General features: G+C 45.5%; 1 protein-coding gene across 1 annotated transcript; it reads left to right on the top strand.

Moving 5' to 3' along the window:
- Window positions 1-25,671: 25,671 nt before the first annotated feature.
- FGF6 (fibroblast growth factor 6) lies at window positions 25,672-40,771 on the top strand. The gene is made up of 3 exons (XM_001494335.5): window positions 25,672-26,262; window positions 27,437-27,540; window positions 36,777-40,771. The coding sequence occupies exons 1-3, from the start codon at window positions 25,917-25,919 to the stop codon at window positions 36,951-36,953; spliced, it is 627 nt and encodes a 208-aa protein (XP_001494385.1). The 5' UTR covers window positions 25,672-25,916; the 3' UTR covers window positions 36,954-40,771.
- Window positions 40,772-62,922: the final 22,151 nt, after the last annotated feature.

Genomic DNA, 62,922 nt, shown 5'->3' with positions numbered 1-62,922 from the left:
GCAGCCATACACAATTCATAAATAAATGAGTGGAACTATGTACAAATAAAACTTTAATTACAAAAACAAGCGGATGGCTGGATTTGGCCCATGGGCCATTATTTGGTAACCCCTGCTTTAGACAACTGAACCACCTACAGATCTGTAGATATAGCATTTTCTTTCAACTCTTGAGTACTGCACAACCTACTGTGTGTTTGGAACTCCTCTCTCCTTTGTCTGGCTACCTTCAGCTCATCACCAGGTCTGAACCTGTATGCCGCTTCTTCAAGGACTCTTTCCTTGGATCCCCATCCCTCTACCTCCATTGTTGCACTTACCACACTAATGTATTTACCTGTTTGTTTGTCTGTCTTCCCTCACTTGTCTGAAAGTGTCTGGAGGGCAGAAACTATGTCACGTGCACACTTTAATCCCTAGTGCCTAGCAGAGTACTCGGTACGTATAAGCACTCAATAAAACTTTTATTTCTTCCACTGAATGAATGGAAAGTCAGTAGCCCTCTGGCTGGCCCAGGCCCGGTCTTAAAACTTTAGGACTGGGAAAACCCTGCCTGACTAGATGGCTGTAATTCCATGGAAGTTGTGATTTGTTTTGAGCAAGCCATCCTTTCCCTTTGGCCTGGCTTCTTCCAGGGAAGTAGAGGTCCAAAATTAATGACCAACCACTGCATCTCCTCTCAGGCAGCACTCAACACATCTACCAGGCAGCTCAGAGCTGTCTGACCCCACTTCCAGCGAGCATTCTCAGCCACTGATTTTAAAAATAAGTCCCGAGGGGGAAATTGCTACATATCTTTCCAAAGGCTGCTGTAGATGCCAAAGGCGGTGGACAATGAACCATTTGTGGTTAAGGGTGGAGCAACCACCATTCACCAGGCATCCTGGAGACTCTCCCTGTCTGTTCAGTGTCCTCCCTTTCCAGCCCATCACCAATGAAGTTGGAAAAGGGCAACTTTCTCTGCAACGCCACCAGATAATTAAGTAGCCAAAAGGGCAATCAATGTCCTGTTCTGAACCAGGGCTAAGTCTCAGATAAAGAAGACCTGGCCCCTTCCTCCAGGACCTGAAAGTCTAGTTCAAAAAAACGAGATAGGCTCATATGAACCATTTACAGATTAGTAAAATGCATTTATTCACTCATTCATTCACTTTTAAAAGTGTCTACTCAATGCTATGTGCTGTGTGGGGTGCTGAGTCACAAAGATGAAAAGGAAGGGCCCTTTCACTCAAGGAACTGTCAGTCTACTAAAATTTATGCCAAAATAGGAGTATATCAGCAAAGGGGGTTTAGAGTCAAAGATATCAATAAAGGCTACTGTCGTCAGAGAAAGTTCCATCAAGGAGGTGGAACTTGAACTGGTCATGAAGTAAGGGATGGAGATTTATGAATGGAAGGGGAAAAAGATTTCAGTTAGAGGACACGGCATGATCAGAGGTGTGGAGGAGAACTGAGTGTGGGGCGTGGAGAGGAAGGTGAGCAGATGGAAATAAGGCTGCAGAGAGGATGGGTCGCATTGTAGAGGATCTCGAATGTGGAGCGTTTAACTCTAACTGGGGGCAGGTGATAATACTCTTATTTTGAAAAATTGAGCTAAAATTCTCATGCCATAGAACTCAACCTTTTAAAGTGTAAAATTCAGTGGTTTTTAGTATCTTCACAAAGTTATGCAACCATCACCACAATCTAATTCCAGAACAGAAAATATCTTTCTGAATATTTCTAAACAGAGCATTCGTGGGGTAAAATTTTATTTCAAGCAGATTACCCCAGCTTCAAAAGCAGGAATGATGTCATGGGAAGAAACTGGACACAGAGGCAAGCTAAGAGACTCAGAGGCTTGGAGACCTGGACCAGAATAGGGCATAGTGCCACTTCCTGTCTGTGATCTTCTTACTTCATCCATAGTAGTGGGATTGACGGCAGGATAATTTTGCAATAATGATCTATGTCTTCTTCTCCTTGTGTTTTTCCTTCCTCATCCCAAGAAGGTGGCAGACATCGGTGTTCCCTAGTGTAAGTAGTTTGGGGGAGGATAGAAGAGACACTTTGGGGGCAGTGGGAGCTGAAGCTGAGAGAGCAGAGAGAACAGAGCAAGGAGGGAAATTCCCCAAAACTTTGAAGAACCAGTGATTTCTGGTTCTGAGAGTAGTAGAGAGCTCAGAGGGAGTAACAGCATGCTCCCTCTTGGTGGCTTGACCCCAGATCCCAGAGCTGCAGGGCTCCAAGCCTCCAAAAGACTCCCATGCCCAAGTGTGGCACAGTGGGCACATTGACTCTGACTAAGCAGCCTGAAGAGCAGAAGAGCCTCTCTCCTCAGCATTCTATTCTGCATAAAACTCCTGGGGTTTTGCGCTGTCCTGAGGGATGAGGAGCCTCAGTAATGATGGAGACTGCATTAACCACCAGCTTGGCAGGATAGGGCTCAGCGTCACATTTAAAGAAGTTGGTGTCCCATGGACCTACTTGAGAGATATTATAGCATCGTGGTTAACAGCACAGATTCCAGAGACTGACTCCTGAGACTGCGCCTTGGCTCTGCCATTTGTTAGCTGTAGGACCTTGGGCATGTTACTTCACCTCTCTGCACCTGGCTTTCCACAAAATAGGGATAATGAGAGTCAATGACCTCATCCGGTTGCTGTGAAGACGAAATGAATCAACATCTGTAAAATAGTTATAACACTGCCTGGTACATGAGAAATGCTGTTTAAGGGTTTGGTTGTTATTATCAATTAATGAGAGGGAAACAAATAGTTGGATGGATGGAGGAGTGTTGCCCTGTAAAGGAAAAGAACTATTGGGTAGAAACAAGGGAGAGGAAAGGAGTAAAGGGAATGAAGAAAACTAGGAGGAATAGAAAGCATACGAGACTTAAGGTAGATAACCCCTTAGACGTGAAGGAGACAGGACAGAGAAATAAAAATAGATGAGGATAAATAGGGATACAGAAATAGGTGATTTGATAGACAGTGGATGATGATAGATAAGAAAAAAAGAGATTGAAAAATTAATAGATCGCATAACGAAAACATTACAGGGTAGGAAAATGGTGGCAAAAAGTAACTGATAAAATGATACACATGAAAGAGATCAACTAACATAGATAGATGATGAACTCAGAATGAAACATAAAAAACAGCATCAGGGGCCGGCCTTGTGGGGCAGCGGTTAAGTTCACACGTTCTGCTTCAGCAGCCTGGGGTTTGCCGGTTGGGATCCTGGGTGTGGACATGGCACTGCTTGTCAAGCCACGCTGTGGCAGACGTCCCACGTATAAAGTGGAGGAAGATGGGCATGGATGTTAGCTCAGGGCCAGTCTTCCTCAGCAAAAAGAGGAGAATTGGCGGCAGATGTTAGCTCAGGGTTAATCTTCCTCAAAAAATAAAAATAAAAATAAATATCATCAGATGCTAAATGGAAAAAAAGCATAAAAGGAGAACAAAAGGGAAGGTGGTGGTGAGGACTAGGTCAGAAGGGATTGAACGACCTCTAGTCTGTGTGACCGAGGAGACTGCTGTCCCTCTGCCTTGCCCTGCCCCTCCTCTCCACCCACCCCACTCCCATACAGCTCAGCTCCATCCCCGCTGACTTCCAGACCCCGTTCTTCCACTTGAGAACTCCCTGTTCTCTGTTCTGTACAGTTCGGAAATGTATTTTCTTCTGTCTGGCTTTCTAATTGCTTTGTGTATGCAAGTCTTGTCTCCATTCCAGAAGACTGGGTCTCCAATGAGAGTGGGTGTATCACTCATTCCACTTTCTTGGTGTCTCACTCAGTGTGGTGTTAAGAGAAAATGTGTAGAAGGAAAGTCCTGATACAGAAGTGGGAATAATAGGGGCACTCGAATCTCCAGCTGCCACTATCACCATCCTGTAGGACATCACCAGTCACCCCTGGAAGCTTCATCTCTATAAGATTAACCTGGAGGGAGCTTGTCCAGGCTGCTCTGGCCAGAAAACATGTATGCAATATCTGATGGTCCCTCCCGCTTTGCTTCTCAAGCCCTCTGTAACTCAGTATTTTCCTATAAATAATTGGTCTCCCCTACAAAATTGTGAGTTCCCAGAGGCAAGAGACCATGTGGATAAAGTTACAAAAATTTTATAGGATGAGCAGGAGCTTATATTCTATATTCATCACTTCCAAGCATCTCAGAATTTCCACCACTTTGTAGTTAATGTGCTTGGTCCTAAGGACAGAAATTGTGTGGTAAGGAGAAGGGAAATTTTGGTATAAGAAAAGAGACATAACTTTCTGTGTTTACACAGGACCTGAATATAGGACAGGGGCCCTGTTGGGATCTAGAGAGAGTTCTGGTCATCTCGGCCAAATGAAACTCCCCCAGACTGATCTAAACCTGTTCCTTTCCTCCTAGACAAGAGGAAGGAAAAGTCCCATTCATAACCACGGAGAAATAAAAGTCTTCCTCACTGATTACATACAATTTACAGCAGAGGGTTTCATTTGGTGCCCGGGAGCCTGCAATAGCTGGAATTACCCTTGTTCCTCTTCCTCTTTGAAGAGCCAGCGCCAAGAAGTGCTCTGTGATTATGGGTCAGGGTATGACATCTCCATGCCAAACCTGCTTGGCCTGGTTTGGTGTGTGTGTGTGTGTATGTGCGTGCGTGCACGTGCGTGTGTGTATCTGCTTCCAGAACAAAATTTCCCCATCTCGTTGCGTGGTTTTTCAATTCATAAGTAATAAATTAAAATGTTTTTGCCATTTCACCCATCCTTGCTAGGGAGGAGGAAGGAGAGAGGGAGGGAAGGAAGGAAGGAAGGGAGGAAGTAAGGAAGGGAGGGAGGGAGGGAGGAAAGGAGAAACGGAAGGAAGAAAAGCAGAACGAATCATTCCATCACCCCACAACTTCACTTGTGGATTGAGAACTCCAGTATCAACAAAGCAGAAAAACTGAAGTTGGCTGGGCTGTGGTGTGCTGATGTTTACAGAACAGAGATGAGAAGCTGAGGGTAAGACTGAAGACTCCCTAGATTGTGAAGGTGGCACTGCCACATGAAGACGGGTTGTGGCTGGCTCTGCCCTGGAGTTTTACAACACAGAAGCCCTGGGGAGATGGGTACACAATATAAAATATTAGAAGCTCTAAGGCTGGGTTGCAGACTTTCTGTAAAGGGCCAAATGGCAAATATTTTAGCCATATAGTTGTGAGCCATATAGTTTGTTACAGCTACTCGATTCTGTAGCACAAAAGCAGATATAGACAATATGTAAACAAACGGACATGGCCATGTTCCCATAAAACTTCATTCACAAAAACAGGCAGACAGTCGCATTTGGCCAATGGGATGTATTTTGCTGACTCCTCTCCTGAGTATTTTAATTTTATGAGGACCTGGTTTTAAAAAATCTTGATACACTTAACGACTAAAAGACAGACTTGGAAAGGATGAAGGAAAGGAAAAAAAAGAAGAGGTGAAGAACGGGTGATAGTTGTTTTTAGAACAAGGACAACTTGGAGCAGCTGGATTATGAACTGGGTATAAGGGGAAGAAAAATCCCAGTTTGAGTCATTTGTGCAGGAAATTTAGGAAATCATCAAGTGGGGCTTTGAGTACTTGCAAGGAAAGCAGTTGTGACCAAGTACTGAGAAGTAGAATTGGGTCCTAATATAAAAGGGCTTTCAAATTAACCCAAAATTTAGTGACTTAAAAACAAACTTATTTTCATGTCTTATAGTTTCTGTGGGTCCGGAAGTCGAGAGCAGCTTGGCCAGGAGTTCTGGCTCATGGTTTCTCACTAGACAAAGTCAGAGGTCAGTCAGCAGGAGCTGCAGTTGTCTGAAGGCTTAGCTGGGACTGAAGAACCTGCTTACTCACATGCCTGGCAAGTTGGTACTGGCTGTTGGCGAGAGGCCTCAGTTCTTCCCAACCTGGGCTTCTCCACACGGCTGCCTGAGCGTCCTCACAACATAGCAACTGGCTTCCTCCAGAATAAGCAAACCAAGAGAACAAGACAGAAGCTAGAATCTTTTTATGACCCAGCATCAGAAATCATGTACCATTACATCTACCATACTCTATTTGTCACAGTGACCAACCCTGGTTCAATGTTGCGGGGAGGCTAACCAAAGGTGTAAATACCAGAAGGCAAGGATCAATGGGGACCGTCTTAGAGGCTGGCTGCCTACCGCCTAAATACAAAGAAAGCTAAAAGATGTATCTCTGCTTTCAGTCTAGGGTCTGCATATCAGGGTGGCCTAGGAATTTCTATTAGTTAGAATGCATCTGACTAGAGAAAGAGAACAAAAGTCAACACTCAGCTTAAAGTTGCCTAAACAATAGGATTTATTTCAGGGTTGGTTAATTCAGCAGCTCAATGATATCAAACTCCTGTTCAACCTTTCTGCAGTTTTCTGGGCTTTTTCTTCAAGGCAACGAGATGGTTGCCACAGCTTGCATTGCATGCTTACACAGCTGCATGTGAAAGCAGAAAGAAAGGAATAGCTGCCAGGTAGCCAGCCAACACTGCTTGCCACAGAACCTGACATATGTGTATATATGTGAAACTCTGAATTGAGTGATATGAATGGTGTACTTGTAACTTTCCTAACACCACAGGATCTGAGAGATCACTAAGCCTAGCTTCCATATGACGTCTGCATCCCTTCTCTGGCATCCAGGGACCCTCTAAGTCATGCCAAGATTTCCTCTCACTGTAGTAAATTAGCTTGGGTACCATAAACACATGACACAGCCTTTTGGTCAAAGTGCAGAATTGTAAGAAATGTAAAAAGTTGAGGCAAACATATTTGGGGGACAAGCCTGGAGCCCCTGATTGGTGGCAGGAACACTGGAAGCTCCAGCAGAGTCTTCTTAGGGACTGCCTCGGCCCTCTGGAACTGCCGTGGAGATGGGTACCTCTTCTGCCTGTAAAACGAATTTCAGGAGACACACATTCACCTAAATGACTTTTGCTCATAATAGTAGACCCCAAAATTGAACAACAGACCCAGGGATAGAAGTGGCCAGGAGAGGGTTTTCCAGTTCAACACTAGCAAGAATTTTTTTAATAATTAGAATAGCCCAACAATGTATTTGTTTTGTAGGGTGGGGTCTGCAAGCAGAGGCTCTGTGATAAGCTATAGAAGATTCTATCCTAGGGATTCCTATATAGGATGAAAAGTTGTATAAGATGACCACCAATTTCCCTTCTAACTCCAAAATCAATTATTCTTCTATATTTACTGCTAGGAATTTCTTCCTGGCATCAGGCCTAAACCTCTTTGGTTGAGCTTTCAACCTATTTCATGAAGTCATAGAACATCGGAGCTGACGTGACCTTAGAAATTGTATCCCTTTGTTTCTCAAATCTCTTGATTTGAGACATTCCTATTCATTTGGAATCAATATTTTATGACCTTTTTATTTTTCAAAACTTCAAAGTCATATTTCAATAATTTTCTTAAGATATAATTTACATAGTATAAAATACAGTCATTTTAAGTGTACTATTCAATAACTTTTGAAAAATGTGCAACCTCCACCACCACTGTCAAGATGTGGAACATTTCCATCTCCCCAGGATGCTCTCTCATGCCCCTCTGCATGAGTGATGGTGCCCCATCACTCCTGGCTCAGGGCACCACTAATCTGCCTTCTGTCATTACAGATTTTTTTGTTTTGTCTATTCTAGCTTTTCATTTAAAATATAAAATCACAAATATGAACTCTTTTGTGTAAATTAGCTTGTGCTCAGCAAATAGTTTTTGACCTTCCTCCAGGTTATTGCATATAACAGTAGCTCCTTCCTTTGTACCATTCGGCAGTTTTCCGTTGTAAGAATACACCCCAGTTTGTTCATCATTCTGTATTGATGCGCAGTTGAGTTGTTTCCAGTTTGGGCACTTATGTACAAATCTGCTATGAATTTCCATATACAGGTTTACAGTTTTCAGGTATAAGCTTACAATTTTTGTATGGAATGTGTTTTCGTTTCTCATGAGTAAAGACCTAGGAGTGAAATTGCTGAGTCGAACAGTAAGTGTTATATTAAACTTTATGAGAACTACTAAGTAGGTGTACCATCCTACACTCCTACCGGCAGCGTTTGACAGCTCCAAGTTGCTCCACATCCTCACCACCACTTGTCATTGTCGCACTTTTCATTTTTAGCCGTTCTAGCAGGCATGAAGTGGTATCTCATTGTGACTTTAATTTGCCCTTCCCTGACAAATATTGATGACCTTTTCATGTGCTAATCGATCATTTTATATTTCTTTTATAAAGGTTCTGTTCAAATCTTTCCCTCAGATAAGTTGTTTATCTTATTATTGAGCTATGGGAATTTTGTTAAAATTATTTTATTGAGGTCATATTGTTTTATTACACTGTGTAATTTCAGGTGTACCTTATTATATATCAGTTTCTGTATAGACTACATCATGCTCACCCCCAATAATCTAGTTTTAATACAATACCATACATATGTACTCCATTACCCTTTCACCCTACTCTCTACCCACTTCCCCTCTGGTAACCACTAATCTGTTCTCTTTATCCATGTGTTTGTTTATCTTCCACTTATGAGTGAAATCATACAGTGTTTGTCTTTCTCTGTCTAGCCTTACGTCGTTTAACATAATACCCTCAAGGTCCATCTGTGTTGTCAAAAATGGCATGATTTTGGGGCTGGCCCCGTGGCCGAGTGGTTAAGTTCGCGCGCTCCGCTGCAGGCGGTCCAGTGTTTCGTTGGTTCGAATCCTGGGCGCAGACATGGCACTGCTCATCAAACCATGCTGAGGCAGCGTCACACATACCACAACTAGAACAACCAACCCACAACGAAGAATATACAACTATGTACCGGGGGGCTTTGGGGAGAAAAAGGAAAAAATAAAATCTTTAAAAAAAAAAAAGGCATGATTTTGTCTTTTTTATGGCTGAGTAGTATTCCAGTGTGTGTGTATATATATATATATATATATATATATATATACACCGCATCTTCTCTGTTCAATCATCAGTGAATGGGCACTTGGGGTGCTTCCACATCTTAGCTCTTGTGAATAATGCTGCGATGAACATAAGGGTGCATAAACCTCTGTATTGTTGATTTCATGTTTTTTTGATAAATACCCAGTAGTGGGATAGCTGGATCATATAGGTATTTCTATTTTTAATTCTTTGAGAAATCTCCACATTGTTTTCCATACTGGCTGCACCAGTTTGCATTCCCACTAGAGGTGTATGAGGGCTCCCTTTTCTCTGTATCCTCTCCAACATTTGCTATTTTTTGTCTTAGTAATTATAGCCATTCTGATGGGTGAAAGGTGATATCTCATTGTAATTTTGATTTGCATTTCTCTAATAATTAGTGATGTTGAATGTCTTTTCATATGCCTGTTGGCCATGTGTATATCTTCTTTGGAAAAATGTCTGTTAATATTCTGTGCCCATTTTTTATTGGGTTGTTTGTTTATGTTGTCATTGAGTTGTACGAGCTCTTTATATATTTTAGAAATTAACCCCTTTTTGGATACGATTAGCAAATATTTTCTCCCAGTGGGTGGGTTGTCTTTTTGTTCTGTTCATGGTCTCCTTTGCCTTGCAGAAGAATTTTAGTCTGGTGTAGTCCTATTTGTTTATTTTTTCTTTTGTTTCTTTTGCCTGAATAGACGTGGTATTCAAAAAGATACTGCTAAGACTGATGTCAAAGAGTGTACTGCCTATATTTTCTTCTAGGAGTTTTATGGTTTCAGAGCTTACATTCAAGTCTTTAATCCATTTTGATTTAATTTTTGTGTATGGTGTAAGATGATAGTTTTCTTTCATTCTTTTGCATGTGGCTGTCCAGTTTTCCCAACACCGTTTATTAAATAGACTTTCTCCATCACATGTTCTTGGCTCCTTTGTCGAAGATTAGCTATCCATAGACATGTGTTTTTATTTCTAGGCTTTCAGTTCTCTTCCACTGATCTGTGTGTCTTTTTCTCTGCCAGTACCATGCTGTTTTGATTACTATAGTTTCGTAGTATATTTTGAAATTAGGGAAGGTGATACCTCCAGCTTTGTTCTTTTTTCTCAGGATTGCTTTTGCTATGTGGGGTCCTTTGTTGTTCCACATAAATTTTAGGATTGTCTGTTCTATTTCCATGAAGAATGTCATTGGGATTCTGATTGGGATTGCACTGGATCTGTAGATTGTTTTAGCTAATATGGACATTTTAACTATGTTTATTCTTCCAATCCATGAACGTGGAATATCTTTCCATTTCTTTATGTCTTCTTCAATCTCTTTAAATACTGTCTTACAGTTTTCAGTGTACAGCTCTTTCACCTCCTTGGTTAAATTTATTCCTAGAAAATTTATCCTTTTTGTTGCTACCATAAGTGGGATTGTATTCTTGACTTCTCTTTTGGCTAGTTCATTATTAGTGTTTAGAGATGCAACTTATTTTTGTATGTCGATTTTTTACCCTGAAACTTTACTGTAGTTGTTGATTATTTCTAACAGTTTTCTGTTGGATTCTTTAGAGTTTTCTATATATAGAATCATGTAGTCTGCAAATAGTGAGAGTTTTACTTTCTCCTTTCCAATTTGGATAATTTTGATTTCTTTTTCTTGCCTAATTGCTCTAGCCAAAACCTCCAATACTATGTTGAGTAAGAGTAGCAAGAGTGGGCACCCTTGTCTTGTTCCTGTTCTCCAAGGGATGGCTTTTAGTTTTTCACCATTGAGTATGTTGTTGGCTGTCAGTTTGTCATATATGGGCTTTATTATGTTGAGGTACTTTCCTTCTATACCCATTTTATTCAGAGTTTTTATCATAAATGGATGTGGGATCTTGCCAAATGCTTTCTCTGCATCTATTGAGATGATCCTGTGGTTTTCATTCCTCATTTTGTTAAGGTGGTGTATCATGTTGATAGATTTGTGGATGTTGAACCATCCCTGCATTCCTGGAATAAATCCCACTTTATCATGGTGTATGATCCTATTAATGTATTGCAGTGTTTGATTTGCTAGTATTTTGTTGAGGATTTTTGTATCTATGTTCATCAGTGATATTGACCTGTAATTTTCCTTTTTTGTGTTGTTCTTGTCTACTTTTGGTATCAGGGTGATGTTGGCCTCATAGAATGAGTCAGGAGGCATCCCATCCACTTCTTCTAGGAGTTTTATTGTTTCAGAGCTTACATTCAAGTCTTTAATCCATTTTGTTTTTTTGGAAGAGTTTGAGAAAGATAGGTGTTAAATCTTCTTTGAATGTTTGGTAGAATTCTCCAGAGAAGCCATCTTGTCCTGGATCTTTGTTTTGGGGGAGGTTTTTGATTACTGTTTCAATCTCTTTACTTGTGTGGTCTATTCAGATTCTCTAGTTCTTCTTGATTTAGTTTTGGGAGATTGTATGATTCTAATAATTTGCCCATTTCTTCTAGGTTATACAATTTGTTGGCATATAGTTTTTCATGGTATTCTCCTATAATCTTTTGTAATTCCGTGGTATCTGTTGTAATTTCTCCTCTTTCATTTTTAATTTTATTTATTTGAGCCTTCTCTCTTTGTCAAGTCTGGCTAAGAGTTTTTCAATTTTGTTTATCTTCTCAAAGAACCAGCTCTTAATTTCGTTGATCCTTTCTTTTGTTTTTTTGTGGGTTTTTTTTTTTTTCGGTCTCTATTTCATTTATTTCTGTTCTAATTTTTGTTATTTCCCTCCAACTTCTGACTTTGGCTTTTGTTTGTTCTTCATTTTCTAGTTCTGTTAGGTGTAGTTTAAGATTACTTAGTTGAGATCTCTCTTGTTTTTTGAGGTAGGCCAGTATTGCTATACATTTTTATCTTAGTACTGTTTTTGCTGTAAGAGTTGGTATGTTGTGTTTTCATTTTCATTTGTCTCCACGTATTTTTTTATTTCTCCTTTGAATTCTTCATTGATCCAATGGTCATTTAGTAGCATGTTGTTTAGTCTTCACATATTTGTTGCTTTCCCAGCTTTCTTCTTGTAGGTGACTTCGAGTTTCATAGCATTGTGGTCAGAAAAGATGCTTGATATGAAAGGTCTTTATATATTCTGAATACTAGTCCTTTCTCATATATACATATTGCAAATATTTTCTCCCATGAGTGACTTGACTTTTCATTCTCTTAACGTTGTTTTGGAAGAGCACAAGTTTTTAACTTAGATGAAGTCCAATTCAAAATTCTTTTCTTTTATGGATCTTGCTTTTAGTCTTATATCTGAGAAATAATTTCCCAACCAAGGTCACAAACACTTTATCGTATATTTTCTTTTGGGAAACTTCATAGTGTTAGGTCTATTTTGAGGTAGGTTTTATACATGATATGAGGTGTGGATTGAAGTAGGTACTATAACAAATTACTATATATTTAGTAACTTAAAACAACATAAACTTACTATCTTACAGTTCTGTACATTAGAAGTTCAGCCTGGTCTCACTGGGCTAAAATGTCAGCAGAGCTGCATTCTTTTCTGGAGGAGCTACAAGAAAATCTGTTTCCTTGACTTTGTTAGCTGCTAGAGGCCACCCACTTTCCTTGGCTCATAGTCTCCTCTCTCCATCTTAAAAGGCAGCCACGTTGCATTGCTCTGTGCCTTCCTTCTGTAGTCACACCATCCTCTGCCTCTCTCTTCCATCTTTAAGGACACTTGTAATTACATTGAGCCTACCAAGATAATCTCCCTAACTCCCCAAATCTTTTACTCAATCAGATTGTTTGTTTTATTATTGAGACAAATGATAATATTAACAATATTAAGGTCCTTAATTTAATGATATACGCAAAGTCTCTCTTGCCACGTAGGATAACAAATTCCCAGGTTCTGGGGATTAGAACATGGACATCTTTGGGAGTGGAGGATGATTCTGCCTACCACACCTGTAGATTGTTCCAGTGCCATTTGTTGGATTACTTTGTCATCTTTGCTGAAGTCAGTTGTTTATATGTGTGTTTATATGTGTGTAAATCTATTTCTGGACTCTATTCAGTTCCATTGATCTGTATATCTGTCTTATGCAAATACTACACCCTCTTGATTTCTACAGGTTTACAGAAGTCTTGAAGCCAGATATTGTAAGTTTTCCAACTTTGTTCTTTTCTTTCAAAAAATTTTTGACTATTCTAGGACCTTTATATTTCCTATAAATTTTAGAGGCAAATCACCAATTTCTATGAAATTCCTTATTGGGTTTTTTAATAGCTTTATTGAGGTACAATTTGCATACCAGAAAATTTGCTCACTGTAACTGTAAAATTCAGAGTTTTAGTAATTTACAGTGTTGTACAACCATCACTACAATTCAGTTTTAGAATATTTCCATCATCCCAAAAAGATCCCTCATGTCCATTTGCAGTAACTCCCCTTTTCTACCCTCAGCCCTAGACAACCCCTAATCTACTTTCTGTCTCTTTTTGCCTTTTAGAGACATTTCAGGTAAATAGAATCATATAACAGGTGATCGTTTTTGTCTGGCTTCTTTCATTTACTGTGCTTTTGAGGTTCTTCTATCTTGTAGCAGTACTTTGTAACACTTTGTAATACCACTGCCAAATTGTATTCTGTTGCAAGAATATACCAGGTTTTGTTTATGCATTCACCAGTTGATGAATTTTTGATTGTCTCAACTTTGGAGTTACTAAGAATGATACTGCTATGAACATCCATATGTTCTTTGTATGGACATATGATTTCATTTCTCTTTATGTTTAACTTTTTTGAGGATCTGCCATACTGTTTCTCAAGGCTGCATCATTTTACATTCTCAGCAGCAGTGTATGAGTTGAAATTCTGGTCACTCAATTCCAACGTGTGAGCCACAGCGGGGGCGGGGCGGGGGCGGTCCCCATGCCACCAAACAATTCTCAGACACTAGCTGGGTGTCCTACGACTCATCTATGAGTCAGCTTGGTGGTACAAATAGGCATTTCATTGTACATTTAATTTGCATTTCCCTAATGACTGATGATCTTTAGCCTCTTCTTATTTGTTTATTGACTATTCATATATCTTCTTTGGTAACATGTCTACCAAAATCTTTTGCCCATTTTTTAATTGGGTTATTTGTCTTCTTGTCATTGAGTTGTAAGAGGTCTTTATATATTTACAGGACTTATATATTTTCTCTCACTCTGTGGCTCCTTTTACTTTCTTAACGGTGTCGTTTGAGGCACAAACACATAATTTTGATGAGGTCTAATTTGTCAATTTTTTAAGTTAACTTTTGTTTATGATGTGAGGTAAGGGTCTAAATCCATCTTCTTATATATGAACATGAAATTGTCTCAGAACCATTGTTGAAAAGACAATACTTTTCCCCCATTGAATTTCCTTGGCACCTTTGTCGAAAATCAACTGGCTATAAATGTATAAGTTTATTTCTGGACTCTCAATTCTGTTCTATTGATCTGTATTTCTATCCTTACACAAAAAGTTTACGAAAAACAATAGAAAGCTAATTTTGTAATCAAGATGGTAAGTTTTAAAATCAAGAAGTCCTTCAATTTTCTTCTTTCTCAAAACTTTTTTGGCTACTTGGGTTCTTTGCATTTTCATATAAATTTTAGAATTAGAGTGCCCGTTTCTGCAAAAAATAAAAAGGTGAACTTTTCGTAGGGATTACATTGAATCTATCGATTTGGGAAGAATTGCCATTTTAATAATATTGAGTTTTGCAATCCATGAACATGGAATGTCTATCCATTTATTTAGATCTTCTTTAGTTTCTTTCAACAATGATTTATAATTCTCAATGTACAAGTCTTGAACACCTTTAAATTTAGTCCTGAGTTCTGTATTCTTTTTGGTGCTATTGTGAATGGAATTATTTTCTTAATTTCACTTTCAAGTTGTTCATTGTTAGTACATAGAAATATAGTTGATCTTAGCATATTGATATATTATCCTACAAACTTGTTGAATTCACTCACTAGTTCTAATAGTTTTTTTGTTGACTTCTTAGGATTTTCTACCTACAATATGTTGTCTGCATATAAAGATAATTTTACTTCTTCCTTTCCAATCCAGTTGCCTTTTAGTTTTTTGTTGCCTGATTGCCCTGGTTAGAACCTCCCCTGAAATATTGACTAGAAGTGAGAGAAGAAACGTGTCTGCCTTGTTCCTGATATCAGGCTGAAAGCATTCAGTCTTTGACCATTAAGTATAAGGTTAGCATAGGTTTTCATAGATGCTCTTAATCAAGTTGAGGAAGCTCCAGTTTATCCTTGATTTTCTGAAGGTTTTTATCAGGAATGGATATTGATTTTGACAAATATTTTTTCTGCTTAAGAGATAATTGTAATCTTTTTTAGTTTGTTAAATGCTGAATTACATTGATTGGTTTATGAATGTTAAAACAAGATTGCATTCTTGGGATAAATCCCACACCATCGTGATGAGTTACTCTTTTTATATATTATTGTAATTGATTTGCCAAAATTTCCTTAAGCATGTTTGCATCTATATTCATGAGGGATATTGGTCTATAGTTGGGGTTTTTTTCTATTGTAATGTCTTTATCTGTTTTTGGTTAAGTAGTAATGCTGGCCTCACAGAATGAGTTGGGAAGTATTTTCTCTTCATCAATTTCCTGCAAGAGTCTGTGTAGAATGGATATTATATCTTCCTTAAATATTTGATAGAACTTACCAGTGATATCATCTGGGCCTGAAGTTTTCTTCTTGGGAAAGTTTTTAACTATAAATTTCTTTAATAGATATGGGGGTATTCAGGTTATCTATTTGTATTTGAGTGACCTTTGGTAGTCTAGATCTTTCAAGAAATATATCTGTTTCAGCGAAGTTGCCAAATTTATTGTGATAAAGTTGTTCATAATACTCCTTTATTATCCTTTTAATATCTGTAGGATCTGTAGTGATGTCACCTCCCTCATTCCTGATATTAGTAATTTCCATCTTTTTTATTTTTTCCTAATCAGTCTGGCTGGAGTTTATTGATTTTATTGATCTTCTTGAAAAAATAGGCTTTTAGTTTTATTAATTTTCTCTTTTCCCCCATTTTCTATTTTATTGATCTCTCTAATCTTTATTATTTCCTTCCTTCTGCTTACTGTGGGTTTAATTTACTTTTCTTTTTTCTAGTTTCTTAAAATCAAAGCTGAAGGCATTGATTTGAGATCATTCTTCTTTTCTTTTTTTCACTTGGATTGGCCCAACACTAACATCTATTGCCAATCTTCCTCTTTTTTTTTCTCCCCAAAGCCCCAGGACATAGTTGTATATCCTAGTTGTAAGTCATTCTAGTTCTTCTGTGTGGGACACTGCCACAGCATGGCTTGATGAGTGGTATGTAGATCCACACCCAGGATCTGGACAGGCAAGTACCGGGCCACCAAAGTGGAGCATGTGAACTTAACCACTCAGCCATGGGGCCAGCCCCTCTTGTTTTCTACTATAGGCATTTAGTGCTATAGATTTTCCTCTAGATACTACTTTAGTGGCATTCCACAAATTTTAGCAAATTGTTTTAACATTTTCATTCATTCCAAAACACTTTTTAATTTTCCTTTAGAGTTCCTCTTTTACCCATGGATTATTTAGAAGTAGGTTATTTAGTTTTCAAACATTTGGGGGATTTTCCAGATATTTTCTGTTATTGATTTCTAATTCTTTTGTTGTTAGAGAACATACTTTACATAAATAAAATCCTATCAACATTTGTTTTCTGGCCCACAATATAGTTTATCTTGGTAAATGTATCATATGCCTTTGAAAATAATGGATTTTCCGTTATTTTTGGATGGAGAGTTTTATAAATGTCAGTTAGCTCAGGTTGGTTGATAGTGTTGTTCAAGTTTTTGCAATCTTTACTTATTTTCAGTCTCCTTGTTCTATGAATTGTTGAGAGAGGATGTTATATCTCTAATTACAGACCTGTCTATTTCTCTTTGTGGTTATGTCAATTCTGGCTTCATGCTTTCCAAAATTCTAATATCAGGTGCATGATTATTTTTGATTGTTATGTTCTTTTAATTAATTGCCCCTTTTCCATTATGAAATGACCTTCTTTGTTTTTTATACTGTTTCTTATATGAAATCTATTTTGACTGATATTAATGTAGACATTCCAGCTTTGTTTTTATTTATTTTTAATGTCTCTGTATCTTCATAGTTACAGCGGTTTTCTTCTAGGCAGCATACATTGAGTCATGCTTTTTTATCTATATGACAATCTCTTCCTGCTAATTGACACATTTTGACTATTTTAATGTGATTATCGATCTAGTTAGGTTTACATCTAGCATCTTGTTATTTGTTTTCTTTGCTCTCTTACTCTTTTTCTGCCTTCCTTCAGGTTAGCTGAGTATTTTCTAAGATTCCTTTGTACCTCATTTGTTAGCTTATTAGCTATAACTCTGCTATTTTTTAGTGGTTGCTTTAGGGTTTATGGGGTACATCTTTGACTTAATGCTCTCTACCTTCAAGTGATATTATACTACTTCAAGTATAGAATAGGAATAGCACAACATTTCTCTCCTCATGGACTTTTGCTATTGTTGTCTTATATTTTATTTCTACATATATTATAAACTCTACACTACCTTTTTATTATTCGTGTTTAATCAATTAATTATCTTTTAAAGAGATTTAAATAATAAGTTAAAAAACTTCTATATTTACCAACATATTTACCATTTCTGATACTCTTCATTCCTTTACGTAGATTTATACTTACATCTAGTGTCATTTTCTTTGCCCAAAAGGACTTCCTTTAACATTTCTTGTAGTGTCGGTCTGAAAGTCCTAAATTCTTTCAGTTTTTGTTGGCTGAAAAGGACACTATTTCACCTTTTTAAAAAAAAGATATTTTGCTGACTATAGAATTCTAGATTAACAGTGTTTTCTTTCAATATTTTAAAGATGTTGATCCACTGTCTTCTCATTTGCAATATTTCCTACAAAAACAAATCTGCTATTATCCTTACCTTTGTTTCTCTTTATATAACATGTGTCTTTTCTTTGGCTACTTTTAAGATTTTTTACTTGTCACTGTTTTTCAAGAATTTGGTTATGATTGTCTTGTTGTTTTCTTTACATTTCTTGTGCTTGTGGTTTATTGAGCCTCTCAGATCTGTGACTTTACAGTTTTCTTCACATTTGGAAAATTTTCAGCCATTATTTCCTCCAATATTTTTTCTGTCTCTTCGCCTCCATCAGAGACTCCAATTACACATATGTTAGGTTGCTTCAGTGATGCTCTGTTCATTTTTTAAACTATTTTTTCTCTGTGTGATTTATTTTGGATAATTTCTATTGTAATGTCTTCGATTTTACTAATCTTTTCTTCTCCAATGTCTAATCTGTCATAAATCCCAACCAATGTATTTTTCATCTCCGGCTTTCTGGTTTTTATCTCCAGAAGTTCAATTTGGTTCTTTTTAATATCATCTATGTCTTTACTTAACATGTTTGATCTTTCCTCTAGTTTTTTGAACATATAAAATAAAATTATAATAACTGCTTTAATGCCCCTATCTGATAACATGTCATTTCTGGGTGGTTTTCTACTTTTTTATGTTTTCTCCTTATTGTGACTCATATTATCCTGCTTCTTGGTAGGACTGATCATTTTTTATTGTATACGAGACATTTGAATTTTGCCCTCTAGGAGTCTGGATGTTTTTGTATTTTTATGAACATGCTTGAGCTTTTTCTTGGAGTGAACTTAAGTTACTTGAAAACAGATTGATCTTTTTCAATTTTCTTTTAATATTTGTTAGGTTGGAGCAGCTTATAGTCTGAGGATAAGTATTCCCCACTATTAAGGTGAGTCCCTTGTGAGTACTCAAACCAATGTCCCACGAGTTATTATATTTTTCCATCTGTCTGGTAGAAACAGGCATTGTCTCTAGTCCTATCTGGGCTCCAGGAACTGTTTTCTCTAATCCTTTTGGGTAACTTTCCTTAGCCTCAGGTAGCTTATATATGTGCTAATTGGTCCTCTGCTGACCACTTGAGAGGGTTGTCCTCCTGTACATCTCTGAGTCCTTTTTCTGTGCAGCTCTCTCTTCTCTGGTACTCTTCTCTGAATAGCCTCTTAGCCTTTGTCTCCCTCAGGGAGCATCATCTCTTCAATTCGAGGTGTTCACCAGGCTCCACCTAGGTTTCTCCTCCCTGTGCCATGCTTGAAAACTCTCTTAAGACAGCAAGCTGGGGAAATCATAAGACTCATCTTGTTAGTTTCTTACTCCTCAGGGATCACTGTCCATTGTTGCCTGATGTCTAATGTCTGGAAAACTGTTGTTTGATGTATCTTTTCCAGTTTTTCAGTTATTTGAGCAGGAGGGTAAGTCCATTTCTGTTATTGCATCTTGGTCAGAAGTGGAAATCTTGAAATTGTTGGGAAGAGAGTCTGGAGTCTTACTCTGGGGCCCATTCATCCCTGTTAGTAGGGTGTGACTCTTCTGAGGTCTCTACTGAATGCTCCACTGAGAAAATCTAGTTCTCTCCACTCTGGCTGGTCTGAACAGAAAAGCCCTGTGTGAGCTCTGGAAACTGTTCAACTTACAGCTCCCTGGCAGCACTTTTCCTGTTCTCATGGAGTTTCACCTTAAATTTTATGGCTCAGTAGTCAGCGACGGACTTAACGCAAACATAAATGGATTTCTGGAGCTCTTTCTCTACATCCTCCCTCTTCTTTGGTATGCTACCCTGCAAGTTCTGGCTGCCTCAGCCTCCCCAGCCTCTGATCTCTGTGTCCTCAACGCCCCGTGACCCCTCGGCTCTGCTGTGTTCCCTTTTCCTGCCCTGTGGTCTGGAAAGTGTCTCCAGGCAGGACGAAAATGGGATCCTAGGGTCCACCTCATTTGTCTCCTTCCTTTCAGGGATCACAGTCCTGTGCTGCCTCTTACTCAATGTCTAAGAGCAGTTGTTTCATAATTCATCCAGTTTTCTTCCTGCCTATCACGGGAGTGAAGACCAGCACAAGTTTCTCCGTCATGGTGGAAGCAGAAGTCTCCAACGTAACTATTTTCTTAACAACAAAATGCAAATCATAATATTGAAAGTGGTTTTTTCAAATTAATATGCCCCACCTCCACCAAAATTCTCATCACCCCCCAAGAGAGTGCTTGGCCCTTATTTGAGAATCACTCGTCTAGTGAAATCCATAAATTCAAAGCCTTGAATTCAACAATATTTAGTCAAACATTTCAAAAACACTATTACGTGGTAGGCACTCTGATTAGGTTCTGAATGTGCAGAGATGAATAAGACACTGTTGCTGCCACAAGCATTTCACTATCGAAGTGATTACCTCATCAGATTATCATAATCTAACCTGATAAGGGCAGTGATGGAGATATGTGCAAAACGTTAATAAGGCAGGGGTGGGGGGAGGGGAGACAAGGGCACCAAATCCAGCTTAGAGACAGGTGGAAGGTTGTCAGGGACTGCTTCCGGAGGTGACATTTAAGCTGAGTCTTTAAAGATGGGAAGCAATTCACCAGGCAAAGAGAGGACAGTTTGAGCAAAGACAGGGAGGCAGAAGCAGCACAAAGTATACCTGGCTGGGAACAACAGGCCATTTGAGGTTGCTGAAGCAAAAATTCCCAGAGAGGGAAAGGCAGAGGATGGAGCTAGAGAGGCCAGCAGAGGTCAGGACGTGGAGGGCCTGTCGTGTCACACTGGGGAGCCTGCCACTAAGGGCTGAGTCTTTTACATAACTCTGCACGGTGGCTGGCAGGGTGCATGCCCGCCTCAGCACGCAGTAGGTATTATTAGATGATGATCATGAAAGGCGAATCTGAGAAACCGCAAAACTCTGAGCAGAGCCAAAATCCCTTACGTTCTGCGGCTCCAGAAAGTTATCTGACTCCTCTGCCCCTTTGCAAATTCAGCTGAGATGTGTGGTCATGGTGGCCAGCCAAGCCTGAGGTGCTGCCTCCTTGGCAGTTGGCTAACCCTCTAGGCTTATATAGACGGCTGCAGAACAGTAAGGGGGGGAGGGGACGGAGTGGGGAGAAGAGAGTGAGTGAGACAGAGACAGAAGAAGGACAGAGAGCTGGGAGACAGGAAGTCACACGGAGAGACATGTCAAGATGGGGCTCAGATTGAAGGGATAGATCATGGAGCACCTTAACCGAGAAGGCGATTTCTTGAGGAGGATACAGCCTCCTCCGAGCAGACTTTGCAAATCTTTGGACAGTCATGCCACAAAGCTGGGTGTCCAGGGCATCCGTCCTCCCAGTAGAGGGACTGCTGGGAGCGGAGCAGGGTCTCCAGTCTGACTTGTGTCAGGGTTCAGGCATATCTAGACAACTGGTGTGCTGGCCCCAGCCAAAGCCTATTTGCCTGAGAGTTGAGGAGCCCCCTGAGAAAGAATCCATCCTGAAGGAAGAGGAATTCGACCTGTTGAGCTTGGCTCCTAACAGAGACTGAGTCCTCTGAAGGCAAGGGGTCTGAAAATAAAGTCCAAATGAGTAAACCCCCAGGGCACAAGCGGTTCTGGTCAGACGTTCCTTTAACAAGCACAGCTGTGAGCAAAGGGACTAAGACATTTGCCCTCGCTTTGAAACAGAACAGAAAGCAACTTTGGCTCCTTGAGGGCTTCAGGTCCCAAGCTATGGTGGGAAAAGTAACGCCCATCGGCTGCCTAACAGGAGGGGGAAGACTAATGGGCAGAGGGGTGCACGCAGATTCCCCGCCATGGTCTTAGGCAGGGGCAGTCACGTGTTCACAAACATGTGGAGACATGCTGGGGAGCTCCAGAAATAACTGGGGGGCAGTTTACGGTTGGTGAAGTTCTGCATGAGCTGATAGAAGCAAGAACTAGGGAAATTTAGATTATGATTGCTAACGGGTTCCCACACATATGGATGAGACCTGTGGAAGGTTGAGTTCCCCCAGGAAATTGCAAAGTCCGGATTCCTCTATACATCAGCTGGTAAGAGCATACATGACTCTTCCTGGCAGAAGCCCAACCTGGAGACCTTTGTTCTGATCGAAACTTTTTCTCTTGAATCCTCCCACTAGGAGCAAGTTGCATGAGTCCTAAAAGCCCCTCTTTGCTCAGCTGTAGTGCAGGGGTCCTTCCCAGCCCCTCCCCTCTGCGTGTGCCCATCTCACACCCACCAAGTGCCCTGAGCAAACTCCCCTCTCCACACCTGGCGTAGGTGCACCAGTGCCTGTCTGAGCGAGAGACGGGGAGAGACCAAAGGAGGCAGCCGCAAAGGTAGCTCAAAGAAAGCCTGAGACAAAAACCACAAATGGCTATTTTATTTTCTACCCAAATGATCTATAGAAAAAGGCAAATGTTACTTTTTCAAAACCAAATGTAAAAAGTACAAGGAAACACAGCTTTGCACAGTCTATATGAGCTTTACGCGTTCTCCCTTACTGTCACTCCTGAGGGGTTTGAACTTTATTATGTCATAAACAGGAGTCGTAGAAGGCACCCTGCCTGATCGCAACAGGTAGTTCCACTATGCAGGTGATATGCCAAACTAGACCAACCTGTACTCCGTGGTACCCCACTCAGGGACAAGGACCCTGTTGTGGAAGGAGAAAGACATTAACATTTTTTCCCACACACCTCCACTAACTCTTGGCTTACCCAGAGAGAGTGACTGACAACCCCAAAGGCTGCTGGGCAACTATTTGAAAGAGGGGTCCACAGAGAGGCCTCCTCCACCTGTTACTCTTTTCTTCATCACTTCACATCCATAGGGGTCCCTAAGCCCCAAGGGAAGGGTCAAGTGCAAATCTGGTAAACCAAGAAGCCCTAGCAGTTGTCAACTTAATTAGCCTTCAGGCAAAATATATGGATCTATGAGCACAGTGGAGTTGCTATAGAGACAGGCCCAGGAGGCGCATTTAGAACAGGGCCTCATCACATCACCCGATAAAAATAAGACACAGGCTTTTTAATAGAATGAATTACTTAAGTTTTATATTTAACAGAGGACGATACCAAGGCTATTACTGGTTTTGAGAATATTTTAGGAATCCAGGCTGCCTGCTTCTGCATATGTTAACGGCCATCACAACATATGTTCTGGTGGCCAGCAGTTAAGAACTGGAAGCCCATGTGCCTCTCCCACCCTTTGAGATGAGAGGTGGTCTTTCTCACTTTGGGTTTGTTCCCCTTTAATTGGGTGAGGGATTTTCCACGTGTTTCAGGGAAAGGACTGTGGAAGAGTTATATTGTGCTCTGCACGGGGCCCTTTGCATATATTCTTGCTAATCCCTACAACAACACTATGTATAATGTTCTCCTTTTGCAGATGAAAAAAATGAAGCTCAGAGAGGTTCAAAATTTTCCCAAGGTCATGTAGCTAATAAGTAGTAGAGGTGGGATTCAAATCCAGGTGTCCAAAGCCTGTTGTTTCATAAGACACCAGCCACAATCTCTGCACAAAGAACTGGGGAGGAGGTGAATCTAAAGAGATTCACCGTTTGTATTACTACACAGCATAGACCTTGTGACAGTTTAATCTCTCCTCTAAAGTGGATGAGTTCCGAGAAGAATCCCACAGAGATTCTGACCTCTGCAGATGAGCACCTGTCCCATTAGCCAAAGCAAGTGTTAATTTCAGACTGACTTCTTACCATCCAACATGCTTCTGGGCCGCCCTGGCCCTAAGTCAGTACAGCAAGCATGATTAACACAGGATTCCAAAGTGAACATCACGAAGACAGTGTCTCTCTGTCTGACTTATTTCACTTAGCCTTATACCCTCAAGGTCCACCCATGTTGTCACAAGTGGCATGATTTCATCTTTTTTATGGCCGAGTAGTATTCCATTGCATATATAACCACATCTTCTTTATTCATTCATCCATTCATGGGCACTTGGGTTGCTTCCACGTCTAAGACAAACACAGTATGAACTCACTCATATGTGGAAGATAAGCAAACAAACACGTAGATAAGGAGAACAGATTAGTGGTTATCAGAGGAGAAGGGGGTGGGGGAAGGGCAAAAGAGGTAAAGGGACATATATGTATGGTGATGGATGGAAACTAAACTTTTGGTGGTGAATGCCATACAGTCTATACAGAAGCTGAAATATAATGACGTGCACCTGAAATTTACACAGTTATAAACCAATAAAATAATTTTAAAGAGAGAGTGCCCCTGCTGCTCTCGCACACGCAAAAGCTTCGACGTACGAAATCAAGCTGGAAATCCAAAATGAAGGTCTTTTTTTGTGACAATTTTGTCTTTGGATTATTCCTGACCCTCCTACTCTGCAGAGAGATGCTTTTTAAAATTATTATTATTTTTACCAATTTCCCAATGAAGACCCACATAATTAGACTCAATCTGTGCCCATAAGGTGCCAGCCTTTCCTCATTGTGGGAAATGGTGGTGCTGGTGACGATAATGCTGGACCTGGGGCAATGGAGGCAACAGGCAGGGGAAAGACGGTCGGGAGGCTGGGGGACCCAGTGGTGATGGGGATACTAAGCAGAGGTACATGTCTCCCTCCCACTCATTTTACCAGCTGCAGGTCATGACACAAGGTGTCTGGGCTTCAAAGGATCTGGGTGAACAGGTCTAGGGCAGAACTGAATTGCGAGGTTGACAGAAATCCTAACGAAAGCATCAATCCAAATCAACTAGGCAGAGAGGCAGAAGGCAGGTAGAAGCCACAGGCTGGAGGCGGGGACCCAGGCAAAAGCGGGGAGCTGGGAATCAGAGAGGAGGGAGCGGCATCTTCCAAGAGTCCCTGAGCACTGGGACTGTCCTGGGAGCTTTCTCCGGGCTACTTCCGCCTCCAGCATGGGTACGTGGGAGAGTCATTCTGTGCTGTTGAAACAGGTCTGTGATGTACTCTTGTCATGTAACGAGATCAACCGACTGTGGGGCAGCCTGGAAATCTAACCTCTACCACAGGCAATCGTGCAGAGGTTCAAAGCACAGGATTCGGCCTCAGGCTGACTTGATAAGTTCTGGCTTTGCCTCTTACTAGCTATGGTAACTTAGGCAAGTCGCGTAAGCTATCTACCCCTCAGCTCCCTCCTCCATAAAATGGGAATGCTGTCAGTCAGATGCCAACAGTGAGCCCAGGCGGGAAAAAGGCCAGTGGGCTACATCCAGGGCCAGACACGACTTCCCCACCACTGGCTGAGTGGATGCCACGGCCAGGAGGGTGGGCAGAAGCCTGACCCTAGCCTTCCCTCCCCACAATCCTAAAGATGTTTCGACAAACCCTCCCCCATCTCTGTCCTCTCCTGCTAAAAGGGTTTGGCCTTTCAGTGTCCCCCAAGCCTCTCTTGTCCTCAACTGTGAGCTCTTTCTATGAACAGTCTCCAGGGTAACTCGTAGGTCCCGGTCGCCACCCACCACCAAGCCTTCCCCTCTGCGTGACTTTACCCTTTGCCCTCTAAATAAGGAAGCCAGCGCCGCCCGGCCAAGAACTCCTGCCCAATTTGGGTCCTGGGTGGCCTCTCGCCTCCCTGTTCCCCTGGGCCCCCAGCCAACTCCTCCCTCCCTCAGAGATGCTCCCTGCTCACTTCATTCCTGCCTCATAGTTGGAATGACAGTGGCTCCCAGAATCCCTGGGGTGTGGGGAGGGTGATGGGGGTGTGGGGAGGCAGCCAGGCCCAGGAGCAGGTTAATGTTACAGCCCTGGATGAAGGAGCTGGGCCACCTGACGTCAGGGTGATGATGGGTGGAGGGGAGGGCCGGGCTGCTGAACTATAAAGACAGGTCAAATCAAATATAATCAACTCGGGACGGAGCAAGCGGGCGAGCTAGACAGCGTCCCCAAGCCATGGTCCCTACCAGCCGCGGCTCAGCCTGGGTCCCTCTGCTCCCGACCCGAGTGCCCGAAGCAGGCTTTGGTTTCATGTCAGCAGCCTTCATCTGCCTTCCAAAAATAAGCCCCTGCCGCCATGCCGAGGGGAGAAAAACAAGAAGGGCGGTATTTTTAGGGCCATTAATTCTGACCACGTGCCTGAGAGGCAAGGTGGATGGCCCTGGGACAGAGGCTGTTCATCACTATGTCCCGGGGAGCAGGACGTCTTCAGGGCACGCTGCGGGCTCTCGTCTTCCTAGGCGTCCTAGTGGGCATGGTGGTGCCCTCGCCTGCAGGCACCCGCGCCAACAGCACGCTGCTGGACTCGAGGGGCTGGGGCACCCTGCTGTCCAGGTCTCGCGCTGGGCTAGCTGGAGAGATTGCTGGGGTGAACTGGGAAAGTGGCTATTTGGTGGGGATCAAGCGGCAGCGGAGGCTCTACTGCAACGTGGGCATCGGCTTTCACCTCCAGGTGCCCCCCGATGGCCGGATCAGCGGGACCCACGAGGAGAACCCCTACAGTGAGTGCCAGTTGCAGCCAGTTGGGAAGCTGGGGGCTTGGGCTCTGGTGCATGGAGTCCCATTATAAAGGGGGTAGAAATGTTATTCTCCACTTGGATGCTCGTAAGCATAGCCACCCCGGATTCTCTGACCCTGCCTAGGTGCAGGCTCTGCATGCTAAGGCCCAAGCATCCTGGTGTCCTTTGCCATCACCCCACCGAGCTCCTGTGGCACTAATTACCTCAGCATTACAGGCCCATCCGTGGCCATGTAAGACCATCAGTCTGGGAAGCCATGAGGCAAGGATGGGGAGAATGGGTGAGGATACTTGGCCCACGTCGGACACAAGCTTATTTTTATTTAGCTTCCCACTTTGAGAAGGAAAGGCAAGTGGTTTGAAAAATTTCCAGCTGAAGCACATCCTTCTTTTTCTTTCAATCTGTCCCCTCTGTCCCCAAGTCCTTGTCCTACAGGTTGATGGGTTGCTGCATAGATAGGTTCTCCCATCCCAGGGGGGATGAGGGCTGCAGGATTCAGACACGCCAACAGCCGCTGTGTGGCTGCAGCGTCTGCAAGAGCAGACAGGCTGAGATTTGTTGACACATATTGAGTGTACATTTAACAAAACTAATCAGAATTCTTTTTGTTTGTTTGTTTGTTTTTGCTGAGGAAGATTCGCCCAGAGCTAACATCCGCTGCCAATCTTCCTCTTTTTGTGTGTGAGCCGCCACTACAGCATGGCCGCTGACAGACAAGTAGTGTAGGTCTGTGGCCCGGGAACCAAACCCAGGCTGCCAAAGCAGAGCATGCTGAACTCAACCACTAGGCACCCGGGGCTGGCCCACAGAATTCATTGTTTTACCCATGTCAAGGCCCTCATGTGATTAAGCCAGTGAAAGCCCAGATGCAAAGCTACTCTTAAGGAGATACCTAAGCAGCTACCGTGACCCTAACTCTGACGTCAGAACTTGCCCTTGCAGAACTTGAGTGTTAACAGCATAGTGGCAGGGCCCGATGCATCTAGCAGATAGAATCTCCCTAAAATTAGAGCAGCCAGGGATAGAGGTGACGGAGGGGCTGACTTTCTAGGAGCAGGGCGACAGGCTTAGACGCCCTTCTAGGGTCACCTTCAGGGTGACGTCTCACTCCGATTTGCACAAGCCTTGGGTAACACAGCCCCCATTTCTTCGCCAGGCCTGCTGGAGATTTCCACAGTGGAGCGAGGCGTGGTGAGCCTCTTTGGAGTGAAAAGTGCCCTCTTCATCGCCATGAACAGTAAAGGGAGACTATACACAACGGTGAGTTCATCAGGCCAGGGGAAGCTCCAGGTGGTGCAAGGCCTGAAGCCGACACAATTACACGAAGAAGATAATACAAAAACCTGAGCAGATAAGTGATTATTTATCTAGAATGAGAAAAGAGGGGCCTGGGAAGGCGCCAGCGCACGTGTGGGGTTCGTCAGCATCAGTTAATGGGCCTCTGCACTGGACCATGTCTTTCCTGGCCCTACCTGCCAGAAACTAGTAAGTAAACAGGAACTGTAGCTCAGACGGCTATTGGGTCCAAGGGAGACCTGCATTCTGGCATTAAGCTGTCATCAGGCTTAGGGTGGAGTTTGATTCCCTGAACTGGAGAGCCAGAGAAGCAAGCCTGGGTGCACCATGACCCACCCTCCGAGACACGTCCCTGGCCTAGAGAGCAGCGGGAGGAGGAGACATGGAGGCTGTTTTCCTCACCTTAAGGTTTATGTCCTCTGATCTCTGACCGCATGGGCTGGAAAAGCATCCTCCCATTATATCCTCTTGGCTGGCACCAGACCCCACCGGCGTCCTCCTCCCCATCACAGATCAGCCCTGGGAGGGCAAACGTTAGCACTCTGGTTAACCTAGCCAGCTTCTAAGCACATTTACCAAAATCTCTGCTCTCTCTGACCCCCTTGTTCCTGGGTCTCTCCATCCATGATTTGGCTTATTCCAAAACACGGACTGGGAAAACGTCCCTATGAAGTTGAAGAAACTGAGAGTTCTTTTGATAGAAATAAGAAGGCTAAAAAGGAAGACCTCTGAGCAATAGTCAAGGAATACCAGAGTTATTTATGGGGAGGGTGTGTAGGGCTGTTCCACCTCTCCTTGGATACAGGCTGAGGATCAGGAAGTGAACAAAGAGATCTGGGATTGGTGCCAGGTTCCGGGGAGCCTATGCAAACAGAGGAGAGCTGATAAGTACCTGAAGAGGGTGCCCAGGTGGCCTCTGTGATCTTTAGCTCTAACACCTCTCTGTCTGGGTTGGTTTACGTGGAGATGACCATGGATTAAACTCCATGGGTGTCCGAAGTAAGACAAGGAGCTGGAAGGTAGGTGGAGCCAGCTGCCGGAATCAGGGCCCAGTCTGTACACCAGCTATGCTTCTGCTGTGGGCCTTACGGGCATCACCTGCAGAGCCCTGAGGCAGGTCTGCACACAGCCATGATTGACGTGAGACCCTGGAGACGAAGCGTCTCATCTATAAAGTGAGGATAAAGATCAAATGCAGCCCCAGGGGTGCTGAGGGGCTGATGCTGACATTGCTGGGGACCAGCACTCTGCAGGGCACCTGACAAACAGCAGGTGCTCAATGTGGGTCAGGCTTTCATATTGTTTAAGGATGGCGAGGCACAGCCTCGAGGCTCTACACCCCTCTTTCTTAGAGATGAGACATGTGGGAGGAGATTTGCACCCACATCACCTTGGTAACTTGTTAAAGGTACAGATTTCCAGGGTCCTTCCTAAGAGATGCTTATTCCATAGGGCTGGGATGGGAGCCCGGAAATCAGTTTGTGTTTGTTTTGTAAGTTTGTCAGGTATTTCTGAGGCACAGGCAGGCGTGGGGACCACCGGACTACCCGGCCTCTGGAGGGCAGGGAGTCATCCCCACCCGAGGGTTACACCGGCCCTGAGAGCAGGAGGGCTGGGAAGACGACACCGACATGAGACTGGAGTTCTCAGACACACTCTTTACCACTCCCTGCAAAGGCGATGGGGAGGACAGGCAGCAGCCGGGACCACCCCGGGTCTGGGTGGCGTGGGCACCCCCTCTGTGGAGTGAGTCAGCTCAGAGCCCCTTCTCACCAGCCTGCATAACACCTGGAATCCACGGATGGCAGAGCCAGGAATGGGGATTGTTGGCTGTGGGACTTTATGTGAGGGACTCTTTAGCAGGTAAATCTCCTGGAAAGAAGCACAAATGACAGAAACCCTTATCTTCGCCACCTTTAATAACAGCTATTCAATATTTCTTTCTCCTTACCCAGAAAGGAATGCCACCGTGAGGGAGGGAAAGGGCACAAACATAAGGAAATTTATCCACTTCCCACTTAAAACCTTCTGGTCCTGTGGGAGAAGCTGGGAATATGAGCTGTAACAATCAGAGGAAGCCTGCCAAAGGTCAAGCATTGCTCGGGCAAGACGAAGGAGCGGCCTCTCTGCGGCGCGGGCTGACTGCGAACGTGGGAGGCCGCCAGCCCCTCACGCGCAGGCCACACTCCAAACCGGGTCAAATCGGCCCGAGGAGAGGGCTCCCAAGTGAAAAGAGCCGGCACGAGGGGGACTTTCCTGAGAGAAGACGCGCCCTCTCCTCCCCCTCCCAGCCCCGCAGGAGCATCGGGCCCACAGCACCTTCTCCTCTGTGGGAGAGGCTCGCCCGGAGCCCGGGCCCAGGCCGGACGGGGTGCAGAGTCCCGCTGAGCTGGGCCCCAAGCCCAGCACCTGATGCTTGGTGAGGCTTGGCACCAGATGCTCCAGAACCCCTCTACCCACCCCTTCGCCGCCCCTCAGGGGCCGTTATCACAGCCTAAAAAAACAATTGCCAACTGATCCCCGGAGCCAGGAAGACTCCCGCTGGCTCATGATTTCATTCACGCTATTTCCCTTTTAAGCCCCCAGAGCTGCCTCCTCTCCCTGCGGCTCAGCTGCTACCTCCGCTAGAGGAGATTTCTCGGGGTGGGGGAGAGGGAACCGTGCTGGGGCCGGAAGGCGAACAAGCCGAGGTCAGAGAATAAGGGCCAGGAAAACCCACCTAGGAAAAGTGGCCTCCCGCATGTCTCATCTCGAGGAAAGAGGGGTGCAGAGCCTCAGGGCAGCGCGCCTCACTCTACTTAGACAATAGAAATAGCTACCCGGAACTGAGCGCCTCCCGTTGGTCTGCACCCTGCAGAGTGCTTTCCAGCATCAACCCCAGTAGCCCTGGGAGGTGCGTTTGGTCTTTATTCTCACGTTACAGGTGGGACACTGGGGCCTCAGGGCTCTGCAGGGAACGCAGTAGAAGCACATTTGCCGGACTGACTGGGTGGGACCCTGTCCCAGCCCCTGCCCCACCTACCCTCCAGCTATTTGTCTTACTTCTGACAGTCACTGACCTCTGGGCCTGAATCTCTGCTCTCTCAGGTGTAGACTGAGGCAGAAAACAGTGAATTCCAATCTTCATGATTCTTTTTTTTTTTTTTTTTTTTTCATGATTCTTTTTAAAATGAAAAAAAAAAAAAAATCAAGGCTCTCCACCTGGCAGTGGTGCTGTTAGAATCCTTTGGCTGAGAAAGATACATAGAGACAAGAAGCGACTAGGATTCAGTTACGCTTTTAAGTGACTTTAGTTTTACGAACCTATAACTGTATCTACATCCTTTGAATCAATTGTAATATGACAAGATGCAGAACACAGAATTTCTTGCATCCATAAAGGCCTTTGATTATTATCTGGGGCATTCCTTTGGGGGAGGGGAGGACCAAGTCTCTCCCAGCTCATTGAACTGTTCCTCTCATCTGGCAGAGAATGGGTTCCTCAGGGAATGGGACAAAGGATCCCTCCGGGTCGGCCCCTGCTGGGAGACGGGGTCCTGAGGGGAGTGAGAGGCCCATTCTGCAGTGAGGGGCCTGGGCAAAGGGCTTTGTCTGTGGCCTGCAGGCTACAAAGGGCTCCCCAGGAATGAGAAGAATGAGAGGCCTGGTGAAAACATTTTCAAACACTTCTAAATCGCCGATGCAATGTCTGTGCTGGAAACAGGGGCTAGGAAACACAGATCTCTTCAGAGCTGGGAGATGCTATTTCTCCATTTCAGCTAAGGAGAGAAAAAGAAGCAGTCAGGGGCTGCAGAAGCAAAGGGTCCTAGGACAAGGAGTTTTCTTTTTTCCTCCCTGCTCACCTCCTTAAACGTCCCCCTCCATGTGCACACACACACACAACCAGCCGTAACAGGGGCCAGTGGCCAAGGGCAGCCCCAGGAGGAAGCACTTTAAAGACAAGACTATACCTCCATCAGTCAGGGTGACTTAGCTTTGCCTAAAGACAAGAGGATGGATGCCTGGTCCACCCCAGACTCTAAGGGGCATTTCTGCCAGCGGTAACTCGTGCTGAAACACCCATGTACCTATCCCTCTGAAAGACGCCCTTCTCCACGGTGAGAGCTGCACGTTTAGAGTTTGGGTCCACATAAGTCTGATTAGACCTACGTGGAATCTAAGACACTGGGGCCCGGCAAGCCCAGGAAATGTGATCCGGTGGAATTATTTTCATTTGTTCAAGTAATCATATACGGTAGCTGCTTTTATTAACGCGGCGTTCACTTGGCATGAGTGCTTTTCTCACCAGAGCTGAGGAGCCAACATTCCTGAGCCATGAGAACTCAGAGCTCCAGGATGCGGTGGAGATGAAGTTAGGGGCTGGGTCTTGATACCAGCTGGACCACCAATCTTGGCAGCAAGAAAATCCCACCATCCTGAAACAGGGGCTGCATGAAAGAGTTCAGGGAAATGGAACAATCTTGGCCTCTCCGCACAGGCCTCATGGCCACATGAACCCCCAGGGTGGGGGAGCTGAATGGACCGGGTGAGGGAATGGTAGAGAGGGCTTCTAAAGCAAGCTTCATCTATTTCTCTCTCTTTTTTCTTTTAAAGATTGGCACCTGAGCTAACAACTGTTGCCATTCCTTTTTTTTTTTTTCCTTTTTCTCCCCAAATCCCCCCAGAACATAGTTGCATATTTTAGTTACAGGTCCTTCTAGTTGTGGCATGTGGGACGCCGCCTCAGCGTGGCCTGATGAGTGGTGCCATGTCCGTGCCCAGGATCCGAACCGCGGAAGCGGAGCATGGGAGCTTAACCATTTGGCCACAGGGCCGTCCCCTATTCCTCTCTTTTCACTTTAGACTTGTACAGAATTCTGGGGAAGCCTAGGAACATGAGATAGACCAGAGAAAAGGGAGAGAATGAAAAAACAGAAGTTGGAAACTTTAAAAAGTAGGGGGGACTTGAACAATCAGAATCTGGTGAGCAGAGAACAAAGCACACTGTATCCGGCCCCTGTCGTGCACATTCAAGCGGACAGGTTTTGGGAGACCAGACACTTAGGAAAGGCTGGATTCTTCAATTGGGCATATTCTAGAAGGGATGCTATGGGCAACTGCCCACAGAGTTGCTTGTCCGAATGGCTCAGTTCCTCCTTTTCCCCTCCTCTTCCCTACACCCTCCGCCCCAAGATTTGATGTCTTCTCTAGAGTCTGCAGACCACACCGGAAACCTCTCCCTTACCCACCATCCAGATCAGAAATGAATTCTCCAGGAAACAGGAGAAACAGCTGGGTCCCTCTCCAGGGACATAGACGTTAGAACAGAGGTGGGTGGAGAGGGGGCTGTGACAGGACTAGGAGGAGACCCCCAGTTTGTGATGCAAACATTTTCTCACTCTGTTCCTTGGCCCATCTTCTATCCTGAATTCCTTTCCCATGTTAAACGATCTACTTATGTGACTAGGTAGTACATGAACATGGCTTAAGAGGGAAAAAAGGTACAAAAGAATATGCCATGGAAATTGTCTCACCCTCACTGGTGTCTTGAAGCCACCAAGTCCCCCCCAGAGGCAGCCACTGTCCCCAGTCCCTTGTGTCTCATCCCAGGAAGAACCGTGTCCCTGAGCGTGTGCACGCACGGCTTTTGCTTTTTAAACTCACAGGAATAGGAGCATGCGATGCACACCGCTTCGAACCTTGCTTCTTCACTTCACAGGACCTCTTCGAGCCCATTTCAAGTCAGTGCTCAGAGGGTCCTCCTGTCTCATGGCTCATAGCATTCCATTGTGTGCATTCACCGTAGCGGCAGACCACTCCTTTCCTAAGAGACACTTAGGTTTTCAGTCTTGACTGTTACAAGTAATGCCGCAGTGAGTAACTTTCGTACCCAAGTGGGAGTCTACCAGTAAGATAAATTCCTAGAAACGGAATTACTAATCAAAACTATGTTCTTTTTTTTATTCTAATGGATGTCGTCAAATTGCTCTTTATAGAGGTTATAATAACATACGCCCCAACGGACGTTTCATGAGAATTCCTAAACTCCATGCCTCACTGATGGAAATATATTATCAAACCCTGTTCTCTCTGCCGCCCGACAGTTCCCGATGTGGTCTCTCAGGGATGACTCGCATTTCTCTCATTAGGCAGACGTTCTCATGTTCAGACGCCATTTGCATTTCCTTGTCTCAGAATTGTCTGTTCATAAATGCCCATTTTCCAGTGAGTTAAGGGTTCTGAATATAGTAACAAAATGTCCTCCCAGCAATCAATTGCAACATATATTACAAAATACAGTGCATTGTAAATATTTTTAATCCAGTTTGCTGTCTATATTTTTATTTTGTTTAAGGTGGTTTTTTTTCCAGACAGAAGTCACACATATTCATTCTGGGCTTTTTTTATGACTTCTAGCTTTTCCGTGTCTCACCTAGAAAAATCTTCCCTACTCATTATTTTTTAAAAATTTTTCTGGGCGGCTCTGTAAGGCTCTCTTTTTCACATTTAATTCTTTGCTCCTTTTGGAATTTACTTTAACGTAAGGAACAAAGTCATACATCACACTTTATTACTATTGTTATTGTTATTATAAGATGGTATCCAGTTGTTCCAATGCCATGTTTTCTCCAGTGATCTGAAATGCCGCTTTTATTTTATGTTCATTTCGGATCCGGGTTTATTTTACACCCACGTGTGTTTGGATTTACTTCTGGACTATTTGTTCACTAATCTGCACCAGACTTTTGGTCAGTGTAGCTTTATTTCTACTTAACTTTTACAATCAATCCGAAGTTTATTTTCTCCTCGTGCTGGTGCTCCAGAGCTCTGTCCATCCACAATCTTCGCCGCTGTGACTGACTCTGCGCCCCAGGCGCAGGCGGAGAATCTGAGGTCCGAGAGACCCAGAGAGCGCTTTGCCGGAGCCGGCATCGACCTGTGCTTATCGGAGCTCCGTGCTCTTCTCGTGCAAGCTCACTGTCTCCCAGTCATTCAGGCAACAATTGCAGAGCTTAAAAGCTAAGTTGTCTAATACACCCCACAACAAGTTTTCAAGAATGGTGACTCAGGGTAAGATGAAGTCTTTTAGGGCTTTCAATGTAAAGTAGGTCATGATTCAGTTGGAGAAGAAGAATTATAATAATATTAGTTATTTTATGATATGCCAGGCATTACAAACACTTTCCATGCATTATTTCAATTCACACTCACTCCGATTCTATGATATAATTATTCTTCCTGCCCCTGCTTTACAGATGAGGGAACCGAGGCTTAGCAGGTTAAATAATTTGCGCAAGTTCACACAGCTAAGGAAGAGATGAAGCATCATCAGTCTGACTTCAAAGCTGTTGTGCAAATTTGCTCTTTACCTGCTTCGACTAGTTTGTTCTCCCCACCTTTGGGATGTTCATTCCTTCATTCATTCCACAAATACTTACTGAGCACCCATAACGAGGGAAACGAAAGCTTGCGAAAACCCAGACTCCCTAGTACGGTATTGAGGAGGCAGTTGACGTGAGTGGGGAAATCTTTCACATTCCTCTCAAGCCAATTAACATTATGAGAAAGTGCTTCGTAAACAGTAAACTAGGAGTGTGAGTGGGGAAAGGGGGAAGTGCATTCAGCCAAGGGTGAAGGGCAGGAGGGGGTGTGGTGTTCGCTGTGCTCCCATAGAGGACGCCCCCATCTTGCTCACTCTCATCCTGCAACAAAGGAGCCCTCCATGGGGGGCGGGTATCCATGTTTCGGTGCTGTCCCTATGGAATCATCATTCGGCGTCATGTACCCAACAAGACACAATCCTTGTCTCAGGGCACTTGGACCTATTGGGAAAGAAGAGCCTGTCCATAGGGATGGCACACTGTTCTAAATGGTGTGTGACAGGTGTACACAAAGGGCGCTGGGAGGCTGGGAGCCCTGATGAGCTAGCTTATCACCATCCGTTCATAACAGGAAGAGGCTCTCGTCCATCCCCCACTGCCAGCCAGGCCAGGGCACTCATAGTACGATGCCTTAGAGAAGGTCAGACGACACCTCTGGCACAGCCAGTCAGCCATTGAGTGGGTTTTTTATAGCCGATGGCCTCAGTCAGCAGGAAGGAGTCAGAAATTGTACTCCACCTATTTCTCCCTGTTTCATTCTCTATTTCTTTAGAGACTCAATCCCAGGTGTCACCTGGCTCTCTCTTCCTCCAGACGCCACCAAGTTACTCCCTATCAGAAGCACAGAAACTCTCCAGCCTCCCCTCAGGGCAGCGAGCAGAGGCAGGCTTGGGGAGGAAAAGACTCTCTTCTCTAGGAATAAAGGAGGACTTGGGTGATTTATTGGGAATGAACTTGTTGATGTGTGACAGGAAGTCCAGCATTCATTTTCTGAACAGGTGGTCCCCACACACTTCTCTACCAAATTAGCATTGAAGGGGGCGATTTATCACTGGCCCCAGACTCCGCGGCACCACCTGTCACACAGGGAACCAGGTTCTCCCCATAAAAGTCCCTGCTCCTCACCATCTCTGTTCCTGAACTTCCCTGGAGAACTAGGAATGTCTGGGAGGCACCGGGCATCTTCTGGGCTCAAGGCCAAAACCGAGAATGGGCTTTTTAAGGGATAGCAAACTCGAGATGTAAACTGGGGAAGACAGAGTGAGGGAACACAAGTGGGAGAAAGAGTCGCCAGAGTTGACAGCCCGTGCTGCAGATGACTTAGGAAATCTTCTGTCTCCACCCTCCACTAACAGTCCCCATCTCCCTGTCTGCAAAGAAGAGAAGTGAGGCTGAGAGGGAGAGCCCGCCTCAGGTCACACAGCTACGAAATGGAGAGCCACCAAGCAGAACCCCAGGCCCTCAATCCTGGTACACTAGATTACCTCTCGCAGTGGACTTGAGAAAACAGCTTAGTCTATCCTTTTCTTATCCTTTCCCTAAATGGAATAAATGATCATCTAGGTGCTTAGCAGAAAGTGCCCTGAAGTGGAAGTCAGGAGACCCACCCCATGTGACACAGACCATCCATCTATGTCCCTCGTCGTAAAGGAGGGAAGGTGAGAGGGGACCCTGAGAGCTCTGGAGTCTCTTCCCGTTCTAACCTCCCATGACTCTGTTCACCGAGGCTGGCTCAGATCTCATGGTAGCTGTCTTACAAAGGGGAGGCGGGTACCCAGCAGAGGGGCTGCTGTGCCTCCTTTATAACTGAGCCTCTGCTATTGTTCATTTCTTTCGCAGCCCAGCTTCCAGGAGGAATGCAAGTTCAGAGAAACCCTCCTGCCCAATAATTACAACGCCTACGAGTCAGACCTGTACCGAGGGACTTACATCGCACTGAGCAAATATGGACGGGTAAAGCGGGGCAGCAAGGTGTCCCCAATCATGACCGTCACTCACTTCCTTCCCAGGATATAAGGACCTTGAAAGACGGCTCACAGGTTGAAAGCAGCATCTTTTCTATTGGAATTTTGCACAAGTGAACAATTCCTTTTCTCCCCCATGACTCCTGAGTCAGGCTTCTCTTGCGCTTGGGGGACCTGAGTTGGTTCCCTTGGCCACAGGACCCCATGGCATGTAACCCACCCATAGGGGTTACAGCCAGCGACCTAGAATGCCAATGGATCCCATGCTCTGATCTCGCCTGAGGAAAGAAGGTGCAGATGACAGTTGTGGAATGTGACCATGGGCAGAGGGAAAGGCCAGGGTAGAAGTATGTGTGTGTGTTGATGTACATCCATACATCTTGGTAGCTATTGTCAGAGCAAAGGCATTTCAAAGCATCGGGTTTCTTTCTCCCCACATCATCACTGCAGGAATCTGCCTACAAGAATGTCACTTGTCAAACCAACAGGATTGATGTGTACTCCCATTCTGCCCTTCTTTCCAATCATCTTTCCATTCAGAGGCCACTGACTGCACGGGTCGCACGGGGGCCGGGAGCAGCTGTCCCGTAAGTGCAGAGAGGGCAAGGTGAGAGGGAGTGAGATTTAACTGCAGACCGGAGAGAAAGGGAGCAGCTCCCTGCCTGTGAGGGCTCTGGGGACACTGGGGGGCACTGTCAGGGAAGCTGGGGGAGAAGGGGTCCCCTTCCTGGAGGAAAGAGGTGGAGCAGTATCGCGGGCAGTTGGGGAGGGCTTGCTTGAAGCAGCAGAAGGGACTGGATGTTCTGTGGAGAGCCCTTCTGACCTGAAGGATTCAGGGCTGTGTGTGGCTCCAAGAACAAGCCGGGGCCAGGCTGCCTGCCCATAACTTTTCCTCACTTTGAACCGGGTCTTATTTTAACCTCAGATGACAAGGATCCTAATAATGGCAACCTCTTTGGCGAGGGGTGAGGGGGTACAAAATAGGGCACGAAGGAAGTAGAGAGGCTTTGGACTAGAGATGATAATTCCTCTCCAAGTACATCCAGGAAACTCACCCAAGTTCTCATCTGATACCCTCACTTCCTTCTTCGTCGTCCTCACCTTGCATACACACTGGTGCCTGGATGCATCAGAATGGGCACCATGACCTCTAGAGTTTGCCCCCTCTGACCCCCTACAGTAGGAGAAGAGTGATAATCCTGTGAAATCAGGCAGCCAAGCTAAGCGGCTCCTTGCCATACGATGTCTTCTTGCCTCCTGTCGGTTGAGAGTATTAAAAGCAGAGGTTCCCCAAGCGACTATAAATGTTGTCTGCCTGGAGCCTTCAGATTCCTGAACCATTGGAACGTTCCTAAATCTGAAACCAGAGAGAGCCATATCAGAGTGCAAATATTTTCAGCATACGTGAACCATCGAGTTACAAAATGACCTGATGCTCTCTGCTGCTCTCAGGGGCCCCCTGCCTGCAAGACAACCCCTCATCTGCCGCAAATACCTTCATCTTCGGCATACCTCTCTATTTGCAGATGCGTCCATCTATAGATAGCTCTGAGCCGAGCGACTGTGCACAGAAGGTGGAGGTTGGCAATCCAAGGGAGAGACACCATACTGGCCACCTCCTCTGCCTGGCAAACGTCAGGACAGACATGTGCTGGGTGAGGAGGAAAATGCCATACAAAGATGAGCGAAGGTGGAACAGTAAGAACTCAAGGGCAAGAGTGCACATGGTCAAGCCTTGGATAGAAACTGGAAGGAGCTGCAGTCTTGGATCAAACGGAACGGGGAAAAACTTAGTCCATCTTGAATGCTGGGGACATTTGAAGCACAGGTCTCCTTGGAGGCAGGGGACAAAGCTTTGCTTGTTTTTCAGGAAGTCTTGTCCAGAGTAATCTGCCTCTTTAACAGGGTACATCAGAAACTGATGCCCTCAGAACCTGAGGTGTGTATCAGTTCCCGACGGAATGTGGCGGGAGTGTAGGAAGGCTGGGTGGGCAGAGGGACTGTGATCTGGAGAGGAGAAAGAGCTCTGGGTCCTGAAGCATTTATTCCTAGATCTTTGAGCTAACTTGGCACGAGAGGAGCACTCTTCCAAAGAGAGTCGCAAGGCCTCGGACGGCTAGACCTTTCTTGCATCTCTCTAGAGGCTCATAAAAGCGTTCAAACCCTGACAAGGAGTTTCTCCAAATGTCCACTCCCATTTTTCATGCCGAGAATGAGAAAGAGAAGCGATGAGATGCCTCGATCAGGCAGGCTTGCTGTTCAGTCACTAGGGAGCGGCACCAGCACATTGGTTGGCTATGACTAGCATCAGCTACAGGCAGCTAGGTGTCTGTTCTAACGAGTCCCAGGACCCATGCTGTACTAGTTGTTAATTATTTTGAATGTCGCCCCTGGATGTAGGGATGCATCGCTGACTCTTTGAAATCCTTCCCATCCAAAGGAATTCTCCAAGGGCTCTCTGTTTAACCTATAAGTGACTTAGGCTTAAGAAAAGTCAATCCCTATCCAAAAAAATGAGTTAAAGGGCAGGAACAGAGTAAGAGCAGCTAGGGGCTTGTCAGTTCCTTCTTTTCTGCTACTTTGTCTGAACACAGGTGTGCAGAGCATCTCCTATCTGACCACCATGTCTACTGAGTCCTGAACTCAGCCGTCCGCCCCATTGGATCCAAAAATCTCCTTCCTCCAAATCGTGAGCTATGACCCTGGTTTATAGAGTTTTGTAGCTAATTGGCCTCTCTTCTATCCTGAACCTTCTTTGGCAGCTCCATGCACACTTGGGGTTCCAGGAGCCCAGAGGCTGTCTTATTTCCTCTTCAGGAGCAAATGAGAAAGAAGAGAGCAACATCTGTGCACTCCCTTAAAGACAGACTTCTCAGTCGGGCAGAGGTTAGCTCAGTATCAATGGGGGAGCCCCAGGCACTTGCAAACTCTGCACCCTCTTCAGGACAATGGATGAAGCTCAGAGGAAACCAGAAAACTCCAACTGCCTTGTTCAAACTGTTGATTACGTTCGTTTCATTGTCTGCTGCCTTCTAACACCCCCTCCCTTCCCACTTCCCACACCTTTTGGAACCTCCCTTGGAAAGCAGCATACAATTTTGTAATTAATACCCTACCATTATCCTTCACAGCCTTCCCCCTCTGCCACAACGTCCCACAACACCTCCAAAACACATACACTCCAAGCCCCTGGTCAGGGCCATTCTGCAGCTTAAGAAAGAAAATATTTTCTCTTATCATCTGATCCAAGCTGCAAACCTCTTTCCTTTTTAGACACATAGGTTTCTCCCCGGGCCAAAACTCAGGCCTGAAATTCTCTCCTGATGTCAGTCCTATCCTGGGCGATTTGGAATTCCTCTTCCCATGCTAGCTCTGGACCCCTTTCCTGTCCTAGACCTCAGATCTTTCAAATTCTCCATCTGTGCAAGTCCTGAGGGAAGAAGGAAATACAACAGTCCGCGAGCTGCAGTCCCCCTTCCTCCAAGTGTTGCATGTCCATTGCCTTTGCCCACTTTGTGCCACCGCCACCGATGCAAACAGATCTACCAAATGCGGTCACTGGCCTCCAAGTACCAGGATGTCCCCTCTGCCCTCTCTCCCCTTTTGCCCCTTCTCGTGTAGACACAGGCTAGAAAACTCCTCCATCTTCCTATCTCAATGCTTCTCCCCCAAAGACTCTGGGTCCGTTGTCACTGAGGGGGGATTCTCTGCCACCTGCCACCCCGGTGCCTGCAAAGTAGGTCTCTGCTGTTTGTCCCCTTCCTCCCGGCAAGGAACCAGCCACTCATTCTGCTACCTCCCAGGAAAACTCCAAATGTAGGAATATTGGGGACAAGTCCAGAAGAATAGGGAGAAATTCCCCACCTTGCACGTGCAGCTGAGTTGGGGTTTCCTCTTCCCAGAACAGGAGGGAGTGATGACGCCAGAAACAGACCCCGAATCTAGCCCATCATGCAGAAAGCCGACACAGAACCGTGTTTGTATACCTCACTGACGTACTGAGATTCCAGCATTCAGACAGCTGTCTCCTCTCGTGATTTTCCCTTTCTAGAAATCAATAAGTACCTCAGGCTGGGTCCCAGTGCAGAGCCGTCCTCAAGCTTGAGTAGAGCGGATAGGAAAACTCACAGAATTTGTTCAGTCATGTGCTTGTAAAATGTGATGCTTCTATTTTTTTAATATGTATGTGCTATGCACAAACCATATCATGTTCCAGCAAAAAGTAAAAGGTCTTTTTATACGTTCCTCTAAACTGTTCGACTCCACCCCTCCTATTAAAACTGACAACAAATCTCTGGGTTGTAGTTGATTTTTACCTTGATTCTTTTCCACATTTCAAGGAGGCAGGTGAGGGGAAACAGAAAGCATAGATTCACGGTGCCGTCGATATTATAGATTCGTGGTGCTGTGGATTATTAAAGCAGGAAGAGTCGCGTGTGTCACTTAGTCCAACAGCCATATGTCATAAGTGGGGAATCTGGCCCGGAGCGGGGAAGGAAGCTTGCGTAGACCGTAGCGAGGCAGCAGCCGTCTTCTCTTCCTCCTTGGTCAAAGCAAGATATCCACATTTCTGTGACGACAACATTCAGTCACTCACTTGTCCACGCATCAGAAAATACTGATTGAGCACCCTGGCTCTGTGATGCCTTGGGTTAGGTGTTTGGATATGTGCGTGAACAAGGTAGACGCAGTCTCCATCCTCTCACAAACATGCTTTAAAAAAAAATCATGCAGGGAGGGGCTGGCCCCATGGCAGAGAGGTTAAGTTTGCGCTGCGCTGCAGGCGGCCCAGTCTTTCATTGGTTCGAATCCTGGGCGCGAACATGGCACTGCTCATCAGACCACGCTGAGGCAGCGTCCCACGTGCCACAACTAGAAGGACCCACAACAAAGAATATACAACTATGTACCGGGGGACTTTGGGGAGAAAAAGGAAAAATAAAATCTTTAAAAAAAAAAATCCTGCAGGAGAATGTTAACACGTCACAGGCACACAGATTCTGATCCAGAGGCCTGGGGCAGGCTCAGGAGTCGACCTTTGACACACATGCCCCAGGCGATTCTGACGTGGAAAAGCCCTGGTCTAGCTGGACAACTGGAATTGTAGAACATGTGAGCTAAGAGAGGCTCTATAAATTAGGAAAAATCCTTTCACATATTAGAAGAAGAAGACCAGGGAATTTGTTTCTTACCCGAGATCACAGAACCAGCAGCCAGGACCTCTGAGTTCACTCTCTCACTTCCCCCACCCCTTCCTGCACCTCCACATCAGCAGACCTGTGGTCTCCCCAGCATGCTCCTGTTCACGCCACCCCCACATCCCTCTTCCAGTTCCTCGTGCAGTCTCTGGGGGAGATTAAAATGTGCCTGCAGCTGAGCGATGCCAGGTTCTGAATAAATCTATGTATTCTTGGAAGAGCTGTCTGGTCCTCTGGCCTCTGCATCTCGCTCTGTAATTATTCACACAATTATATCTCTCAGATCCTACTCTGTGCCAGAAATCGTGCTGGGCTCTTGGAATATCACTGTGACAAATTACATATGGGCTTATATACCAGTAAGACAGACATTAAACAAATAACTTAGCAAAACGTGATGAGTGGCATGAAAGAGAAAGTCCAGGTGTACTATGGGGGCACAGAATACAGTCCTGATCTCACCTGGGTGGATAAGGGAGTCCAACCCGGAGAAGCTGAGCTCTGAGGGCTGTCAGCCAGACTTCGGGCAGGTGGGAGGAGGAGTGTCCTGGAGGAAGGAGGCACAGCCGGTGTTCAAAGTTGGAGGTGGGGGTCCTGGGGGAGAAGACGGCACCTTCAAGGATCGGAACCAGGGCCAGCATTGCAGGTACACAGAGTGAGGGAGAGGTGGGCAAGATGCGGCTCGAGACAGGCCGTTAGGAACTGTATCATGGAGCACCTGGGAAGCTATGGTAAGGTACTTGAATGTTTTTAAATTTTGCATGTCATATAATTCACCCTTTTCAAATGTAGAATTCAAAGATTTTTAAGTAAAGTCACCAAGTTGTGCAACCATCATCATAAATCAGTTTTAGCACATTTTCACTACTCCAATAAGATCCTTCATGCACATTTGCTCCTAAGCCCCACCTCCCCACTCCCACCCCAGGCAACCACTAATCTACTTTCTGTCTCCATAGGTTTGCCTTTTCTGGGTATTTCTTGTAAAGGAAACATACAATATGTGGTTTCTTGTGTTTGGCTTCTTTCACTAAAGGAGCTTGAATTTTAATCTAAAAACAATGAGAGGTCCTTGGTGTAACAGGACCAGACAGGGGTTTTAGAGAGATCACTGGCCCTGTCTCATGTCAAGTGACTTGGAGGAGGCGAGCCCTGTGCAGGGAGAACAGTCTGGAGGCTGCTGGAATGTTCCAGACCAGAGGAGATGGCTGGATAGAGCTGTGACAGATAGAAAGAGGGCTGGTCATTTCACACAACCGTCCTGACCACAGGGAGCTCTTCCTTGGCTGAACATGACTTTTTTTAAAACACAGGAACCAGCCTCCACCATTTTCTGAGGTGAAACTCTCGAGATTTCATGTTCTCTCTCTGACCCCTCACACCCCTCGATGGACCAACCAAGAAGCCCCTTGGCTGGTATCTGTGTCTATCGTCAGGACCTTGAGGGCCAGAATGACGGTTCTGGAGCAGGCAAAGGGACACCGCACTCTACAAACACACGCTCGACCGGGACGGCTGGTCCCACCCCTCCTCAGGTTGTAAGAGAAAGAGCAGAGATGCCAAGAAAACAAGCTAATAACAGGTGTTGAACCTCTTTTCTTGTGAAAACAATATCCCAGAGATATTCTAGAATCTGTGCACACTCAGTCAAAACTTCATGGCATATTCTCCCAGAGTCCTATACAGCAGGAAATGAGGCTCTGAGTGAAAACCCCGAGGCCTGCAAAATCCTCAGTTGACAAAGGTGTCTGTTAAGGAATAAATGCATATTTTTAAAAAGATTTTCAGTGCAAAATTTTGGACGCTCCAAAAACAGAGTTTAATGCTCAGTTTAAAAAATATCAGCCAACCGGGGCCGGCTCCGTGGCCGAGCGGTTAAGTTCGTGCGCTCCGCTGCGGCGGCCCAGGGTTCGGATCCTGGGCGCGGACATGGCACCGCTCGTCAGGCTACGTTGAGGCGGCGTCCCACATCCCACAACTAGAAGGACCTGCAACTAAGATATACAACTATGTACCGGGTGGGGTTGGGAAGGTAAAGCAGGAAAAAAAAAAAAAAAAAAAGATTGGCAACAGTTGTTAGCTCAGGTGCCAATCTTTAAAACAACAATAACAAAAAAAAAATCAGCCAACCAAAATATTCTGTCCATCGAATGTTCCTCCTGAGGTTGCCCTGAAAGAGCGAAGAGAAGGTGTTGACTCCGGCCATTTGGGAGGCTGAAGAGTCACTAGGCTGGCCAGTTGTGGGGTTTATTATAAATATCAATGATTAATCATTACTTATTTTTACATGGACCATTAGAACCCTCCCATCTGTTTTGGTGGGACACTCTCCATCCAACAGGTCATCACATGTCCCCATGGGGCAAGGCTACTCATGGTTCCAAGGGACCACAGGGGACTGCCCCTCTCTCTCTCGGGGAAGTGCATAGGGTGCCTGCCTCAGTCTACTCAGGCTGCCTTCACAGGATACCACGGACTGAGGGGCTTAAACAGCAGACATTTACTCTATCACCATTCAGGAGGCTGGAAGTCCAAGATCAAGGCCCAGCAGGGTCAGTCTCTGGAGAGGCTTCTCTTCCTGGCTTGTAGGCGGCCGCCTTCTCCTTGTGTCCTCATGTGGCCTTTCCTCTGTGTGTGGACATGAAGAGAGAGCACACTCCGGTGTCTCTCCCTCTTCTTATAAGGACACCAGTCCTATAGAATTTGGGGCCTGCCCTTATGACCTCATTTCACCTTAATTACCTTCCTAAAGGCTCTATCTCCAAATATAGTCACCTTGGGGTTAGGGCCTCAACATACGAATTTGAGAAGGACACAAACGTTCAGTCCGTAACAGTGCCCCACTGCCATCTGGTGACGCCTGAGCTCAGAAGTGATGTCATTCTGACAATATCCCAGGAGGAAAGTCATCAGTCAGCCTATTTACCAGCCCCCCAAGGGGTCGGCTACAATCACGAGCAGCCTAATTTGGGGGCCTCATTCTCTTGAGTGTGTGCAATAGGCAGTTAGCTCTAAGGTACTGCTTCTCACCTGGGGATGATTTTGACACGTAGGGAACCTTTGGTAACATCTGAAGAAAGTTTCGAATGTCACAACTGGGGGTGGGGAGTGTGCGATACTACTGGCACCAATAGGCAGCAGCCAGGGACACTGCTAAACACTCTAAAATGCGCAGGACAGTCTCCTACCACAAGGAATGATCCGGTCTCAAACATCAACAGTGCCAAGGCTGTGAAACTCTGCCCCAAGGTAGAGTTTGTCCTGAAATTCTTAAATTAACCCTCATTGAAGACTCAGGTTAGGAAGGAAAGGCTGGAAGAGAAGATTCAGAAGCCATTATCAACCCTTGCACTTTGATCGGGTCCCCAGCGAGTCCCTGTGGGGATGTGCTAAGGGCAGCGGGTCATTAGGAATTGTCCAGAGCGTAGGGTTGGCAGATGGGCACTGAGGAACCTCAGACCTGGGTGCCAAGTAGGCGTTTCCGGGTTGACAGAGTAGAATGAGGGGCAAGTGACAACTATCGAAGGGAAATGAGGTGAAGAAACTCAATAGGCACTTTCTGTTCTTTCTCACAATCGTCTTTCATCCTCTCACACCTAGGTCAGGGCTCTTCCTCCAGCCCCCCCTCTGCCCCCCCATCACAGCCGAGCAGGACTTCTCTTCAGAACTTAAGCCATAAATTGTTTTTACCGATTTAATCTTAATTTCTTCATTCCTCCCTGCCCCTGTAAATTCACTCCATGGAACTAGGATCCGGGAGGAAAATTAAGGTGCTCCGCGACCGTCCTGGCCACTCTTCCCTAACACAAAGCGGTAGGGTCATTTCAAGTTGCAAAACAACTTTTTTTTAAGGTTTCTTTTTGTTTCATTTCAAGTTGCAAAACACAGCCACAATTCAGAACTTAAAACACGAGTTAACAAGAATAACGTGGCTTCAGTCTCCATTCAAAGGTAAGCTCTCTTCCCCAGCTCCCACGGGGACCTGCACAGACCCAGGCTGGAAGGGAGGCGGGGTCAGTTTCTTCCCCCTTCCTCAGTCACCACCTCCCCGGTTTGCTGGGTGTTCTGTCTGACCCTATTGGGCGCAGAGGGAGACCAGGAGGAATGGTGAGGTGGCAGCAAACTTCTCGCCTGAGTGGCACTGGTATGAGTTGGTTTGTGCTCTCTAGACCTGGTAAATGCCTAAAACTGATTCTCTCTGTCTCTGTCTGTCTGTCTGTCTGTCTCTCTCTCTCTCTCTCATTAGAGGCTGCTTTAAATTTTTCAGAGACCCTTCATCTCTGGAGAACTCTTGTTTACAGGATCCAGGACCCAGTGAGTTCATCTGTTTTGGGAGGCCCTTTCGTCTACTCCTTTCCCAGCCCCTCAGAAAGCCAGCAGTCCACCTGCAGCTTCTTTCTGCCACATCCCACTACCCCCGCGACGGCCGCATTGGACAGGGTCTAAGTCAGCCCCTCTCTCATATGGGGCCCACACACCCAGTCCCCGGGAAACAAGCAGACAATCCTGGCCCCTACAAACTCTAGGAGTGGAGACCGGCCCCAGAGCAGCAGCGGCCCGCCCTTCACTCCTACCACTGAAGCGGCACAGACCCCTCCTGCCTCCTGCCTTGGAGATCTCCCAGGGAGAAATCACAGGCATCCATCATCCATCGTGACCCTCAACTTCAGAGACACATATCCAGCCTTCTGCGGGATCTCACCGAAGTCTCTCTCCTGACTTGTTATGGCACTCCAGGACTTCCTAAAAAGTCCTCCCAAAAAGATCCCCGCTAAGAAAACACTTCTCAAAATCCTTTTATTTTCCAACCCTCAATATGGATGAATCCCATGAATTCTTGAGTCTGTGGTCCACCAATATTCTTTGGCCATTCTCCTCCATCTAACCCTGCCCCATCCTTCTCCAGGGTGCTGTGGCTTCCCTCTGATCTCCAACAGTGCTAGGAAAATAACATATCTCAAAATTTTTATGGTCTTCTATTCATTTTTAATTGAAAAACCCAGCAAAACGACAATAACAAATAAATGAAAAATAAATAACCTATAATTCTTGATTAAAAACATTCTAAATCCATAGACAACAGTTAGGAGGGTGGAGAGAGAGAGGTAGCAAAATACGAAGGGGACTAATAGAAAATAACGTTAATTATATTTTTAATGCTCTTTACAGATCTAAATGCATATTTTCCTTGAGAGAATGTATTAAGTGTTTCTTGGCTTGCTAATAAAATTATTTTCAGGAAACTAAAGATGTAAATATTATATAAAGAAGAAAAAAATTGCAGAAAAAGCTATTTCCCTCGGTTTCCCAACTATTTGTAAAACTCCAAAAGTTTTTAAAAACTTCCAAAAAGTTGTTCTTTTTCTAACTTTCTTCCAATTTTCCTCCCATACTTCACATTGCTGTTTACTTTTTTGGCTAAGCACATTTCAGCTACTTCGTACCTTGGTTCCTCTGCCCGCAGGGTCTCTTACACAGAACAGTCTCCCAGGGCGATCTTTATCAGACCCTTTGGTACTGCCCCCTTGTGGTTACTTCCTTAATAATGACAATTTAATCACTAGATTTCATCCCTAGGTGTTCAAGAAAGATTCACTGAATACCAATGGTGAGTTGGGACTTGGATCCTGATTTTAGAAATGAGTAGACCATGGTCCTTGCCTAGAAAGAGCTCACAGTCCTGAGTGGGGGACAGTCACCTGCCCAGCTAATGCTGCTTTAAATCAGAATACATTTGAAGTCACAGAGGAAAAAGTGACTCCTCAGAGTGGATGGGATGGGTAGATTCACAGAGGAAGGGCCCCTGGAGCTGAGACTGCAAGGATGGAACGCACACGAAAAGAGGAAGGGATGTTCTAGGCTCAGAGAGGAGTCTGAGCAAAGGCCCCAGTAGAGATAAAAAAAGCACAAGTTCAGTCCAGTTGAGTGTGGGGGGTATAGACCTGGGTGGCAGATCGATGGGGGTCATGTCTTGAATGTGCCATTCAAGAGCTGCATGATCTCAGGTGAGTTATTTACGCCTCATTGCCTCTTCCATAAAAGTGGGGATAATCATAGTGCCTATCTCATAGAGTCCTTGTGAAGATTAAAGGACTAATGCACCCAAAGTGCTTTGCACAGTACTTGGTCCACGTAAGTGTTCAGTCAATGCTAGCTGCTGGAGGCGAGTAGTTCAGGGTGTCTTAGTGTGGATGGCATGGACGGATGTGGAGAGGAATGTAAGCTGGAGTGGGGTCTTGAATGCCAAGCTAAGGAGCTCAAAATTACCTTGTGGACAGTGGTGAACCAGTGCAGGTTTTCGCAAGAGAAGTGGTGTGATGAGATCCTATTTTAAGAGCAGAAATCTGTGAAGAAGATAAAAGATTTGAAGCCAGGAAGCTACTAATTTATCTATTAAACAAGTATTCATTTAAAACCTGCTAGCTTTAAATCACTATGCAGTGCTTGTGAAGAGCAGTAAACTAGAGGGTAGTGGGCCCCTGCCTACTGGGAGCTTTTATTTCAATGGAGACTAGACAGTCCACACAACACAATATCATTTCATATCACGGGCAGGGCTGGCAAGGGAGCAAACACAGGGCTCAAACGGAGACTAACCCAGGGGACGCAAGTCACTTAAGCTCTCTATGCTTCAGTTTCATCTCTTTCTCTCTCTCTCTTTATTTTTATTTTTTTTTTGCTGAGGTAGATTCACTGTGAGCTAACATCTCTGCCAATCTTCCTCTATTTTTTAGCATGTGGGCCGCCAGCACAGCATGGCCACTAAAGAGTGGTATAGGTCCATGTCGAGGAACCCAACCCGGGATGCTGAAGCAGAGTGTGCTGAACTTAACTACTATGGCACCAGGGCTGGCCCTCGATTCTTCATCTCTTAAATGCCACTTACGACCCTGCCCTGTGTACTGCAGAATCAGTGTGTAGACTCAACAGAGATGATGTGCTGGGAAGAGTTCTGTGAAGTGTCAGTCAGTGCGGCAGTAAGAAGGATCTGCTTGTTCTTCCTCCCCCGCTGATAATGGGCCCTGGTGAGATCTCAGAGGCCTGGCCCCAGGGCCCCCTCTCGGTGACCCGTCCGACCCATCCGAGTCTTCCTTAGCCCTTCCACACAGCAGCACAGGGATCATTCTTCTTCCCCTTGTCCCTGCTCCCACTTCTTAGAATCACATGGAAAGACAAAAGGAGGAAAAAGGAAGAAAAAGAAAAGAAGCGAGGGAAGGGAGGGAGGAAATATTTCTGTAAGTGCAGGCACCTTCACACCTGTCTGTCCCTGGTCAGCAACGGGAGCATTTTGGCAATTTGGGAGGGTGTTTCCTTGTCACAAGGATGGGGGACGCCACCAGCATCAGTGGGCAGAGGCCACAGATGAGAGACATGTGCAGCAGGCAGGACAGCCCCATCATGAGGAACTGTCCTGGGCTCTGCTCAGCTTCTCAATGTCATGAAGTGAAGCGCATATTTATAAATCTGAGCCTAGAATCAAACTCTATTTTACATAAAGCAAAACGTGTTTTTCCCATCAGTTTAACACACGCCGAATTTTGCATAGGGCATAAGTCCAAGGCAGACTGCACTTTGTTCTGTTTGGAACTTTTCAAGCGCACTTCAGCATTTTGGAAACTCATCTCCTGACCTCGCCACCCGTGGCACTGAGTCATCGGTACGAGTGCACCTGTGGCCCCCACAGTCACAGTGCTTCTCTCTCTAGATAAAGCTCCACGGGTGCATTTATTTAACCCTCACTTCAAATGTCAAAAAGTCACAGAATTTTTAGTTGAACATTTTCTTGCTGCTCTTAAATCCAGATTCATCCATATAACTAAGTACGAGAATCTGAATCCTCCGTCTGTCTGTCAGTGTAGCTGTGCTGAGCATTTAGGCACTGAAATAGAGAGCGTTTTAAAGTATTTTCCATTTATTTCTCCTACAGTTAAGGCATCATATTGGTTTTTCTAAAAGTGTGTATATTAACTATGAATTTCACTTTAAGTTAGTAAAGACGATGTTATAAAATATTTTTTATTAAATGCGCTGTTGTGTGTGACAAGGTAGAGAACTACAGTGTTAGTTCATTTAACCAAAGAATGTGAAGCTAAGGCTCCCGGAATCCCCTGGTGACCCGCTACTAAGGCAGATTGAGAATTGTCGCTGAAATTATTTACCCCACGTTCCCTGGCCTTGCGGCTTCCTTGTAAGGTCTCTCTGAGCAGCAACTCCATCTGGTCTGAATTTAGCAGGTCCCAGCACCTTAGAGCAAGGATCAGGGAGGATGTCCTTACAGTTGCTCATAAAAACCCATGTTCTGTATCCAAAACCCCATAATAATCCACTATGCTCCTAGGGTGAGAGTGGGGGCAGGGGGAAACCCCCAAATGACAAAGAATGAACAGTATTCTCCTGATGATTCCTCTTGGGGACAGTGCATAAGGCTGTCACAATCAGTGACCTGAGCCGAGTTGCCTGGGCTAAATTTAAGTCCCCTAGGGACCCTCCCCCATCTGGATCCCTCTGGTGATGTGTCTGTCACCTCTGGCGTCCCGATTAGCAGGAAGATGCTGTATTTATAGAGCATCCTTCTGAGAAGAGCTCCAGGCTCTTTTCGGACATTAGCTCATCATGGCAGGGGTGGAGGGAGGAGAGAGGTCCACAGTGCTTTCCGCTCCCTTTAAGGCAGAAGAATGGCTCCACAGGGCAACTGGGAGACTTGGGCTCCCAGAGCCTCTGTCCAGCGTGCTCTTAACTGAGTCACGTAAACCTCCCCCTGCCGGCTGGCGCTGAACTCCTGGCCTCTGCGGCCTAGATGTTGAGCGGCAAGGAGAAGCCTTAGCTTCATCTATATTTTTCACGTCCAGAGCAACCCAGAGGCAAGCCGCCTGCAGCTTCCTCCAGAGCTCTTTTAAAGACACGGCAGGATCTTGGACTGAATTCTTTTTTTCTTTTCCTTGTCTGTCCAGAAGAATTTATTTATTTATTTATTTATCCCAGTTGTATTGAGATATAATTGACATACAAAACTGTACAAGTTTAAGGCGTACAACATGATGATTTGGTTTATGTCTATATTGAGAGATGAGCACCACAATAAGTGTAGTCAACATCCACCACCACATATAGTTACAAGATGTTTTTTCCTATCATGAGAACTTTTAAGATCCACTCTTAGTTGCTTTCAAATATATCATACAGAATTGTTAACTATAGTCACCGTGCCATACATTGCATCCCCTGGACTTATTTATCTTATAACTGGAAGTTTTCACCTTTGACCACCTTCACCCATTTCCCTTCATTTTTTTATTGTGGTAAAATATGCATAACATAAAATGTACTATGTTAATGATTTTTAACTGTACAGTTTTAGTGGCATTAAACACATTCACATTGCTGTGCAACCATCACCACCATCCATCTCCAGAACTTTTTCATCTTCCCCAAACAGAAACTCTGTCCCCATTACATACTAACGCCCCACTCTCTCCGCCCCCAACCCCCGGTAACCACTGGCTGCTTTCTGTCTCTGTGAATCTGACTGTTCCAGGTACCTCATACAGGTGGAATCATACAATATTTGTCCTTTGTGTCCGGCTTATTTCACCTAGTATAATGCGTCGAGGTTCATCCATGTTACGGCATTAGACTGGATTCTTAAGCCTCTCTCTCCTTCTCTACAAGCTTCCTCTTCCCCCAACTTACCTCTCCCATCTGGGACACGCCACATCCTCTCACACACGTACATTGAAGGAGAGGATGCAGACTTAGCTTGACATCGTACTTTGAATTTCATGAAGTTTCTTTTCGGGTCCCTGGTCTCCTTTTCTATGCATCTTCCTACTCTTAATGCAGGTTTGCCAGATTGAGCAAATAGAAATACAAGATGCCCAGTTAAAATTGAATTTCAGATAAACAACGAATAATGTTATAGTATAAGTATGTCCCCATGCACTATCTGGGTAATACTTATACTAGAAAATTATCCATTCTTTATCTGAAACTCAGGTTTACCTGGGCATCTTGTATTTCACCTGGCAACGGTGTCCTAACCCTCCACGCCCTTGGGAATCCCCTGCCTTCCTACTCGTCCCTCCCATATCAGTCATTTACACCTACAAATGGAACATAAGTGAAAAGAATATGAAATTTATACTTAGAAGACTTGGTTTGAATCTCAGCTCCACACCCAGCTGGTAGAAAATCAATTGGTCTCTGAGCTTCATTTACCTCATGTGAAATAAAGACAATAAAACCAACTGCAGTGTGGATTTAAGGATCAAACGACATAGTATATGTGAATATTCTTTACGCATATTAATTTCTTTGCTCTAACTGTGGATTGACAGGCTCCCACTTCATCCCCATTCACAGGAATTATCCGCCTAAGTGACTGGTAAGAGAACATATGGACCAGGGGCAAGCAGGGGCTTTGCTAGGGCCCCTGGAATCACAGTCGCTCTAGGCAGGCCCCTGCTTCTTCTGTGGCCTTGTCCATAGCTGTCTTGGGAGTATGGCAAGGAGAGGTTCAACGGGCTCAGAGGCTAGCCTGGCACGCAATTCACATGCTCCTGCCCCCTCCTCGTGCCCAGAATATGGGGGCCCAAGGAGTCCTGCTTGGCTGTCAGGCGGGACTCAGAAGTCTCCCAAACGTTTTCCTCTGCCACACTGACCACGCCCTCAGCAGTCTCAGGCCCCAGCCTGCCAGCCCATCAGGGCAGCAGGAGTGTTGAGCTGTCACCAGGACAGCAAGTCTCTTCCTGGAAGCATCTTTAGGATGGGGCTCTTGGCATCTCTGCTGAGCTCTGACTCATGGGAAGTCATTTGTTCGAAGCAGAAGACCCATAGGAAGGGTAGGGGCTCTGGGAGGGGTGCTCAGTGCCAGAGGGTGGGGCATCTCGGCTCAAGGAGTGGAGTCCCTGGTGGAGCCTGCACTGAGGCACTTCCCAAGCGAAGGGAGCCATGGCGGCTGCCTGTGTCTCGGAGGCTTTTCATAGGGAGGCCTTGTGAGGAGTGGCCTGAATCTGGCCACTGCCTGGTGACCTGGCATCTTGGAGCTTTGCCCAGTCGGCAGGGCGGAGTTTTCTGGCCCCGGTGCTGTAGAGTCAAGGCCAGAAGAACGAGACTCTGTGAGAGTCCGGCTACCAGGGCCGGGGCTAGCATCAGGCATGTGACGCAGCTGCCTTGGGGCAAAATTTAAGGGGATGCCCAAAAACTCAATAACCAATATAAATGCAATATTTTTTAAAATCTAAATTAATGCAAAATAATCCATGATGAATGAAAAATCTCAAAATTTTAAATAAAGGCCATCAGTATTACTGATTTTCCTATTCTTTCAGGTGCCAGTATGGCTCTGCACAGCCCTGTTACCGATCCTACTGGCCTCACCCAGCCCCAACCTTGCCAGATGCCCTCCAACCTCCCCTTTCCCCAGAAGCCCCCCTGACAATCAGCCCACCCGTCCACCCACAGCTATGGGGGCCTGTCAGGTCAATAAACAGTCCCTTCTGGAGTCTTCCCGCTCTCGAAAGCTAGTACCACATCATGCAGCTGCAGCTGATTTCAGGTACACCCCACACTATGGGAGACTCTTCCTGAAAGTCATGGAGGAGAAGCCCCATTGAACCCTGCGGATGGGCTCATTTCCATCAAGAAGCCCTCCATGGTTGTTCCTGTGCCCCACATACTCTTCAGGCCTTCTAAGACCTTTCTCCGCACCCGTCCACAGCGTCATTTGTGTAGTGCTGACAGAGGAGCTAGACGGCCAAGCACTGAGTGGAGCTTTACAAACCCCCCTCCAGGGCCAGCTCCTCCTGTGACCTGCTTTGTCACCATGGCCAGGCCACCCAATAGCTCAGGGTCTCTCCTGTCTTTACGGGGAGTGAGGGCTAGAATCCAAACCCTAGCCAGCCTAGCTTCTAGAAGTAGAATTCATTCTACCTCTCTCTCCCGCCCTTCTCTCTCTCTCCTCTCTCCCTCCTTCCCTTCCTTTCTTTCTCTCTTTCTCTATCTCTCTTTCTTTATTTCTTTCAACAGTCATTGAACTCCTAATATGTAGCAAGCACCATGCCAATACTGGGAATACCATAACAGTCAGAATCCCTCCCCAAGGAGTGCCTGGCTAGGGAGGGTGACAGGAGACAGTATCCCCCAAATCACACACGTGGGGATGTCATTACAAACCTATTGTGTAGGAGCACATGATTGGGTCATCTGACCTAGCCCAAAAGGTCACGGAAGGCCTCCCTGAAGAGGCAGTGTTGGTTGCTGGTGAAGGGGGAGGAGGAGAGCATGCCAGGCGGGGGTGTAGCAGATTGTATTTCCAAAGATGGACACGACAATAGCTCCCATCCCACATGATCTCCTACACTGTGACTCCTTCCATTCAGAGACGGGGTCTTCATTCCCTCTGCTTGAAGTGGTGTGACATGACTTCCAAGGCTGCATGATAAACAGCGATATAACTTCCACCTGGCTCTCTTGGAACCCAGCCACCATGCTGTGGGGAAGTCCAGGCCACGTGGAAAGGCCATGTAGGCGCTTGGGCCAACAACCTCAGATGAGGTCCCAGCTGAAATTCAGCATCACCACCAAGGGATGGTGTGAACAAGGAAGACTTTGAGATGCTCCAGCCCCAGCCACTGTCTGACTGCATTCACATGAGAAATCCAGAGCAAGGACCACCTCGCCGAGCCCAGTGAACCCAGAACTGTGAGCTCTAATAATAAAATGATTGTGTTTTTTAAGTCATTAAGTTGTGGGGTCATTTGTTTTGCAGCAGTAATTACTGAACAAGTGGGAACAAGAAGTGCAAAGGCCCCGTGGAGGACAGGGGCTCCAGGGGGAGAACACAGGGCGACGGGCCTCATTGTGGCCTTTTCACATATAGAGTCCATCCCCTCAAGTTCCATACCCAACCCAAGTTCTATTCTCTACCCTTCTCTAGAGCCTGCCCCTAAACCTGCTCCTCCTCTTGTATTATTCTCTTCTTGCTAATGATAGCACCACCCACTCGGCTGCTGTCGCCAGTCACCATGACTCCTCCCACTCCTCCCACAGTAATAAGAGCCCCCGGGGATAAAGCACCCACTGTGTGTCCGGTATTGTACATACATTGTCTCACTGAATTTTCACAGCATCTCTTTAAGGTGACACTCTGACCATCCCCCCCAAGGACAGCTGAGGGTCCTGAGGCACAAAAATGTTGAAGAACTTTCCTGTGCTCACAAGAAGAGGCAGAACCAGGACACAAACCCAGGAATGTCCTAGTCTAAGCTCGGGCTCTTACCTGCTGTTTGTTTTTACTTTATGCAACTTGTAAATCCCCAGCGCTGCTGCTGGGCCATATCGTGCCTCATCACAGGTGTTCGGGAGGGTGGAAATCATTGTCTCTCAGCCTTTCCTATTGTCCCTCTCCAGTTCACCCCGTGTTGCCACTAGGATCAGATCTCTTTGACCCACATGTCCCATAGAATAAGATCCACACTCCCTTACAAAGTAAAACTCCCTTTGCAAGTCCTTCTTGGTCTAACCTTTAGAGACCTTCAATACCCACCTCCATGCACACTCACAATGTCACACAAAACTCACTATCCCCCAGCGTCCTGTTCCTTCTGAGCTTCTACCTTCTGCATGAACTGCTCCTCCTCCTGGAATGCCCTTCCCCACCCAATGTAGTCTTCATGACCCTGCTCAGATGTCAACCCCAATGGAAGCCCTCTCTTCTTGAGGCTTCGAGTCCAGCACCCTTCATTCTCTGTGTATATTTCTCATGCTGCGCTATCATTATCTGTGTCCTTGCCAGCTCCCCCTCTTGCTGGTTGCTCCTAGAGGGCAGGCATTGATGCTAGTCATCTTTTTATCCCAACCCCAAACCCACCTGCTGGTACATGATAGATGCTCGCTAAAAAATGTGCATTGAAAGAATAAATGAATATGCTTGGAGTATATGGGATGGGCTAGAAAAGTAATTAGAAAATAAGTGGTATTGATGAGTACGTAGAGTGAGCCCTTTCTGATTTGTTGAGAGAGCAAAACAATCGATGAAGGAGGTGAATGAATGGCATGTATTACAGCTAAGCTCTGGGCTCTGGACCGTGGGTAAGTGGGCCTCCAGGTTTTCTAGTCCAACCAGCAAACAGGCCAGTAGTCCTAAGACCCTTTTGGCCTCCTGCTACGATGGCACTCAGGAGAGAGATCCCTTCCCCCACGTGCCCTCATTTCCTCCCCTCCTCTTACAGTGGTTGTGAGGAATTGGGAAGGAAGCCGATAGCAAAGCCCTACACAGCTGATGAAATGCTAGTAAATGGTCGCCTGTGTCTGGCGGGCCCACAAGATAAACATCAGGCCGAACGTGCGATTCCTGTCACCTTTAGTCCCATGCTGTGGTTTATCGTAAGCATTTCTCTTTCAGCCAACAGTTCTAGGAATCAGGCGGAACACTGGAGCCCTGGGCTGGGGGGAACCTACGGGGGCCCACAAGCCTCCATCTCCCCTGGCGACTGAGCACACCCAGAGCACTTGCTCAGCTCGGAGACGCCTTCAGGCCGCGACCCGCGGCTGCCGTGGGCGCCTGGCCTGTTCTGGAGTTTCTAGAGTCAGGCCGTTTACCCACAACCAGCATCTTTTCCGTTCAGCTCAATCCCCACCGGGCCGTTTCCTGACTCTGCGCGACTCTGTGCTCAGCACCGTCAGGCGCCGAGGGAGGACACTGAGAAGTGCAATGCGCAGTCCCTGCCCCAAGCAGAGGCAGGAGAGCGTGGGGACCGACCGAGGGCACAGCCTCCAGAGGCAGATCGTCTGTGGCCAAATTCTGGCTTCACCACTTCCTAACTACACGGTCTTGGGCAAGTCACTTAACCGCTCTCAGACTCACTTTCCCTCTCCGTAACATGATGTGATCCTCAGTCACAGCCCTTCCTCACAGGGTTTTTCTATGAATTAAACTCGCCACTACACCTAAAGGGCTCAGCACATGCGGCACATAGTGCAGAGTCGGTATGTGCCAGCTATTGTTCCGGCCCTCCTGGGGACTCAGACACGCACACACAAGCCATTACTAATACAAACAGCATGATACGAAGTCTTTCCACATATTCTACATTATAGCCTGCTTTATACTTTATCTCATTCAATAAAATAAAAGAAAGAGAGGTGAGAAAGACAATTATTGGCTACTAGAATTAAACGTATGGAGCTGAGAGTAACCTTAGAATCAACCTAATACGAATCCATCATTTTGCAGAGAAGAAAAATGAGATTTAAGTAACTTGCTCATACCATACATCGCACCAACAGCCAAAGGTGGGGCTAGACCCTTGGTCCCCAATTTCCCACAGAATGTCTGTTCCCCTGCATCCTTAGCATCCACACGCAACCACAGCAGAGTTGACATGACGAAATCTCACTGGGAGGAATCGTCTGCTCGTTCCTTCCCTGGTAAGGGTAAGAAGTGGGATGAGGCATCTCTGTGGTCCTGGGCTGGGGAGACAAGATCTGTCAGGCTGAGAACGCAGCCAAGTCCACCGACCCAAAGCTCCATTTTCCTACCTACCGTCACTCAGAGTGAGACATGCTTCTGCTGCCCTTCACTGCACACCACAAAAAGGCTTGTGCTCTGTTGGGAGGCCCTAAGTCCAGTCCTGGCCCTGCCACTTATTGGCTGTGTGACTTTAGGCAGTTTGCTTCACTTCTCTGGGCCTCTGTCTCTACATTTGTCTTTTCAGATTTACTGAGATCTCATTTGTGATAGAAACCACAACTTTCATAAAATAGGGGCTGTATTTAACCGCTTCTTTGATTTTATCAGGTGGGAACACACATTTTGGGGCCACTTAAAAACAACTGGTGAAGATCAAATGCGTAGAGATAATGCCTGGAGAGCTCTCAACAGGGCCCAGGTGCTCAGTGAACATGTCGAATGAAACGACAGTGAGGGAGTATTTGTTGTTCAGGGTGATTCTTTCTCTGGAAGCAGGAGCCCAGAATATCTACCAATCTTTTCACTTTTTCATCGGTCACACAGCACCTGCTGGGTCTTCACACGGGCCTAGCTCTGAGCTGGGCACAGTAGAGGGAAGTATAAAGCTGAGTCCAAACCCTCAGGGGCTTACAACACACATAGGGAAACAAGCCTGTGTCACGGAAAGTGGATCATCGATGTGGACGCTGAGTGACACTAAGGCCGGAGCCCAGCAGGTGCAGGAGGAGGCTCTGGGAGGGAAGAGCAGGGAGGAAACAGCAGGTGGGGCTGAGCGCTGGGAGGAGGCACCCGGCCTACGTGAGTCCTGAACTGGACCTTGAAAGAGAAGCAGGACTGAGATGGGAGGCAGAACAGAGGATCTGAGAACTCATTCTGAGATGTGGGAAATCATTTAAGTCCTGCTTGGTAGTCAGAGAGCCCTGGCTGGCGTTCCAACTCTCATTTCTTAACTACGTGGCCTTGGACAAGTTAATTAACCTCTCTAAATCTTAGGTTTTTCACTTATAATAATAATCATAATAGAGGGGTCGGCCCAGTGGCATAGTGGTTAAGCTTGCGTGCACTCCTCTTAAGTGGCCCAGGTTTTTCAGGTTTGGATCCTGGGCACAGACCCACACACTGCTCAAGCCATGCTGTGGAGGCATCCCACATACAAAGTAAAAGTAGAAGACTGGCACAGATGTTAGCTCAGCGACAATCTTCCTCACCAAAACAAAACAAAACAAAATAATAATAGAGCCTGTTTCCCAGAGCTGTCAGCAGGATTGACTGAGACCATGCGGTAAAGCACAGTGCCCGGCACACAGGAAGGCCTTTACAACCTTTAGCTGCTACTATAGCGAAACTGCAGAGGTGGAAATGCCCGTGTGGGTGCAGAAGGTGGGCCCGTGCTGCCGTCAGCAGGACTGACAAGATCAGGGCAGGAGAGCCCCACCTAGCAGCAAAGCACGGCTTATTCTGTTCAGTAAAATCTCTCCGGCAGGAGCTCAGGAGACCTCACTCTCAGAGCAATCTCAGAAAGTTGACCTGGCACAGCACCTTTGTGAAAACCAGGCACTCAGGAAATACTATTGGGTGGATAAATGATTGCATGGACTAGAGAATTATTCCTGAAGTTTCTGTGTTTGCCTGATTAACCAGTGAATTATCAAACTTTTCTTAAACTGATTATGCTTTTCTGCCCATAGTACTTTCCAGAGTCACAAGAAGCACATTTACGTGCACATCCCCCGTGTGAAAAGGAACTTACATAGCTGGCGGCCCAAGCTTAAATCGAGGCCCTCCAAAATTTTCAGAAAGAGCATCCTTGCCCATCCTCAGTTATAAAGTAAGTACATTTCTACAATATCCCTTCAAGGTCCCTTACAAACTGCAAAGGAAAATTGCAGTGCATGTACTATTTTTCAGCTATCCATTGGTCAAAGCACTGAAATTTGAAAGTTACCGCTGTGTGAGACCAGAGATCATCAGGGTCGGTGATCGCCCACCCGGCTGCACATGAGACTCACTTGCGGGTTTTCTCATAGTGCTGATGCCCGGGTTCACCTGGATCATTTCTGGACAATTCTGAATCCAGAATCATTCCTGAATCACTCATCTGGGGTGTCGCCCAGGAGAGCTACAGTTTGCAACTCCCGGGTGTATAAAGTACAGCCTGGGCCGAGGACGAATAACCCCAGCCAGCCCCCTCATTTCGCAGATGACAAAACTGAGGCCCAGAGGGGATACAAAATTTGAGGTCACTTCGAACTAACTATGTGCAGACAATAGTGCTTTTCAGAACTCATAAGAACTACCTCTGGTTCCCGCGTGTGAGCTCCTGGAGCAGTGTGTTGGCGCTCCCCCAATATTCCCTCTAATTGTATCATAATGAGCTTAAACGTCCTCTTTGAAGCCCAGGCAGTGCTGAAACCCCTTCCCCTTCACTGTTCTCCCCTCCCCGCAGCCTCAAGGTAAATGTTACCCTTGATTTGCCCAAGCCCTCTGCAGGCGGAGGGGAGGAGAGAATTAGCAGCCGTGCTAAGCAACTGGGAGAGTTCCACACTTCCCACCTTAACTGCTACCACAAATTCCACCCCAAGTGCCAAAGGCTGCAGCTCAGTGTGGGCTACCGTAGATTAGTTCAACATCTGAGGCTTTCTTAGGAGTCGGTCCAAATTGTTACATGATTTTTATGCTTGATTGTCCCTCTTCAGATGACCAGCATGACCAAATCTCTCATAAAATGGTCAAATTGATGGCTTATGCACAGAAGACAACTTATTGAACAATCAAAACTAAATTGAACAGCCCATCTTAACCAAACACTAACAAAATGACTCTTTCTTTTACCCAGACTCATAAATTGAGTAAACCGGTTCTCTTTCTTGGCCTCTTAGATACAGGCTCCACCGTATTTATTTCTGTAGAAAATGTCTTCACATCAGTAGATGTGTGCTCCAAAGTGTATCTGCTAAGATCTTAAAGTATTCTAGAATTTTTGTACACAGGATTTCTGAATTTTCTACTTTTCCATATGATCCATATCTGCCTCTCTTCATTAGCAAGGAAACACAGAATTTACAGCTAGTCAAGCTCCGCAGTGCGACATTCAAGGCCTCCATATATTGCCCATCTTTCCTTCTGTCCTAATGATTCAGGCCCTTCCCACATTCCAAGGATTCTTGGAATCTAAACCATACTCAGGGGTACACTGCTGACAAGAAGGGGTGGGAAGAGAAGGAGAAAGTTGGGGTAAGGGAAGGGTAGGGTGGTCAGCAGGACCTAAGGCCTCTGCACATTTGCGTGGTTTCTTTTCCCAGGGCAATTGTATCTGTGCCTGGATAAAAACATTTTCTGAGAAATGATCATCATTGCTGTCCTCCTTCCTGGACCAACTTTGGCAGATGCTGGCCGGAAACAAGTCTTTTCTACTCTTTACTGGAATGGTATCCTTATTGCTGTTTCTGGAATTAACATGTTTTTTACGCCTTGCCCCCTCCTTACCATAAAGAAAGTGGAGTCTCATTCATTGGGTTGCATCTATTTGTTTAGTCCATTTATTCAGTAAACATTCATTAAGTGCCTTCTGTGTGCTCAGACCAGTGTTAGTACTACGGATGGGGATATGGTTACCACAGAAGTAGAATTATTCCTCTGATGATGATCAGTCTTACTAGGAAGACAAGACAAATGGGCAGAGATAAGAGGACCATTTCCAGAGGACAACTTAGTGCAGATTACTGTCACCTTATGAAGTAGGTATCTTCATGAAAACTGCATCCCAAGTAATTTTTGTACAAAAAAATTGTATTATAAGCATCTAAGTCAACTTTCTCTTTTAAAGTTAATGAGGAAGAACATTTAACTAATACTAGAGAACAGTTGTATTAAGTCCTGAAGGTCCTTTGTGGCTTTAAAATTCCATGATTCTTTGCAATCAGCCCAGATCTTGCTCTAAGTTTAAAAAGACTTTTTGAAAAATGAATACTAAGACAAAGGCAGGGATATGATATGATCAAAGCCTGCAAAATAGTTAAGTGTAATTAGGGTAAATATGGACTTTATACAGCAAATCTCAAAATATTAAAATGTAAGCTCCCTTCTCAAAACTTATAAAAGTTCTGGAAATTAAAAAAAAAAGTGCGATCAATTTCTTATGAAGGTGGTAAAGTTATAGAACTCATTACTGCCAAGTGTTAATATAGATTGACAATATAGTTATGGTTGGGAAAGAAATGGGGAAAGTAAGTTAGATAAGTTAATGCATGAATTACCATAACGGGCATGTTTGGGGTTCCTGACATTTGAGGCTAACAGCCAAAAGACTAATCTGTCCTGGCCTGGGTTCTACTCCTTTACGTGATACTAATCAGCTGTGAAAACTCAGACAAGCCATTTCCCCTCTCTGGGCCTCACCTGAAAATCAGGAGTTAGACTGGATGATGGCCAAGTCTCTTCCTTCTCCATCATTCTGAGAAACCATCTTTCGGAGCTTCTGGACAAAACAGGATACAGGGCTAAATGCCCATGGGTCAGATGCAACAGGGTAATTCTGGTGAAAAGAAATCTGTGGCAAATGCATTTGTTATCTGTATTTGGGTTTTCACATGCTCGCTTATAATCACTTTTACATCTATAAGCCCTGAAAGGTCATGGAAGGGCCCAGGCTAATCCAGAGGGGCAGCTTAGAGATGAAGCTTCCCTGGATTTTGGAGGGGGAGCCAGGTGATGAAAACTGGGACCAGCACACATGTCCAGCAGTCACCAAGGACAAGCATCTCCCAGGAACAGCCAGAAAATGCAGCAACTTAAATGATGTGATTGAAGGTGGGTCAGAAATTACTCTAGGCTCCCTTCCTCCAACCAGAAACATCCCCCCTGCCAACTTGCCTGAAACCTGTCCTACCTGTGGACTTCCTGTTACGAGGTGATAAATTTCATTTCTGTTTAAGAAAATCTGAACCAATGTTTTGTGTCACTGTGTACTAAATTTAATTTACCTCTTAGCGGGCAAGCTCATTTCCAGGCTCTGTGGGGTCAGAGGACTTCATTTTTGTCCCCATTGCCCCCAGAGTCCTTGGTAGGCTGTCTACACCATTGGAACTCAGAAGAGCAAATACAGACAAAGGTCCCAGCAGTTAGCAGCTCAGTGGAGTAAAACAACCAGGTTCCAAAGTCAGAAACAATCCTGTACATTTCTTAAACTAACTAAGCTTCAGTTTTCTCATCTGCAAAGCAGGAATCATAATATCAATTTCTTAGGGTTACTGTGAGGAATAAATGCGATAATGTATGTAAAATAGCTGGTATATAGAAAGTATTATTATTGCTATACGTCACCAGGTATTTGCATTTTCATAGAGGTCTGCTGG

This window comes from Equus caballus, chromosome 6, assembly GCF_041296265.1.
Source record: "Equus caballus isolate H_3958 breed thoroughbred chromosome 6, TB-T2T, whole genome shotgun sequence".
In the NCBI taxonomy this organism is placed as follows: domain Eukaryota; kingdom Metazoa; phylum Chordata; class Mammalia; order Perissodactyla; family Equidae; genus Equus; species Equus caballus.
Note: the sequence above shows the minus strand (reverse complement) of the source record. Positions and strands in the feature narration are given on the sequence as shown.

Bases quoted from the DNA above. Each gene is read 5' to 3' on its own strand.
- FGF6 (XM_001494335.5), top strand. From the start codon at position 25,917: ATGGCCCTGGGACAGAGGCTGTTCATCACTATGTCCCGGGGAGCAGGA. The intron at 26,263-27,436 runs GTGAGTGCCAGT...TTTCTTCGCCAG, and splicing joins CCACGAGGAGAACCCCTACA to GCCTGCTGGAGATTTCCACA. The intron at 27,541-36,776 runs GTGAGTTCATCA...TTTCTTTCGCAG, and splicing joins AAGGGAGACTATACACAACG to CCCAGCTTCCAGGAGGAATG.